At 36.9% G+C, this 72,089-nt stretch overlaps 3 protein-coding genes across 3 annotated transcripts; all 3 read right to left on the bottom strand.

The window, feature by feature from the left end:
- Window positions 1-17,382: 17,382 nt before the first annotated feature.
- On the bottom strand, window positions 17,383-18,310 carry LOC101833102 (olfactory receptor 4F21-like). The gene is given in 2 exon segments (XM_040744931.1): window positions 17,383-17,947; window positions 17,949-18,310. Coding segments are annotated over 2 exon segments (927 nt in total).
- A 20,290-nt stretch (window positions 18,311-38,600) lies between these two features.
- LOC101833807 (olfactory receptor 4K3-like) lies at window positions 38,601-39,518 on the bottom strand. The gene has a single exon (XM_005064798.2). It carries the CDS (start codon window positions 39,516-39,518, stop codon window positions 38,601-38,603), a length of 918 nt encoding a protein of 305 aa, XP_005064855.2.
- An 18,017-nt stretch (window positions 39,519-57,535) lies between these two features.
- Window positions 57,536-58,465, bottom strand: LOC101834063 (olfactory receptor 4K3-like). The gene has a single exon (XM_005064799.4). It carries the CDS (start codon window positions 58,451-58,453, stop codon window positions 57,536-57,538), a length of 918 nt encoding a protein of 305 aa, XP_005064856.2. The 5' UTR covers window positions 58,454-58,465.
- Between the last annotated feature and the right edge of the window lie 13,624 nt (window positions 58,466-72,089).

Here is a 72,089-nt window from a genome sequence, read left to right as displayed (position 1 = left end):
CTTGTGAAGCAACCTTGTTTCTAATTTAAATTTAAATTTAAAAATAAATAATAATAAAAAAAATAAATAAAATAAATAAATGCTAGATCAGTTAAAAAATGGGAAGGAAGACAAGCCTTAGATGGTCCAATATATTTTTAAAAGGAATTGGTGTTTTATTATCTGTCATTTCACAATTATATTATGGTTCATAAGAAAAATATTATATTAGATTCAAAACAAAAATTCTGTTATTGAAGCATTCATCATGCGGAATAAGAAGTAAAATGTATAAGGTAGCGAGCCTTCATTGGTGATTGTGTTCTACTCCTAAATGATTTGTGAAGCCTTACACTGATATGGCAACATTGCAGATGATAACAAGGGAACATTTTTTGTTGTTTATTTTTGGGATTGTAATTTAATTACAATATTTCTCCCTTTCTCTTCCTTTTTCCAAATCATTCTGCTCTCCCTCAAATTCATGGCCAAGTGTTTCATTGTATTCCTAAATATATTTATTGTTTTCCTAAATATATTCATACACATAAGTATTCTTAAATATATAAAAATATTCATACACATGGTATATTCCTAAGTATAGCCTATTAATGTAATATTACTTGTATGTATGTTCCAGGACTGATCATTTGGCACTAGACAACCAACCGTTGTGTTGTCCCAACTTTGCTTGGTTGCCTGTAGTTTTTAGTGTAGTTTTGAGGTCACATTTAAAAGCTACTTAGAACTTGATAATTTGGTTACTAATAAATAACACAGGGAGGAAGAAATTTGTTATTCCTAGATTTGGGAACAGAAAAATATTTATTTATAATAACATGGAATAAGAAAAGCAGGCTTGAGAAGGAAACTTCCCTTTTAATTTTAGACTTATGAAATAAGAAATCCCTATGAGAAAAGTCTATTATCTGTTATAAGTTTCCTATTTTTCTTCTTCCTGATACAGAGAAAGAGAATTCTGAAGTGCATTTTCCAACAGAGTATTTAATATTTGGACAACATGAAAGGTTGAAGACAAGCCCTATGATAATCAGATTTCATTGCTGTTTGTTTATCACATTTGAAATGAATTTAGGAGACACTTCCCAGCTAGAACATTAGCCCTTCCAAACGTTCAATCTGGGAGATTTTGAAAAGGTAACATAACATTTCTAGCTCACAGAATACAAAGTTAAATGTGGCTACCAGTGGTCCCTGCTAAACTATTAAAGTGAATACAGCTGTGATAAACATTGGATGTCAGTTAAATATAGACTCGGTACTAAACTAGGGAAAAAACAGAGGTCTACAAGTTCACTTGACTTCCTCACCGTAGCTATAACTGCCACTCTCTAAGTTTCTAAGAGCCAGAAAAAGAGCCAATTTTTTGACCAATTTTACATCTTTTCTTTCCTTTAAAACATAATATTGTCTCATTTTCTTCTATCTATTTTACTATTGTTTTTTCTTCATTTATTTTTTTCTAAATTAAATATGAGTACATAATGTCCTCTCTTCCCTATCCTCTCTCCAATTCCTCTAAGGTGCTCTGATTCCAGTGTTTTATTTTGTCATATTTTATAGTTGTTTATAATAATTTATTTTATATGTTTTAATTTGTATATTTTGAGTAATCTATTGTTCTCTAAAATGAAGCCTACTTGATTATGTTGGATGATAGTTTGAGTTCATTTCTCAAGTATCTTGTTGAGTAGTTTTGCATCTAAGTTCATAAGAGAAATTGGTCCTTAATTCTTTTTCTTTTTCCAGTCTTTATGTGCTTTGTGTATGATGGCAACTGTGACCAAATAAAAAATTTGGGCAATGTTCCTCATGTTTATATTTTGTTAAATAATTTGAATTGGGAATTATTGGGGTTAACTCTTCTCTGAAATTCTAGTAGTGTTTGTACTAAAACCATCTGGGCCTAGGATTATTTTGGTTGGAAGACTTAATTACTATTTCTATCAGACTAGGGGTTATAGATCTGTTTAAATGGAGTATCTGATCTTGATTTAACTTCATTCTCATTGAATACTAGGAAGTCTTTAATTTCTTTTTTAGTTATTCCTTGACCCAGAAATGGTACAATTGTGCCTGTACTCCACAAAATTAAAAATTGTAAAGGGAATGGACAATTTTTGGATAGATATCATGTACTAAATTAAATCAAGAACAGATAGGCCATTTAAATATACCTATATCCCCTAATGAATTAGAAGCAATAGTCCAAAGTCCCTCAATCAAAAATAAAAAATATAACAGCGACAGATGGCTTCAGTGCAGAATTCAACCAGAAAGTCAAAGAAGAGCTAATACCAATACTCTTCAAAGTGTTCCACACAATAGAATCATAAGGGTCATTGCCAAACTTTTTTTAATGAGGATGCAACAAATCACATGAAGACACAACTGAGAAGAAGAACTACAGACCTATCTCCCTCATAAACCACTGATGTGACCTAGTGAGAACCCAGGGAAAACAGTAGTAAAGCTGGGGAACCAGTATTGGACTGAAACAAGCCCTCTGAATGTGGGTGCCAGTTAGGACACCTCATCAGTCTATGGGACCTCCAACAGTGGAACCAGTATTTATCCTTAGTGCACAAATGGACTTTGAGTGCCTATTACCTATGGAGAGATACTACTTCAGCCCAGATACATGGATGAAGGCCTAGGCCCTCCTCCAATTTATGTGACAGACTTTGATGATTTCCCATGGAAGGCCTCACTGTCCTTGGGGAATGGGTGAGGTGTGGGTTGGGGAGGGTCAGTGGGATGCATGGATGTATGGGAGAGAGAGGAAATGGGGGATTGATATGTAAAATAATATTGTTTCTAAATAAAAAAATGTTTAAAAAAGAAATAAAGAAAGTAAATAAAAACTTCCTAGAATTTAATGAAACTGAAGGCACAACATAGCTAAACTTATGGGACACTTCAAAAGCAATGCTATGAGAAAAGTTCATAGCACTAAGTGACTACATAAAGAAACTGGTGAATAGTCACACTAGAGACTTAACAGCCTGCTTGAAAGCTCTAGAACAAAAGGAGGCAAACTCACCCAAGAGGAGTAGATGCCAGGAAATAATCAAATTGAGGACTGTATGGTTTGGTCTACCTCCAGGTCTCTCTGGGGATTCAGTGGTGGGTCCAGGAACATTTTTATAAATAATTTTTAAGTTAAAGTACTCATAAGAGGTATTATTTTTAAGGCTAAAAGCTAATTAATTAAAATAGAATAAAAATACTAAACTTGGGTAACAAAACCTGATACTCACCAAATTAGAAAAAAATTTAAAGAATTGGATCTAAAAGAAACTGATAATTTTTCTCAATACATATAACTATGAAGAAACTGGAAAATAGTCACACTAGTGAATTAACAGCACAACTGAAAGTTCTAGGACAAAAAGAAGCAAACTCACCCGGGAGGAATAGATGCCAGGAAATAATCAACTTGAGAGCTGAAATCAATAAAGTAGAAACAAAGAAAACAATATAAAGAATCAATGAAACAAAGAGTTTGTTCTTTGAGAAAATCAACAAGATAGACAAACCTTTATTCTAAGTAATCAAAAGACACACACAGAGAGAGAGAGCATGTAAATTAACAAAATCAGAAATGAAAAGGGGATATAACAACAGACACTCAGAAAATCCAGAGAAACATCAGGTCATACTTGGAAAATGTGTACTCTTTCTTTATTTCTTCCTTGACCCAGGAGTGATACAATTGAGCATTGCCCAATTTCCATGAATATGTAAGCTTCTGCAATTTGTGTTGTTGTATTGAATTCTAACTTTAAAGCATGGTGGTCTGATAAGATACAGGGGGTATTTCAATTTTTTTGTATCTGTTGAGGTTTGCTTTGTTGTCAAGTATGTGATTGATTTTAGAGAAAGTTCCATGTGGTGCTGAGAAGAAGGTATATTTTGTGTTTAGATGGAATGTTCTATAGATGTCTGTTAAACACAATTGGGTCATAACTTATGTTAGTTTCTTTGTTAAGTTTTTGTCTGGTATTCCTTTCCAATGGTTAGAGTGAGATGTTGAAGTCTCCCACTATTAAGTGTGTGGGGTTTTATATGTGATTTGAGTTTTAGCAATGTTTCTTTTATGAGTGTCGGTGCCTTTGTATTTCATGCATAGATGTTCAGAATTGAGATTTCACCTTAATGGATTTTTCCTGTGACAAATATGAAATGACTTTCTTCATTTCTTTTGATTAATTTTAGTTTGTAGTTTTATTTGTTAGATATTAGGATAGCTACACCAGCTTGTTTCTTATGTCTGCTTGACTGGAAAATCATATCAGAAATATTTACTCTGTGGTAGCATCTGTCTTTGAAATTGAGAGTTATTTCTTGTATGCAGCAGAAGGATGGATTTTGCCTTCATATCCATTCTGTTAGCCTGTGTCTTTTTTTGCTGGTGAGTTAAGACTATTGATATTGAAGGATATTAATGACCTTTGATTGTTCATTCTTGTTTGTTTTGAATTTGGTTTTGGTGGTAGAATAGTGTGATTTTCCTTTCTGAGGGGGGGTGGTTGGTTATATGGGACTATCTATTGCTTATGCTTGTGTGAGTAAAGTTAATTTCTTTGAATTCGAGCTTTCCTTCCAGTACTTTCTGTACTGGAATTTGTGTGTATGTATTTTTAAAATATGATTTTGTCATGGAATATCTTGTTTTCTCCATTGATAGTGACTTACAGCTTAGCTGGTAGAGTAGTCTCAGCTGGCATATGTGGTCTCTTAGTGTTTGTGGAACATCTATCCAGTCCCTTCTGACTTTCAGAGTTTCCATTGAGAAGTCAGGTAGAATTCTGATAGGTCTGACATTATTTTGGCTGTGAGCCTAGTCGTTAACAACTGAACCATCGTTCTAGTCCTAGGTCTACCTCTATATGTTACTTGGCTTTTTTCCTTTGCTGCTCTCAATATTTTTTCTTATTCTGTATATTTGGTGGGTTTTTTTGGGTGTTTTGATTGTTATGTTGCAAGGGGACTTTTTTGGTTCAGTCTATTTGGTGTTCTGTAAGTTTCTTGTATTTTCATAGGCATGTCCTTCATTAGGTTGGGAAGTCTTCTAGAGTTTTTTTAATATGTTTTCAGTGCCTTTGACCTTGGCTTCTTGCCTTCTTCTATGACTATGATTTTGATTATCCTTATGTTTGGTCTTTTCATGGTGTCCCATATTTCCTGGATATTTTGTGCTAATAATTTGTTGGACTTAACATTTTCTCTGGTTGATGAATCTATTTCCTCTAGTGTATCTTCAACAGTTGAGATTCTCTCTTCCATCTCTTGTATTCTGTTGGTTATATTTGCATCTGTAGTTCCTGATCATTTACCCAGATTTTCTATTTCCAGCATTCCTTCAGTTTGTGTTTTCTTTATTGTCTCTATTTCAGTTTCAGGTTTTGAACTGTTTGAATTGTTTCCTTCATCTGTTTGAGTGTTTTCCCCTTGGCTTTCCTTGCTTTCATTAAAAGATTTGTTGATTGCCTGCATATTTTGATTTATTTGTCTTTTCCTCCATTTCACTTTTTACTTATTTTTTCTTCCATTTCTTTAGGGGATATTCTCATTTCTTTGTTGAGGACCTCGGCCATCTCCATAAAGTTGTTTTTAAAGCGATTCTCTCCTGTTTTATCTGCATTGGGATGTTCAGGTCTTGCTGGTGTAGGGTCTCTAGAATCTGGTGGTGTCATATTATTCGTTCTATTGTTGAATTGGTTCTTATACTGTCATCTTCCCATCCCTTCTTCCAGTGGATACATGCATGGCCTCTCCTTTTCCTGGTGGGTATGGGTCAATTTACACAATGGAATACTCAGAAGACAAATGAACTAAACTAGGACACACAACCCTTATTGAGGAAACCCAGTTACAAAATGCAAACATGGTATGTACTCACTCATATGTGGATATTATACACAGAGAAAAGGATTAACAGCCTATAATTCAAACCTCCAGAGAAGCTAGGAAACAAGGACTTCAAGAGAGACGTTCATTGTCCCCTAGTGAAGGGGAAAGTGACAAGAGCCCCTGAACAAATTGGGGGCATGGGGGGTGAGTGGGGAGGGAGGGAGGAGAAAGAGGAGGGGAGAAGAAGAGGTAGGAGGAAAACATAAGGGTTCAGGAAGATTGAATGGGGAGAGGACTAGAGGAGAGAAAGAAAAAAGACATATCAATAGAGGGTGCCACTATAGGTTTAAAGAAAAATCTGGCACTAGGAAATTGTATAGGGATCCACAAGAATGACCCCGGTGAGGAATCTAAGCAATAGTGGAGAGACTACCATAAATGCTCTTCTCCTACAATGAAAATGATGACTACTTTAAATGCCATCCTAGAGCCTTCATCCAGCAACTGATGGAAGCAAAAGCAGAGATCCACGGTTAAGCACTGAACCAAACTCCTGGTACCCAGTTTCAGAGAGGGAGGAGTGGTGAACAAATGGGTCAAGACCATGCTGGGAAAACCCACAGAAATAGTTGACCTGAGCAAGTGGGAACTCATGGACCATAGTTTGCTAGCTGGGGGAAAAACATGACTAAAACATACCCCCTGAACATGGGTGTCAGCCTGTAGCATTGGGCAGTCTATGGGGCCTCTGGCAGTGGAACCAGAATGTATCCCTAGTGCAGGAATGGACTTCAGGAGTCCATTCCCCATGGAGGGATACTTTCTTAGCCTAGATACACAGAGGTGGGCCTAGGCTCTGCCCCAAATGACAGATTTTGATGATCCTTCATTGAAGGACTCACCCTCCCTGGGGAGTGGATGGGTTGAACATGGGAGGATGGGAGGGAAAGGGACCTGGGATTGATATGTAAAATAAGATTTTTGTTGTTTAAATAGTATATATACATACATACATGTATACATGCATACATACATACTACGTACCATACGTACATACATCACTTAAGATAGCTAAAACAATCCTGAACAATGAAAGAATTGCTGGAGGTCTCACTGATCTCAAGTTGTTCTACAAAACTATCTTACTCAAAACAGAATGGTATGGGTATAAAAACAGACGCTTGATCAATGCAATTGGATAGAAGATACATATATAAATCGATATACCTATTGATACATGGATTTTTATTTTAAAGCCAAAATTATGATCTTCAACAAATGGTGCTGGTCAAATTGGATGTCTGCATGTAGAAGAATGCAAACATATCACTGCCTATAAATGCAAAAAGTTTAACTCCAAATGGATCCACGATATCAACCTAAAACCAGGTTCACTGAATCTCACAGACTAGATAGTGGTAAATATACTTGAACTCATTGGCTCAGGAGAACTTTATAAACAAAACACTGATAGCACAGGTACTAATATCAACAATCAATAAATGGGATATCATAAAACATGGTGCCCCACATTGAAGGACATCTTTTGGGTCCAGTCAACTTGTCCAGTTCATAATTGAGAAGGGCAGTGTAGATTGAGGAAATAAATGAACAAAAGACAACAGGTAGAGTTGCGAGGGCATACAGTCAATACTGGGATTTAACTCAAGTTTATTACTCAAAATTTTTACTACCCCAACCAAAAGAGGGGGAAGGCAGAAGACTTCCTTACCAAGATACAAGGGACAACCAAGCATAATTACCTTTTCAATAGCCAAAACATAAAGTGACCATACCCTAAACCAAATATCCTGTTGTCAAGGTGAGACACACAATAGCCACACTGTATGCCAAACAAACTGTGAATTTAACCTTGAAGGAGCAATCTCTGACCTTAAGACAAGATGGAATAGAGTCACTCCTATGGGTCCATACAGAAACTGAAAAGCTTCTGTAATCCAAAGGATACCATTATTTGAAGAAAGCAGTAGCTTACAGAATATAAAAAAACTAATATCTAAAACATATTAAGAAATAAAACTAGATATCAAAATAAGCCAAATGATATGATTATAAATGGGACACAGATCTAAACAGAGAATCTAGATAGAAGACACTCAAATGGCTGAGAAACTCCTAAGGAAATGTTCAACATCCTTAGCTATTATGGAAATGCAAATCTACCTGAGATTCCATCTTATGCCTATCAGAATGGCTAAGATCAAAAACACAGTTTACAGCTCATTCTGGTTAGGATATTGACTAAGGGGCACAGTCCTTCTCCTTTATCTGAGTGTGCAAATTTGTACAACCACCATGGAAATCAGTGTGGCAATTGTTTAGAAAGATAGTAATTGAGCTATGTTAAGATCCAGCTATATAACTGTTGGGAATAAAGCACGTAGGGGACCTTGGTGCATTCCACGGTGGGTGAGAGACAAACATGTCAGGCAGACAGAGATTCAGTTAGAAGTCTTATTAGAAAGGGAAGGGAGTAGGAAGGGAAAGAAGAGAATGAAGGGGGACACAGAGAGAAAATGAAAGATGGATAGAAGAGTGAGGCAGAAAAAGTTCTGTCTGCCCCTTAAGAGGAACATCAGGAAAGAGCAGAAGTGGGCTGGGTTTTTCTTTTTAAAGGATCCTTTGCTCCTGAATGCAGATTACTTAGTGACTTAGCAGCCAGGGAACCCTGGTCTGATCAGGGTACTACCTGAGTGCATTCTGCCACGTGACAGGGGTCAGGTCAGCATAATTCCTGACCCTTTACAGTCGCTCTTGGGTATATACCCAAAGAATGCTTTATCCTACCATAATGACACTTGTGTAGCCATGTTTATTTGTGCTCTATTCATTAGAGCCAGAAACTAGAAACAACCTTTGTGACTCTCAATATAAGAATGGATTAAAAAATATGGAGCATTTATACATGTAAAATGACATTATGCAAATTGCAGGCAAATGCATATAAGTAGGAAAATGCATTGTTAGTGAAGCAGCCCAGACCCAGAAAGATAAATACAGAATATATTGCTTATAACCAAAGAAATGATAACCAAGATACATTCCATAGACTCAGAAAGGGAAGATAAAGAGGAAGGGACTAGGAGAACATAAAGATCTTGCTTGGAGGGGGAAATAGAATAGAACCTGAACTTCAGGAAGTGATAAGAATCGGAGATCAGGTAGGAAGGGTAGGTGAGTTGGGACTGAGGGAGGGAATGAGAGGAGAGACAAATAAAATTTGAAGGGCATTTGAGGGACAGTATGGAAACCTAGTTCTGTGGAAAGTAACAATAAAATGACTTCTATTGATGCTCTACTATTCTCATAGATTGTTGCCTTATTCAACCATCATCAGAGGTGCCTGCTCCTGTGCATACAGAAACAAGTACAAAGACAAATGCCAGATTTTATGCACTGGAATATACAGCTCTAACGGTGATATCTCTATCAAATACCCACTCCTCAATATTTCAGGAACCCAGTGAAAGAGGAGGCAGGAAAAGTGTATGCAAGACACAAGGAGAACAAGGCCTACTAAATCTACTGAGCAAAGCTCATAGGAACACACAGAGACTCAAGCAACAATCCTAGGCCTACACAGGCCTACACCACATCCTTTGCATATGCATGATAGCTTTCAGATTAGCACTTTTACAGGAGTCCTGAATGTGTGAATGAGGTAGTCTCTGACACTTGTGCCTGCTACTCAGGGTGTAAGGGGGGGTTGTCTTTTGTTTTTCTATTGACTTGTCTTGTTCAACATTGATATGATGGCTTTTGTTTTATCTTATCATTTATTTTGTAATGTTCCATTGTTATCTCTTAGAAGCTTGTTCTTTTCTAAGAAAGACCAATAGAGTGTGGATGTGTATGGGTGAACAAGTGGGGAAGAACTGGGAGTGGAAGGAGGGGAAATTGCATTCCTATATGAAAAAAGAATATATATTTAATAACAGGGAAAACAATAAAAAATAAAAATTCCAAAGGACTCTACAGTAGAATGCATTCTATATTTTCACACATAAATGGGAAAATTAGTACAGTGACATATTAAACTGTTTGAATGAGGTATGAACATGTAGAAGCCTTTTTGAATATTTATTATTACATATCTCCACTAAGATTTATATGTATATATTATATAAATATAATAAATAAAATAAATATATTTTTGAAATGGAAAGTACATACCCTTTTTGTGTAGTGTTCCAACGTAAAACAGCAAAGTGGAATATTATTATGTTCAAATATAACTTGCGGGGAGTCCAGGGAAGCAGCTGTTCCTCCGGCAGCATCAGGTAAACAGGCCGGCTTCCTGGCCTGTGTTCTAGTACCTGCAGATCGCCTGGGAACTGCACAGAGCTCCCAATCCCGGCGGGAGCCAAGCACTCCAGACTCCAGGTCTTCTCTCCCGCCAACGAGACCAGGAAACCAGAGGAGCCAGGGAGACCAGGGGAGTAGCTGTTCTGGATCAGGTACGACAGGACCCAGCATAGGGTCCAGGGGACCAGGTAGGAGGCTAAGGGCCCCAGATTCCTGTTCTTCTTCTCCACCCACGGGACCAGCATTGGGACAAGGAATAGAAGAACCACCAGATTATTGGACTTGCTAGCACCCACCAAAAGGGAACTCGGGTCCCCAGACCAGTAAGGGGCTCTTTCTGCACCCACTAGAAGAAGAGATGGGAAAGAGACAATACAAAAACACACTCAGTAACAGAAAAACAAATATGACACCGCCAGATTCTAGAGACTCCACACCAGCAAGACACCAATATACCAATGCGAACAAAGCAGAAGAGAAGGACCTTAAAAGCCCTTTCATGAAAGTGATAGAGGCCCTAGAAGAGGATATAGGAAAATCCCTCAAAGAAATGGAAGAAAAAACAAACCAAAAAATGCAAGAAATGGAAGAAAAAACAAAACATAAATGCAAGAATTGGAAGAAGAAACATACCAAAAAAGGCAGGAAAAGGAAGAAGAAACAAAGCAGAAAATGCAAGAAATGGTAAAAAAAAAAAAACAAAGCAAAATATGAAAAAAATGGAAGAAGAAGCAAACCAAAAAAGGCAGGAAATGGAAGACAGAACAAACCAAAAAATTCATAAAAGGCAACAAATGGATGAAAAGATAAACAGAAAATTGCAAGAAGCAATGCAAACACTGCAAGGGTTGAAAACTGAAATAGAGACATTAAAAAAAACACAATCTGAAGAAAGGCAGAAAATAGAAAAGCTGGACAAACATCAGGCACTACCGATACAAGAATTACCAACAGAATAGAAGAGATGGAAGAGATAATCTCAAGTGTTGAAGATACACTAGGAGAAATGGATTTATCAACCAAAGAAAACCTTAAATCCAACAAATCCTTAACACAAAACATCCAGGAAATATGGGACACCAGGAAAAGACCAAACCTAAGAATAATAGGTATAGAAGAAGGAGAAGAAATCCACCTCAAAGGGGCAAAAGGCATATTCAACAAAATCATAGAGGAAAACTTTCCCAACCTTAAGAAAGACATGCCAATGAAGGTACAAGAAGCCTACAGAACACCAAATAGAGTGGACCACAAAAAGAAATCCCCTCGCCACATAATAATCAAGACCCCAAACATACACAATAAAGAAAGAATATTAAGAGCAGCTAAGGAAAAAGGTCAAGTAACATACAAAGGCAGACCTATCAGAATTACACCTGATATCTCCATGGAAACTCTGAAAGCCAGAAGGTCCTGGATAGATATTCTACCTACACTAAGAGACCATGGATGCCAGCCCAGACTACTATACCCTGCAAAGCTCTCAATCACTATAGACGGAGAAAACAAGATATTCCATGACAAAACTAGATTCAAGCAATATGTGTCCACTAACCCAGCCCTACAGAAAATTTTGGAAGGAAAACTCCAACCCAAGGAAGATAACTACAACCAGAAAAACATAGGCATTAGTGAATCCCTCTCTACCAACAGCCAAAAGAACAAACGGGTGAAAATCCACACATAATTCCACCACCACCAACCATTGCAAATCGAAGAATGATGAGCAATCAATGGTCATTAATATCCCTCAATATTAATGGCCTTAACTCACCCATAAAAAGACACAGACTAGCAGAATGGATTCGAAGACAGAACCCTTCCTTCTGCTGCATACAAGAAACACACCTCACCCTCAAAGACAAACATTACATGAGAGTTAAAGGTTGGGAAAAATTTTTTCAATCAAATGGACCCCAGAAACAAGCAGGGGTAGCAATCCTAATATCTAACAAACTGGACTTTAAAATAAAATCAATCAAAAGAGATGAAGGAGGTCATTACATACTCATCACAGGTGAAACCCACCAAGATGAAGTGTCTATCCTGAACATCTATGCCCCAAATACAAAGGCATCCACATTCGTTAAAGAAACATTATTCGAACTTAAATCTCATCTAAAGCCCCACACAGTTATAGTGGGATATTTCAACACACCACTCTCACCACTAGACAGGAATACCAGACAAAAATTCAACAAAGAAGCAAAGGGTCTAATAGAAGTAATAACCCAACTGGGATTAACAGATATCTATAGAACATTTCATCCACATAAAAAAGAATATACCTTCTTCTCACCACCACATGGAACCTTCTCAAAAATCGACCACATACATGGCAACATATCCAACCTCAGCAGCTACAAAAAAATTAGATAACTCCATGCATCTTATCAGACCACCATGCTTTAAAATTAGAATTCAACAACAACACAAATTGCAGAAAACCTACAAACTCATGGAAATTGAATAATGCTCAACTGCACCATCCCTGGGTCAAAGAGGAAATATAAAAAGAAATTAAAGACTTCCTCGAATTCAATGAGAATGAAGACACAACATACCTAAACCTATGGGACACTTTGAAAGCAGTGCTACGGGGGAAGTTCATAGCACTAAGTGCTCACATGAAGAAACAGGAGAACAGTTATACCAGAGAATTAACATCACAGCTGAAAGCTCTAGAACACAAAGAAGCAAACTCCCCCAGGAGGAGTAGAAGCAAGGAAATAATCAAATTGAGGGCTGAAATCAATAAAGTAGAAACCAGGAAAACAATACAAAGAATCAATGCAACGAAGAGTTGGTTCTTTGAGAAAATCAACAAGATAGACAAACCTTTGTCCAAACTTTCCAAACAGCAGAGAGTGAACACGCAAATTAATAAAATCAGAAATGAAAAGGGGGACATAACAACAGACTCTGAGGAAATCCAGAGAATCACTAGGTCATACGTTGAAAACCTGTACTCCACAAAATTCGAAAATTTAAAGGAAATGGAGGACACCCTGGATAGCTATCACTTGCCAAAACTAAATCAAGAACAGATAAGCAATTTAAATAGACCTATAAACACTATGGAAATAGAAGCAGTCATCAAAAGTCTCCCAACCAAAAAAAAGTCCAGGTCCAGATGGCCTCAGTGCAGAATTCTACCAGAAATTCAAAGAACAGCTTATACCAATTCTTCTCAAAGTGTTCCACACAATAGAAGCAGAAGGGTCTTTGCCAAACTCTTTCTATGAGGCTTCAATAACCTTGATCGCCAAGCCACACAAAGATACAACTAAGAAAGAGAACTTCAGACCAATATCCCTCATGAATATTGATGCAAAAATACTCAATAAAATACTGGCAAATCGGATCCAAGAACACATGAAAACAATCATTCACCACGATCAAGTAGGTTTCATCCCAGGGATGCAGGGATGGTTCAACATATGAAAATCCATCAACGTAATCCACCATATAAACAAGCTGAAAAACAAAAATCACATGATCATCTCACTAGATGCTGAAAAAGCCTTTGACAAAATCCAACACCCCTTTATGATAAAGGTCTTGGAGAGATCTGGGATAACAGGGACATACTTAAACATAATAAAAGCTATATACAGTAAACCAACAGCCAACATCAAACTAAATGGACAGAAACTCAATGCAATTCCTCTAAAATCAGGAACAAAACAAGGCTGTCCACTCTCTCCATACCTTTTCAACATGGTACTTGCAGTTCTAGCTATTGCCATACGACAACAAAGGGGGATCAAGGGGATACAAATTGGGAAAGAAGAGGTCAAACTTTTACTGTTTGCAGACGATATGCTATTTTACATCAGTGACCCAAAGAACTCTACCAGGGAACTCTTACAACTGATTAACACCTTCAGCAAAGTGGCAGGCTACTAGATCAACTCAAGAAAATCAGTAGCCCTACTATATACACATGATAAAAGGGCCGAAAAAGAAATCAGAGAAACATCACCCTTTACAATTGCCACAAACAACATAAAGTACCTTGGGGTAACGCTAACCAAACAAGTAAAAGACCTGTATCGTAAGAACTTTGAATCTTTAAAGAAAGAAATTAAAGAAGCCCTCAGAAAATGGAAAGATCTCCGATGATCTTGGATAGGTAGGATCAATGTAGTAAAAATGGCAATCCTGCCAAAAGCAATCTACAGATTCAATGCTATCCCCATTAAAATCCCAGCACACTTCTTCACAGACCTTGAAAGAACAATAATCAATTTTGTATGGAAAAACAAAAGACCCAGGATAGCCAAAACAACCCTGTTCAACAAGGCAACATTCGGAGGCATCACCATCCCTGACCTCAAGCTCTATTATAGAGATATAGTCCTGAAAACAGCTTGGTATTGGCATAAAAATAGACAGGTAGACCAATGGAATCGAATTGAAAACCCGGGTATTAACCCACACACGTACGAACATCTGATCTTTGACAAACAAGCTAAAAATAAACAATGGAATAAAGAAAGCATCTTCAACAAATGGTGCTGGCATAACTGGAGACTGGCATGTAGAAGAATGCAGATCGATCCATGTTTATCGCCATGCACAAAACTTAAGTCCAAATGGATCAAAGACCTCAACATGAATCCAGCCACACTGAACCTCTTAGAAGAGAAAGTGGGTGGTCCCCTTGAATGAATTGGTACAAGAGAGAGCTTCCTGAACATAACAACAGTAGCACAGACAGTGAGATCAACAATTAATAAATGGGACCTACTGAAACTGAGAAGCTTCTGTAAGGCAAAGGACACAGTCAGCAAGACAAAAATGCAGCCCACAGAATGGGAAAAAATATTCACCAATCCCACATCTGACAGAGGGTTGATCTCCAAAATTTACAAAGAACTCAAGAAGCAAGTCTCCAAAACACCAAAGGACCCAATTAAAAAGTGGGCTGCAGAACTAAATAGAGAGTTTTCAATAGTGGCATCTAAAATGGCTGAGAGGCACTTGAGAAAGTGCTCAACATCCTTAGTCATCCGGAAAATGCAAATCAAAACAACTCTGAGATACCATCTCACTCCTGTCAGAATGGCTAAAATCAAAAACACCAATGACAATTTATGCTGGAGAGGATGTGGTGAAAGGGGGACACTCCTCCATTCCTGGTGGGAGTGCCAACTGGTTCCGCCACTTTGGAAATCAGTATGGATATTCCTCAGAAAAATGGGAGTAAACCTACCACAATACCCAGCAACTCCACTCTTATGCATATATCCAAAAGATGCCCATTCATACAACAAAGATGTCTGTTCCACTATGTTCATAGCAGCTTTATTTGTAATAGCCAGAACTTGGAAGCAACCTAGATGTCCCTCAACCGAAGAGTGGATAGAGAAAATGTGGTACATCTACACAATGGAGTACTATTCAGCAGAAAAAAATAATGGAATCATGAGATTCGCAGGCAAATGGATGACACTAGAAGAAACCATCCTGAGTGAGGTAACCCAGTCACAAAAAGAGAAACACGGCATGTACTCTCTCATATATGGATTTTAGACATAGACCTGGGGAGTGCCAGCCTACAATCCTATGGCCAGAGAGTCTGGGAAACAGAAACTTCATTTAGTGGCTGATCGAAGAAGAGGCAGACTCCCTCGGTTAAGTACTGAGCTGAACTCAAGAAAGCCAGTAACAGAAAGGGAGGACTAAAGACCAAAGCGATTAAGACTGGGCTGGTTTAACCCCCAGAAACAGCTGACCAGACAAAGGTTAACTCTTGAATCCCAGGCATCAGCCTGGGAATCCAGCATGGGACTGATCAAGACCCCCTGAATGTGGGTGTCAGTGAGGAGGCCTAGGTAATCTATTGAGCCTTGGGCAGCAGATCAGTACCCATCCCAAACATACACACGGACTTTGGACTCCCATAGAACAATGTGAGGTGCACTCCTTCCCTGAACTCTTGGGGAAGGGTCTAGGCCCTGCCCTATATGAAATGACAGACTATGGACACCCCCATGGATGGCCTCACCCTCCCTGGGGGAATGAGGGGATAACGGGGGTGGGGGCTTGGGGGGAGGGTACGGGAGGAGGGGAGGGAAGGGAGAGGGACCTGGAACTGACTTGTGAAGCAACCTTGTTTCTTACCTAAATTTAAACTGGAAAATAAAATAAAATAAGAAACAAATATAACTTGCTATCTCATCCTTCTACCGTTACTTACCTTAGCCTCTAGTAACCACCATTTTACCCTCAATTTCTTTGAGATCAACTTTAAAGTGTTTTACTTATGGGTATAATATTTTGAAAGCTATTTTCCCATGGCTTGTTTATTCTACACATGGTCTCATACTCATGGTCAAAGTTTAGATACTTTAACACACAGGAGAGGTTGTCATTACTTTTATGACTTATTTCATTTTGCATATGATCACTGATTACATTTTATATATCCATTCATTAATTGATGGTTATTTGGGTTATATCTGTTTCTTGGCTATTATGAACAGAAATTAAATAACATGTGTGTAGATGTCTATTTGAAAACTATTTAGATACCTATACCTATTTGATTACACACACACACACACACACACACACACACACACACACTCACATCAGATAATAGTGTTTCTGAATCATTTGGTCATCTTGTTTGAAAATCATTGGGCAATCTCCATGTTTTCCCATTAATAGTAAGTAGTAATATTCCATTTTCTTTACTTCTGTGTTCCTGAAACCAAATTATATATATTACTGCAATATTTTTCATTTCTTTATTTTCATCTACATTCTCTTATTGCTGCCTCTAAAATCAGGTTCCAAAAAAACCACGTATAATCAGATTGTTTCTTAAGGTTTCTTTGGAGGGGTTTGAGCTAAAAAATTAAATAGAGCTACTATTGCTTCTGTGTATCTATCTATTGGATGTGACATTTGTCAAATTAAATAGTTAATGTCATTATGTTATTTCTTAGGTCAAATTTACTATGATGTAGGGTATAAAGTATTATTCCTAAATAATGCCACTACATTTTATAATATCTTACATTGTGATAGTTTCCTGTCTCCCACAGTTGTAAAATCTGTTAGTAAGTCTTCAAAAGTAACGCATATTTGCTCAGTGAAGTAGATTTAGTGTTGAGTTTGCCCTGAATACATTGAAGATGTCCAATGAGTAGGAAAATACAGATTTCTGTATTCTAATGAGAGATCTGGTCAGAAAATTCTGATATAACATTTCTGCTTGCTCAGCTTTTTTATGGCTTTTTTCATATCTTTGTTTCTTAATGTATAGATGACAGGATTCAGGGCAGGAGTGATAGCAAAGTCAGCAATAAACAGGTATTTGTCAGTTGATGATGTGGGGAAAGGCCACACATAGAGAAACATGAATGGAGTAAAAAAGAGAACCACCACAGTGATGTGTGCTGAGAGAGTGACAAGTGCCTTCGATAAGTCCCCTGAAGACCTTTTCCACACTGTGAACAAAATGAAGACATAGGAGAGGAGAAGCAGGAAGAATGTCCCCATGCTCATGAAGCCACTGTTGGCAGCAACGACAAATTCAAACTTGTCTCTGTCAGTGCATGCTAGTTGTATGATCCGAGGGAAGTCACAGTAAAAGCTGTCTACTTTGTTAGGACCACAGAAAGGCAGGTTTATAACAAAAGAGAACTGGGACATGGCATGGATCACACCAGTGACCCAGCCAGCGATTACAAATGAAATGCATATTTTGGGACTCATGATGCTTAAGTAGTGAAGAGGCTTACAAATGGCTGTCAAATGCCATGGCTATGAGCAGCACCATCTCCACTCCTCCTATAACGTGGATGGAACACATCTGAGTCATGCAACTGTTGAAAGAAATTACTTTGTGTTTTTCCAGAATATCTGAGATCATCTTGGGAATGGTGGTAGAGGAAAGTCCAACATCAATAAGGGACAGGTTGGCCAGAAAAAAGTACATAGGGGACTGCAAATGGGAATCAGTAATTACCAAAAAGATAATGAAAATATTTCCCAAGATGATGCTTAAATAGAGCAAAGAAAAAATGGATATGAGAAAAATTGTAGTTTTCCAGGAACTGGAGAGTCCCAGCAACACAAACTCAAAAGCTACACTGTTGTTTATTTGATCCATTGACTGGAACAGAGGAGAGGATTTCAAGTCACCTGTTGATAGAAAATAAGTTATATTCAGTGGTAGTAATGTGTCTTCCCACTGATTATAATTCTTTGTTCTTTTGACTATATTTATTGGAAACAGATTAATAATATTCAGGGAGGAAAACAATGATCAGGAAGCCACACATAAAGAGATTGAAAGATCACAGACACACAAAGATGGAAACTAGCAATGTAGTGCAGTTTATTTCTTTAGTTACGGCGTGTATGATGCTAGAGTAGGAGAATCATAGGCCTCTTGAGTAAAACTTGGCCTCCCTTAATTATGGAAATTTATTAAATACAAGAAAGTTGTTAAAATATTAAATGCATGAAAACTGACTAATTTTTTCAGAAACTGGTATTTTTGTTTTGTTTTGCTTTGACTCTCAACATTATTTTTATGTTTCCCATGTCTCTTCTCCTGTGAGTCTTCCCACTCAGGTGACAATAGTTTTGTTATTTTCACATTAATATTTAGCAATAACATGTAAGTTATTCCTGGCTGGATTTCGTACTTTGTTGTGAACATAAATATTTTCCTTACTAACTGAGCATTTTACTTGTTGTACCTGTCATATGTTTTGGTTTGGCTTGCACAAGTTACTATGGAGGACAGATACACAGCTTCATGTCTTTCACAACATTTAAATAAATACTCAGAATAATATAGGCTTCAAGTGATTTATTCAAACATTATTTCCTACAGTAATGAAATGTGTACATGGAATTAAAATATGATAATGGTAATGTTTATACATAGGTTGTATTAAACAATGGTTCTGGAAAATGCTGTATGTTTAACACATTATCTCACTTAAACTTCACAAAATTCCAAATTCTATTTTCTTAGATTCATTTTATACACAGAGGCACTGACTTCAGTGAGGTGAAGTACCAGAGTTCACACTTGCATCCATAACTAAAGGATATGGTAAGCCATGCTCCCAAATATCACTCTGTGCTCTTCTAGGGCTGACCCTTTAATTATATTCTTCTTCTGGTATACAGCTAACTGAATAAAATTTTATTCAGTTTTTATTTTACTTAAGATAGTGACTTCTTTTTATATTATTACTTTTGCTGGGTTTGGCTTTTTGTTTTAAATCTAGATGATGGGTGTGATAATACTTGGTGGTAGGCAACAACAGAGGATCAAAAAATCAAAATCATTTAGAGATAGATAGTGAGTTGTAGGCCACCATGGATACAGAAAACCTTGTGTCAAAGTCCAAAGCAAGTAAACAAACAAAAAGTGAGACCCTGGAATTCTTTGCACTAACTTCTGTCTCTCAAATTTCTCCACTGTAAGGCCATCATCAAGTTTATTCATTCTGCTATGATACTTTCCTTCATAGTGTTTTAGAGAAAACAGCTATAACTCTGAATAACCTACATAATAATCACAATAATTATTGTTTCCTTGGCATTATTGCAGAATTTCATTCTCTTTATCATGATTGTTTTGCTTTACATTTCTACCATTGGTTTTCTGACGTCTATCAGTTATGTGCCTTCTCATTTGTCATTAACAGAAATTTTATTTCCTTAGACTATGACCAATGTGTCAGTTTTAAATGAAGAATCAGAACCAAAATTTTATTCTTAAGTAGTTGCTATTCCTTTCCTATACTTACTTCCAAATAATTTTTAAAGAAATTAATTCCTTGAGATTTCCTTTGTCAATTTCTGCTGCTACAACTCAAGTTTCTTTATCTTGACTGAAAGGAATGATACTGCTGTCTGCTTTCATCCTTGTGCTAAAGTCATTTTATGGGATGCTTGAAGAGCTGTCTATTTAAAAATCAAGCTTTCAATAGAATTTTACAACTTAATTATTGGGTATATATATTAAGAAACATTTTGAAGTTTTTTTCAGCATTTAAAACTTTGTAGAAAACTTAGGTCAAACTAAATAATATTTCAGAGGATTTTTCCACAATGATTATAAGAAATGAATATAATGCACGAGTTACTAATTTTTCAAACTGATTTATAGATTTATAATAACAATGAAAGGAAAGAATTAGAAATAATTTATTTAAAATTATTTCAATTTTCAACTTTTGTTACTAGTGAAATATTAAAATTAAAAAGTAAAGAAAGTGTGTTAGAGTTATAGATGAACAGTATGTTATAAAATAGACAAGAATTTAATTCAGAGAATGCTATTTCAAAGGCAAGATCAAAATTTCAGTATTCAATTGCCAAACCACAGAACTGCCTCAAAAATTATGATAAAGAATGAATATTATATGCAAGAGAATTCAAGCAAATATAAGAAGTCTGTAATATTTTCTTTATACAGAAAAAATGTCATAAAAAGCATAGTGCACACATTGCATTAAAATATCTTTCTTATATATTTGAAATTGTGGATAAAGTCAGACCTCAAGGTATAGTAATAATATAAAACAAGTTCAGACTTGTGAAACTATCATTTCCCAAAGCTCTAATTCATGGTTTAACTGCAAAATTCCTGAAAAGTAGTAGTGGGTATGTATGATGGACTAACACAACATGGATAGCATGAAATTTGCAGATATTAATAATTAGTGGTAGGACGGAAAAGAGAATACTATTATGCAATAGTTTAGAATGTGTCACAAACTTTAAGCAAGGATGATTTTATAAAAATATAAATAAATGAGCCAGGCAGTGGTGGTGCACGCCTTTAATCCCAGCACTCGGGAGGCAGCGGCATGCAGATCTGTGTGAGTTCGAGGCTGGACTGGACTGACAGCCTCGAAAACAATACAGAGAAACCCTGTCTCGTAAAAACCAAAAAAATGTAAATAAATGGCTGTAAATTAATTACTTTTCAACATACATTTCAACTCATATGCAAGTCCATAAAGATAATTTTTGAAAAGTATATTTGCTCACTAAGTTACCTTGATGCCTACTGTGACTGGAATTAAATAACTATGTCAGTTTACTCTTCCCTATATGAGTTGTTCTATCTTATAGCACCGTTTTTAAATAAAAAAACGTATCTAAGTTAATTAAGAGAAAAGAGCAATATATGTATACATATATATGAATTATCAATATCTGACAGTATAATATTACAGCATAAGTACTAAAAATTTTTATCCATCATAAAAGTTGGTAATATATAAAAATATATTCTATTGCTTCTTAGATTGGAAAGAATAATTGAATTGCTATGAGATACTCAAGTAAAGATATTGCTTTTTATTTTTATGAACTTATTCTTTAGAGACAAGAAAGAAGAATCAAAATACGACACATATTTCTTAAAAATATTACTGCTTTGAAGAATTCCTCTCAATTTCATTTCAACTGAAATTGAGAGAGGTGATGTAAGTTGAAACATAAAGACACAAAAAATAGATTATGATGAACACAAACATAGAACAAGTTAAGAATGGTACAACATGTTACTAGAAGATTAGAGAAAAGTGATCTACCTACCCAAAAAGGCACAGATTTTGCCCTCAGTATCTTCAAGGGATGAGAAACACAGGCAGAGTTACTCTTTTCTAATACACCACTCATTATTACAACTAAAGGCACACATGTACTTACCAACAGCAACACAACCAATTAATACAACTGGGAATAATGTTCAATATCTACATAATTACTAGTTTTCTATAGGAACTATGTCTTTTATAAATATTGTTTTCCCCAAGAGTCAGCTATTATCAAGCTGCAGAAGAAATTATTAGCAAATTGACTGCCCTATTTGATTAGGAGTCACAATGTGGCTATGATATTTTCTTTTTTATTTTAATTTTAAATTATAAACAAGGTTGTTTCACATGTCAATCCCAGGTCCCTCTACGTTTTCCTCCCCTCCTCCCACACCCTCCCCCAACCTCCCATACCCCCTCCTTTCCCAAAGGAGGGTGATTCCCTCCATGGGTGTGTCCATAGACTGCCATTTCATCCAGGGCAAGACCTAGACCCTGCCACAAGAGTCCAGGGTGAGAATAAAACTTTCATTGTGGGATGGGCACTCAAAGTCTATTTGTATGCCAGGGATACATACTGATTTACTACCCAAGGCCCCATAGATCGATTAAGCATCCTCACTGACACCCACATTCAGGGGGTCTTGATCAGTCCCATATGATGGATTCCCAGCCATCAGTATGGGATTCAAGAGCTACCCCTTGTTCAGGTCAGCTGTTTCTAGAGGTTAAACCAGCCCAGTCTTAACCCCTTTGCTCATCAGTCCTCCCTCTCTGTCACTGGGTTCCTTGAATTCAGCTCAGTGTTTAGCTGTGGGTGTCTGACTCTGCTTCAATCAGCCATTGGATGAAGGTTCTGTTTCCCAGACACTCTGGACATGGGATTCTAAGTGGGCACTCCCCAGATCTATGTCTAAAATCCATAGATGAGAGAGTACATACCATATCTGTCTTTTGGTGACTGGGTTACCTCACTCAAGATGGTTTCTTCTAGTGCCATCCACTTACCTGCAAATATCAAGATTCCATTGTTTTTCTTTTTCTGCTGAATGGTACTCCATTGTGTAAATGTACCACATATTCTCTATATACTCTTCAGTTGAAGGGTATCTAGGTTGCTTCCAAGTTCTGGCTATTACAAATAATGCTGCTATGAACACAGTGTAACAGATGTCCTTGTTGTATGAATGTGCATCTTTTGTGTGTATGCCTAAGAGTGGAATTGCTGGGTCTTTTGGTAAGCTGATTCCCATTTTCCTGAGGAATCTCCATACTCATTTCCATAGTGGCTGTATGAGTTGGCACTCCCACCAGGAGTGGAGGAGTGTTCCCCTTTCTCCACATCATCTCCAGCATAAACTGTCATTACTGTTTTTGATTTTAGCCATTCTGACAGGAGTAAGATGGTATCTCAGAGGTGTTTTGTTTTGCATTTCCCTGATTGCTAAGGATGTTGAGCACTTTCTCAAGTGCCTCTCAGACTTTTTAAACTCCTCTTTTGAGAATTATCTATGTAGTTCTGTAGCCCACTTTTTAATTGGATCCTTTTGTGTTTTGGAGACTTGCTTCTTGAATTCTTTGTAAATTTTGGAGATTAGCCCTCTGTCAGATGTGGGGTTACTGAATATCTTTTCCCATTTTGTGAGATGTCTTTTTGTTTAAATGACTTACAGAAACTTCTCAGTTTCAGGAGGTCAATGTCTATGCTACTGATGTTATGTTCTGGAAGCAGTCTCTTGTAACAATTCATTCAAAGGTACGTCCCACTTTTTCTTCTAAGAGATTCAGTTGGTTTGATTTATGTTGAGGTTTTCGATCCATTTGGACTTAAATTTTGTGCATGGAAATATATATATATATATATACATATATATGGGTCTATCTGCTATCTTCTTGATGTCAGCATCCAGTTATGCTGGCACCATTTTTTGAAGATGCTTTCTTTTTTCCATTATATATTTTTAGCTTCTTTGCTGAAGATCAGATGTTTATACATGTATTGGGGTAGTATCAGGGTGTTCATCTCGATTCCATTGGTCTACCTATCTATTTTTGTGACAATACCAAGCTGTTTTCAGGACTACAGCTCTATAATAGAACTTGAAGTCAGGGATGGTGATGCCTCCAGATGTTGTTGTGTTGAATAAGGTTGTTTTGACTTTCCTGGGTCTTTTGGTTTTCCATACATAATTGATTATTGTTCTTTCAAGTCTGTGAAGAATTGTGCTGGTATTTTAATGGGGATTGCACTGAATCTGTAGATTCCATTAGGCAGGATTGCCATTTTTACTACATTGAGCTTACCTATCCAAGTCCTAGGAGATCTATCCATTTTCTGATGTCTTTTTAAATTTCTTTCTTTAAAGACTCAAAGTTCTTGTGATACAGGTCTTTCACTTGTTTTCTTAGCATTACCTCAACGTATTTTATGTTGTTTGTGGCAATTGTAAAGGGAGATGTTTCTCTGATTTATTTCTCAGCCCTTTTATCATCTGTATATAGTAGGGCTACTGATTTTCTTGAGTTGATCTTGCAGCCTGACACATTGCTGAAAGTGTTTATCAGCTGTAGGAGTTCCCTGGTAGAGTTTATTCAATAACTTATGTAAAATATCATATCATCTGCAAATGGTGAACGTTTGACCTCTTCCTTTCCAATTTATATCCCCTTGATCTCCTTTTGTTGACTTATTGCTGTAGCTAGAATTTCGAGAATAATATTGAAGAGGTATGGGGAGAGAAGACAACCTTGTCTTGTTCCTGATTTTAGCAGAATTGTGTTGAGTTTCTGCCCATTTAGTTTGATGTTGGCTGTTAGTTTGCTGTATATAGCTTTCATTATGTTTAGGTATGTACCTGTTATCCCAGATCTCTTCAGCGCCTTTACATTGAAGGGGTGTTAGATTTTGTCAAAGGCTTTTTTTGTGTCTAGTGAGATGATAATGTGATTTTTTGTTTCTCAATTTGTTTATATGGTGGATTATATTGATGGATTCTTTTGTATATTGAAACATCCCTGCATCCCTGGGATGAAACATACTTGTTCATTGTGAATGATTGTTTTGATGTGTTCTTGGATCCGATTTGCCAGTATTTTATTGAGTATTTTTGCATCAATGATCATGAGGGAATTTGGTCTGAAGTTCTCTTTCTTAGTTGTGTCTTTGTGTGGCTTGCATATTAAAATTACTAAAGCCTAGTAGACAGAGTTTGGCAAAGATACTTCTGTAGGAAGAAAACAATGCCGCCATTAACCATGTGACTTACTAGAGGCACATACAGATGAGGTAATAAAAGAGCGGTTTTCCACACCATTAACCACACCCACTTTAGGCATGACTAAAGACATATACAGATGGACGTAAAGGCATATACGTACTTAGGTGGTGCACTACGTCACTAGCCAGGCCCACTTTTGGGCATGGCTAGGGGGTGTTACAGGGGAAGGTATAAAAGATTGAACAATGGAAGTCTTGGTTTCTTTTTCTGGCTGTCTGCTTCCAGTTTGGTGGCGGAAAACTACTCAGCTCATCTGGGTTACTTGTTTGGTATCTTGTGAGTAATTTCTACAATAAATACTTAGTTTTACTTTCAGTAAGTGTGCTGTTTATCGTTACAGCATCATTAGGTCTCAGCAGTTTCGGAATCTGGATACAGGTGCTCAGAAAAGCGGCTGTGCCTCGGCCCGACCAGGCACACATGGACTCTTCTTTTGCTAAATTCCCCACCACTTTGCCCAGCAAGGCACGATTCCTGCCGCCGGGAACCAGCACCTTCTACCTGCCAGTAAGGTTAGGTGGTATTCCGAGATTTCTCTCGCAGCCAAATGCTCTTTTACTGGCGGCCTGCTGACTTCTGCCACATGCTCTTCGGCTGGAAGCCTGCTGATTTCAGCCTGAATAAAACTCCACTGGTAACAAACTTAACTGCTTTATACAACGTCAAAAACTAACATTATAATGCAGGATGTTAAGAATTTTCTTGTTTTTTGTATGGATGGGATCTTAGAAAGGGTTGAGGACCTACCTGAAAGGTACTTCCTACCCATGATGGTGATTATTAGTTTCATAATCAATATAATTTTGCTAAAGAAATGGTTCAATAATAGGGTGAAACTTATACAGGTCATACGATCATTGCAGGATAGTTATGAAATCCTAGTACAAAGAATTCAGGAAATGCAAAATTCCTTGCAGGATAGTAAGGAAGGTTTGGTAGAAAATATTCAGGATATTAAAAATGATGATGTAGGTCTGACAAACAGGTTTAAAGAGACAGAACACAAAATTTTATTACTTTCAGGAAAAATGTGTTCAACAGATAGAATAGAAAAAGTGGAATATAATGTTGCAACATTTAGCCAACAAAACTGTTCCATGTTTGATGATTTCACTAGCAAACTACAAAAACTGGAACATAAGATTGAAATGCTAACAGAAAAGAATTGTTCCATGTCTGAGAGCAATGACAAACTAGCTGATAGAATGTCATTTCTGGAAGGTAGTTTACATGCCATTGAGATACTTTCTAAGGATGAGAATATTAAATATTTGGAATCACATGTAAATGATGAATGCAAAAAATGAAAGATTCCATGACGTCCTTAGAATATTATTTGTCCCAATAACTTCAAGAGCTCAGAGAAACAATGATGAATAGACTGCAGGTTTTAGAAGATGTTCAATCTGATACTTCAGAATCAGACATACAGGCAACAGGTCAGGACAGGAGTTTCCCAAGACCTCTCAAATGCTGGAAAGAATGCTATGCATTCACCTATGGTTTTCCCAGTGTCTGTAACAGAAAAACCAGCAATGACAAAACAATCAAATGGTTCCATTGCTTATCAATGGGAACCTATACAGATGAAGGACCTAAAGGAAATCAAGGAGGCCATTGTTTCATATGGTCTTCATTCTCCCTATGTCAGGGAGCTCCTAGCCTCATGGGTCACTGTAAATAAAGCAACCCTGAAAGACTGGGCCCAATTAGCCTCGGCAGTGCTCAAAAATTCTTGTCAAATTCAATGGAGAGCTTTATGGAGGCAAGAGGCAAAAGCCTTAGAGATTCAGGAATTAAAGAATGGTAATGAAGTACCCAAAGACAAGATTCTTGGGGAAGGTCCTTATGCTGACACCAAGGTTCAGTCTGCATATGATGAGCACATGTTGTCTTTATGCTGTACAGCTGCTTTAAATGCCTTGGATAAGGTTTGTGAAACAGGAGAGATAATGCAACCCTATACCAAGGTATTACAGGGCCCAAGGGAAAGGTTCACTGAATTTTTAGAGAGATTATCCAGAGCAATAGAAGTACAGGTAGCAAATCCAGAATCTAGGTGACTCCTTATAGAATTTTTGGCATATGAGAATGCAAATCCTCAATGTAGGCTGGTAATTTGGCCATTAAAAATAAGATCAGAGCCATTTGAGGAATGGGCCCTACATACAGCAAACCTGGATTGTAAAAGTCAGGATATGGGAGCTTGGATAGGTAAAGCTATTTATACAGGCTTGAGGAGACACCAAGATGCCAAATACCCTACCCATGATGATATAGAGGCCTGGGTAGGGAAGGCAATCTTCAAGAATTTTAACAGACATAAAGATGCCATGTGCTTTAACTGTGGTAAAATAGGACATCTGACTAGGAACTGTAGACAACGCATTCCTAGAAACAATGCTTTTACCAGGAATGCATCAAACAGAAGGCCTCAGCCTCCTGGTCTCTGCAGGAGGTGTGGAAAGGGCAAAAATTGGACCAACGAATGCTGATCCTCTACAGATAGACAAGGTAGATCTTTACAGCTGGGAAACAGGAATTGGGGCCTCAAGCAGGCCACAGAAAGAAAGATTATCCAGTCATTCCCAGTGACAGTGGAGGACAGCCTCTCCCAGGACAATTAGAAGATCCACTGCCCATTGTAAATAATACAGCACTGGATAATACATTAGCTCCAGAGGATGAATCAATTATATCAGGAGGAAATACAAAACATATATTTTGGCAAACTTCTATACAATATCATAAACCCAAGTTACCAGTTAAAGTAAATTATATGGTGATTAATGGCATTTTAGACACAGGAAGTGACGTCATCATCATTAATCAGAAGTCCTGGCCCCCAAATTGGGTTTAGAAGAGGTTAACATTCACTTCTTAGGGATTGGAACCCTATCTGAAGTTAAACAGAGCGTCAGATGTATTGACTTTATTGGGCCAGAAGGACAGAGAGGAAGGTTAAAGCCATATGTTGCAGATATTGCTATAAACCTCTGGGGTTGTGATCTATTACAGCAATGGAATACACAGATTAACATTCCTCCTGTATCAGCTAGGAATTATAGAAAATCTCTTAATGGTAGAAAGAATATAGTAAGGCAGTACAGAAAACAGATGCCAAATGTACAGGCTGTACAGAAGCTGGATGCTAGTGCCAAACCTACAGAGCCACCAAAAGCTCTACCCTTAAAATGGCTGACAGATGAACCCGTCTGGGTGGGTCAATGGCCTATGACATCTGAGAAGTTAGAGGCTTTGTAGAAGTTAATTCAGGAACAGCGAGATGCTGGACATATTGAAGAATCAACTAGTGCATGGAATTCACCTGTTTTTGTTGTTAAGAAGAAGTCTGGTAAGTGGAGAATGGTTATTGATCTTAGAGCCATCAACAAGGTAATTCAGCCTATGGGGTCTCTACAACCTGTATTGTTTTGGAGGCTGTCTGTCCAGCCTGACCTCGAACTCACAGAGATCCGCCTGCCTCTGCCTCCCGAGTGCTGGGATTAAAGGTGTGTGCCACTACTGCCCGGCTAAATAGGAGATTCTATAAACTATTTAGGTTATAAAATAGATGCTCAGAAAATTAGACCACAGAAAGTACAGATCAGACGAGATTGTTACCGCACTCATAATGATCTTCAAAACTATTAGGAGAAATCTCTCAATTACAGACAATTATCGGTGTAATAGGGCATGATTTAAAACACCTGAAAATAGCTTTAAAAGGAGATAAAGACCTAAACAGCCCACGAGTACTATCAGCTGAGGCTGAAAAAGAATTAGAATGGGTAGAAAAGAGAATATTAGAAGCACATGTGGACCATGTGGATCCAAAGCTGGACTGTATTCTGGTTATTTCACCATCTAGAGAATACTCAGGAATATTAATGCAGAGGGAAGACATCATACTAGAATGGGTATTTCTGCCACTTAAACAGAATAAAAATCGAAAACATATATAGAAAAGATCTCTGATTTGATATTAAAAGGGAAGTTAAGGCTTCGTCAACTGACTGGGAAAGACCCAGCTGAAATTATTGTACCTTTAACGAAGGAGGAAATTTCCTCCTTATGGAAGGATAATGAGTATTGGCAAATAGCTTGCGGTGACTTTTTGGAACTATTAGTAATAACTATCCCAAAACAGAGAGAATCAAATTCATAAAGAAAATAATTTGGATTCTTCCATGTATCGTGAGGCAAACACCTATTTATGGAATTCTTACCTTCTACACGGATGCAAACAAATTATGTAAGGCAGGGTATAAATCAGGAAATATAAGTAAAGTAGTTCAAAGCCCTTACAACTCCATACAAAAGGCAGAGTTATATGCCATTCTCATGGTACTTAAAGTCTTTACAGAGCCTGTCAATATAGTCATGGATTCTCAGTATGCAGAAAGAGTAGTCTTGCACATTGAGACTGCAGAATTTGTTCCTGATAGTACAGAATTAACCTCATTGTTTTTTTACAATTACAGGAAACCATCAGAAACAGGTCTCATCCTATATATATAACACACATCTGATCTGCCACGTCTGCCAGGTCCTCTGGCACAAGGCAATGATGAAATTGATTGCTTATTAGTAGGTAATGTGTTGGAAGTTTCAGAATTTCATAAGAAACACCATGTTAACAGCAAAGGTTTAAAGAAGGATTTTTCTATCACCTGGCAACAAGCCAAAGAAATAGTAAAAATTGCCCCAGTTGCTCATTCTACAATCAAACTCCATTGCCAGCAGGTTGTAATCCTAAAGGTATCCACAGAAATGAACTTTTGCAAATGGATGTGTTTCACTTCCCAGAATTTGGCAGTTTGAAATATGTACACCATACCATAGACACGTTCTCATGCTTCCAATGGGCTACTGCCCTCAGCTCTGAAAAAGCTGATTCTGTTATTACACACCTCTTAGAAGTGATGGCTGTTATGGGTATACCTAAAACAATAAAAACTGACAATGCTCCAGCATATGTCTCCAATAAATTGGAACAATTTTTCAAATATTATAAAACACGTAACTGGTATACCTTACAATTCCACAGGACAAGCAGTGCTTGAAAGATCTAACTGAACCTTAAAAGAAATGCTTCTTAAACAGCCAGGGAGAACAAAGACCCCTAAACACAGGTTACATAATGCTTTACTAATATTGAAGTTTCTTAATGCTTATTAAAAAGGAAAACTTCAGCAGAAAGACTCTGGACTACAGAGAAGACTTCTGAACTGAACCAACCCGTGTATTTTAAGGATGTTATGACCTTAGTCTGGAAACAAGGATATGTGTTATGTTGGGGAAGGGGTTATGCTTTTGTTTCCACAGGTGAAGAAATGCTTTGGGTTTCATCAAAATTAATTAAGATTCGATCAGAACAGAAGACATCTCAAGAGGAGGAAGATAACAGCTCATCTACAAATTCATATTCTACCATGGGTAAGTGACCTCCTAAAAGGAAAGAGAGTGTTTTGTTTTGATTATTTTTGTCTTCAAAGGCAAACTCAACAAAGAATACTGGACATATGGATTCTTGAAGAAGAATGAATAGCTACCCTGAGGACCATCAAACAAACAGTAACTCACTGTGTGGTATCAAAGTCTAAATACCTCTATTTTATTTTTCATAGTACCCTTTTGTCTTTATTTCTACACACACTTCGGTCCCCATTCATTTAACTGAAGCTGGCTTTCGAGTTGGATTGGCTCTCCTACTCTATATTCAAGCATATTATTCAAATAAAATTCAGAATTTCTCTATTATATCAAAGAGCCATTGATATAAGACAGAAGAAAATAAAATTAGGGACTGTTATCGGTGGATTTCTTTTTCTGAAAAGTCTAATTTCCTTCATGTTTACCATCTTCCCTATTGTCACTTCTTCCAGGATGCATACATATAAATGCTAAAATATTTCTTTGGTAACATTAATGTTTGAGTTTTCCAGAGAAGGGATTACATGACAGCAATCTTCAACTGCTTCAGAAAGAGAATGAGGATCTACTTTCTTGACTTCACCTGATTGGACTGGAGGCATCTGAACTGCCCCACATCATTGACTCCACCTGACAAGCACTATCCTGAAACTGGCTTGAAACTACATCACTCTACACAACTCCGGACCAAGAAACTGAAACAGCACATCTTCTACAATCTGGCCAGAGCTTCAGACGAGAGCTTCAATCAACACTAGAACCCTAGTCAGGAACTTCAATCAAGCATCTCCTGACATACAGAGACTGATCTACTGAAGATTTTGTTACACTAACATTTTTCTTCTCACAGATCCCCATGAGATTATCATCGTCCCATCTCAGCAGGAAGTAGTTTTGAGAATTCCACACCCCCTCTCCCTACTATTGATATTATAGGATAGTTTACACCTGTTAGTGTTAGTTTTCAATTATTTTAGAGTTGGGATTGGAAGGAGGTGTTCAGATTTAGGTGTTCCTTTTAGATAAGTTTAGGTTTAGATGGGATAGATGTTTGATACATTTTGTTCATTGACACAAGTTAGTTGTTTTAAGTTTAAATATACTTTTTAGACTAAAAGGGGAATTGTAGGAGGAAAACAATGCCGCCATTAACCATGTGACTTACTAGAGGCGCATACAGATGAGGTAATAAAAGAGCAGTTTATGACACCGCTAACCACACCCACTTTAGGCATGACTAAAGTCGTATACGGATGGACGTAAAAACGTATACGTACGTAGGTGGTGAACTACATCACTAGCCAGGCCCACTTTTGGGCATGGCTAGGGGGCGTTATGGGGGAAGGTATAAAAGATTGAACAATGGAAGTCTTGGTCTCTTTTTCTGGCTTTTGGCTTCCAGTTTGGCGGCAGAAAACTACTCGGCTCAACTGGGTTACTTGTTTGGTATCTTGTGAGTAATTTCTACAATAAATACTTAGTTTTACTTTCAGTAAGTGTGCTGTTTATCATTACACACTTCTGCTTCTGTTGTGTGGAATACTTTGACAAGAATTGGTATAAGTAGCTCTTTGAATTTCTGGTAGAATCCTGCACTGAGGCCTTCTGGACCTTTTTTTTCTGGTTGGGAGACTTATGAGGACTGCTTCTATTTCCATAGGTGTTATAGGTCTGTTTAAATTGCTTATCTGTTCTTGATTTAATTTTGGAAAGTGGTAGCTATCCAGAAAATTGTCCATTTCCTTTAAATTTTCAAATATTGTGGAGTACAAGTTTTCAAAGCATGACCTGATGATTTTCTAGATTTCCTCAGTATCCGTTTTTATTTCCCCTTTTCATTTCTGATTTTGTTAATTTGCATGTTCACACTCTGCTGTTTGGTAAGTTTGGATAAAGGCTTGTCTATCTTCTTTCTCAAAGAACTAACTCTTTGTTGCTTTGACTGTTTGTATTGTTTTCCTCGTTTCTACTTTATTGATTTCAGCCCTCGGTTTGATTATTTCCTGGCATCTACTCCTCCTGGGTTATTTTGCTTCTTTGCATTCTAGAGCTCTCAGCTGTGCTGTTAATTCTCTGGTGTAACTATTCTTCAGTTTCTTCGTGTGGGCACTTTTTGCTATGAACTTCCCTCGTAGCATGGCTTTCAAAGTGTCCCATAGGTTTGGGTATGTTTTGTTTTCATTCTCATTGAATTCTAGGATGTCTTTAATTTCTTTTTTTATTTCTAGTTTGACCCAGGAATTGTGCTATTGGGCATTATTCAATTTCCGTCAGGCTGTAGGTTTTCTGCAATTTGTGTTGTTAAAATCTAATTTTAACGCATGGTGGTATGATAAGATGCATGAAGTTATTCCAATTTTTTTTGTACCTGTTGAGATTTGATATGTTGCCAAGTGTGTGGTTGATTTTGAGAAGGTTCCATGTGGTGCTGAGAAGAAGGCATATTCTTTTTTATTTGGATGGAATGTTCTATAGATGTCTGTTAATCCCAATTGGGTGATAACTTCTATTAGTCCCTTTGCTTCTATGTTAAGTTTCTGTCTGTTATTCCTGTCTAGTGGTAAGAGTGGGGTGTTCAAGTCTCCCACTATAAGTGTGTGGGGCTTTATATGTTTTAGTAATGTTTCTTTTATGAATGTGGATGCCTTTATATTTGGGGCATAGATGTTCAGAAATGAAACTTCATCTTGGTGAATTTCTCCTGTGATGAGTATGTAATGACCTCCTTCATTTCTTTTGATTGTTTTTATTTTAAAGTCTAATTTGTTAGATATTAGGATTGCCACCCCTGCTTGATTTGTGGGTCCATCTGATTGAAAAATATTTTCCAAATGTTTAGCTCTGAGGTAATGTCTGTCTTTGAGGCTGAGGTGTGTTTCTTGTATGCAGCAGAATGATGGGTTCTGTCTTTGAATCCATTCTGTTAGCCTGTGTCTTTTTATGGTCGAGTTAAGACCATTAATATTGAAGGATATTAATGACCATTGATTGCTCATTCTTCTTTGATTTGGAATGGTTGTTGGTGGTGGAATTATGTGTGGAATTCCACCCCTTTGTTCTTTTGGCTGTTGGTAAGTTGGGATTATCTAATGCCTATGTTTTTCTGTTTGTAGTTAACTACCTTGGGTTGGAGTTTTCCTTCCAGAACTTTCTGTAGGGCTGGGCAAGTAGATATGTATTGTTTGAATGTAGCTTTGTCATGGAATATCTTGTTTTCTCCATCTATAGTGATTGAGTGCTTTGCTGGGTATAGTAGTGAGGGATGGCATCCATGGTCTGTTTGTGTTAGTAGAATATCTATCTAGGACCTTCTGGCTTTCAGAGTTTCCATGGAGAAGTCAGGTGTAATTCTGATAGATTTGCCTTTAAATGTTACTTGACCTTTTTCCTTTGCTGCTCTCAATATTCTTTTATTATTCTGTATATTTGGAGTCTTGATTATCATGTGGCGTGGGGACTTTTTTTGTAGTCCACTCTATTTGGTGTTCTGTAACCTTCTTGTACCTTCATTGGCATGTCTTTCTTTAAGTTCAAAGGTTTTCTTCTGTGATTTTGTTGAATGTATTTTCTGCCCCTTTGAGGTGATTTTCTTCACCTTCTTTTTTACCTATTATTATTAGCTTTCTTCTTTTCATGTTGTCCCACATTTCCTGGATATGTTGTGTTAGGGATTTCTTTGGTTGATGAATCAATTTCTCTTAGTGTATCTTTAACACCTGAGATTCTCTCTTCCATCTCTTGTATTCTGTTGGTTATGCTTGAGTCTGTAGTACCTGACCATTTGCCCAGCTTTTCTATTTCCAGCTTTCCTTCAGATTGTGTTTATTTTATTGTATCTGTTTCAGTTTTCAACCCTTGCACTGTTTGAATTGTTTCTTGCAATTTACTTTTTCTTTTCATCCATTTGTTGCATTTTTTGGATTTCTTGGTTTATTTTTTCTTTCATTTCTTGCATTTTTGGTTTGCATTTTCTTTCATTTCTTACACTTTTTTGGTTTGCTTTTTCTTCCATTTTTTTGAATTTTTTGGTTTGCTTTTTCTTTCTTTTCTTGCATTTTTGGTTTGCTTTTTCTTCCATTTGTTGCATTTTTTGGTTTTCTTTTTCTTCCATTTTTTGGTTTTCTTTTTCTTCCATTTCTTTTAGGGATTTTTCCATATCCTCTTTGAGGGCCTCTATCATTTTCATGCTCATTCTCTTCTGCTTCATTTACATTGGAATGTTGGAGTCTTACTGATGTGTAGTATCTAGAATCTGGTGGTGTCAAATTTATTTTTCTGTTGCTGAGTGTGTTTTTGTATTGTCCCCTTCCCATCCCTTCTTCTAGTGGGTGAAGAAAGAGCCTCTTACTGCCTGGTGGTTAGGGACCAGGGTTCCCTTTCAGTGGATGCAATTAAGTCCAATACTCTGGTTGTTCTCCTCTTTCTGTTCCTAGTCCTGGAGAAGAAGATTTGGCATCTTGTGCATAGGCTCCCACTGGGAGAGGAGACTCAATGGCAGTCTCCAGTCACTGGAGCACGGGCCCAGAAACAGACCCAAATTGCCTGATCCTATGGGTATATTTTCTTAACTTTGAGATCTGACATACAGTAAATTATTGAAATTGTTGGCCATACCAGTTTGATATCTATCAAAATATATTAACATCCATTTTTAAGAAATAAGTAGAAAAGTAATATAATGTACTCTTAATTATTTATCTAATTTTTATACATAAGTGAGGTTTACAGTCTTCCAAAACATTTTCTTGTCTTCTTTGACCATTTGTTTTGACTCCCATAGCAATACAAGTTATTGCTTGTGGTCCTTTTTTGAAAACATGATCCCTTTCAGTATGATGATAGAATACAAACTCTTTAAAATGAATCTGTTTTCTTAAATAGCATTGGTATTCAGTGCTTCAGATCCTTTTGGTTCAAAGTACGAAGTTTTTTCTGACAAATATATTGATCATCTCTCTTGGTGTAGGGTTCAAATCAGATTGCACAATGTAAGAAATATAAAGGAGTTGAATATAATATGCTGTTGCATATGCAATTGGCTTTCATAGAAAAGTAAAGTTCAAGACTAGGAAACTGCAGAAAATGTGAAATACAAATAGAATAATTTTGTTAGTTTGTGAAAATGTGTTCATAAATGTACTACTGAAGATAAAGTTAAACACATAATAGAAAAATAATCAAGGTATATATATTGAAGAACTACAGATACTTTGTTGATTTTTTAATCATTGTTTTTGATAGCAATACATGACACAAGAAAAGATGGGACTTCTGATATTATTCCAAGATAAATTGTCACAGAAAACTCCTTGATTCCATGGTACCCACAAAGTTTCACCAAAATGGTTGTCCAAAATGGGCTAAACAAGGATGATACCAATGAACATGTAAAAGGACAGGGAAAAGTTCATGAGTTCTCAAACCTACAAAAAGAACTATAGGCAAATAAGGAGTACTAAGGTTAGGAGAGGCATTCTTTTTCAGGGAAGAACAAATAGTTAGGCCTGAAAAGATACACTCAAATAGCATTGTATGGACTCAATAGCACATACATGTGCAACTATAATAAATGAAAAATTAGGCTGTGAATTTTAAGGAGAGTTTAGAGGAATATAGAAGGATTTAGAGGGAGGAGATAGAAGGAAGAATGGTGCAATTATATTATATCAAAAATTAGGAGTATTGAGCCAGGCGTTGGTGGTGCACGCCTTTAATCCCAGCACTCGGGAGGCAGAGGCAGGCGGATCTTTGTGAGTTTGAGACCAGCCTGGTCTACAAGATCTAGTTCCAGGAGAGCCTCAAAAACAATACAGAGAAACCCTGTCTCCAAAAACCAAAAAAAAAAAAAAAAAAAAAACAAAGGAGTATTGATGTTAGCTATTTGAAATTCTGGTAGAATTCTCTGCTGCAGCCATATGGTCCTAGGTATTTTTGTTTGTTTGTTTGTTTTGTTTTGTTTGTTTGTTTTTTTTTGGTTGGAAAACTTTTAATGACTGCTTTTATTTCCTTAGGATTTATAGATCTATTTAAATTGTTTATTTAATTTTGGTATGTGGTACCTATCTAGAAAATTGTCCATTGCCCATTCTTTTAATTTTTTCAATTTTGTTGGAAAAATTAAATTGTTTTACATATAACCTTATGGTTCTCTGGATTTGCTCAGTGTCTGTTGTTATGATTTTTTTCTTCTGATTTTTGTTAACTTGAATATTTTTTGACTGACTTTTGTTTAGTTTGAATAAGGGATTTTCTATCTTGTTGATTTTCTCAAAGAACCAACTCTTTGTTTCCTTGATCCTCTTTATTGTTCTCTTTGTTTCTATTTTGTTTTTTAATTCCTATCTTGAATTTGATTATTTCTTGGCAACTACTCCTTTTGGAGTAGTTTCCTTCTTTTTGTTCTAGAGCTTTCATGTGTTCTATTTAATTGGATAGTGTTAGAATTCTCCAACTACTTTACATAGGCATTTAGTGCTATGAACTTTCCTGTTGGTACTATTGTCATGGTTTCCCATGAGTTTGGTATGTTGTACATTCATTTTCATTGAATTATAGGAAGTTTCAATTTCTTTTGTTATTTTTTTCCTTGACTCAGGGGTAATTCAGTTGAGCATTATTCAGTTTCCATTAGTTTGCAGGCTTTCTGGAATTTGCATTGTTTTTGAATTCTAACTCTAAACCATGATGATCTGATAAGGAACAGGGGTTTATTCTGGGGCAGTGATGGGAATTTTCTTCAGTGGAGATCCACAGATGAGGTCATAGTTCTCCAGAGACAGTTGTAATTAATGGACACACCTATGGCTATGGGTCATTGCAATGGTTCACAAAGCAAAGCAAAAATACATAAATGTACACAGGTACTTTTGTGTGTTTTTGTGATTGGGAAAGGAGATAATAAGAGTGGGAGGGAAATGATATTTCAGGGACTGTATTAAACGTGATCAGCTTCTTGCATATATTGTCAAAGAACATATTTATTAAATAAATATGGAGACAAAATTGTTGATAGTTAACCCCATATACAACCTGGAGACAATTTCTTCAGAAAAAGACACCAGAACCTACACATTTTTACATATTAAAGTCGGTGGCCAGACATGAGCAATACTTGCCTATAGTCACGTGATTATGGGAATGCATGATGCATGTGCTTGCATGGTTTTGTTAGAAAATTTATGTTGTAACAACCTTTCTGACTTATTAGAATATATATACATATTATATATGAATATATATGTTCATATTAACCATTAGTTCATGAAATACTGGCATGAAATTCAAGAAGTTATTACTTTCATATCTGTTTAGAAAAGCACTAGACCTCAAGCTATTATAGACATGTACACACATAGTTTATCCAGGAAATGACCCACAATTTTTATATAATTTAAATTATTATAGATACCATACTATCAAGGGCATGTTTAGTTAAATGGCCTTGACAGGTATGTTATTTCATTATATAATATAAAATCATAATCATGCAAATAATTTGTGAACTGAGAAAAGTACATTCAAATATTATTAACAAATTATCCTTTTAGTTAAGGAAAATATACAGGAAAATCTTGAATTCATATGAAGAATTAAGGCTATAAAGCTGACAGAGATGATATCAATATGAGGCAACTAGCATTATGATTTGATTTGTTCAGCATTTTCATGTCTAAGTGGATGCAGTCTTCACAAATATCTTCAATATCTTCTATTACAAAGATAGAATTAAGGTGGGCATATAATGCCATACTTTTAAAGATGGAGAAATTGATAAAAAAAATCAAAGAGGATTTTGTTAATAACAATCTAAGTAAAGTGACATGTACAGTTTTAGAACACAGGTAATGTATAATAACATGATCATTTTTTGCAACATTATTATCATCTAATTTGCAATAAGCAAACATTTTATGCAGAGCTGCTACTCATTCTAAATGGTAAGACTATGAGTGTTACAATTTTGAATATGTTTTTCTAGTGGCTATTTTAATAACCATATATTAATTACCATTATAAATTCCTCAAACAAATTATACAATTCAGTTTCCATGTGGATAAAATGGTGTGTACACAATGAATTCACTAATAACATATCTAAAAATTATTTCAGAACTCACATATGATTTATCAGTTTCTTTATAGCATTCCTAATATCTTTATTTCTCAGTGTATAGATGGCTGGATTGAGGAGAGGTGTAATGACTGAATAAAATACAGCAAGAAACTTGTCCACCCAGGTGATGCTGACTGGCCATAGATAGATGAAAATGACAGGCCCAAAGAACAGCACAACCACTATGATATGGGATGTACAGGTAGAGAGTGCCTTTGATGAGCCATCTTTAGAGTGAAGCTGAACAGTTAATAGAATGTAAGTGTAAGATATCAGCAAGAGAATGAAGCAAGTTGTTGCTAAAACGCCACTGTCAGCATTTATCACGATTCCCAGAGTATCAGTATTCACGCAGGCCAATTTCATCACCAAAGGAATATCACAGAAAAAGCTGTCTATCACTCTAGGTCCACAGAAAGGTAGCTCCAAAATCAGGATCAGTTGACTCATGGCATGCACAAATCCAATGATCCATGATATGAAAATAAGCCAGATGCACTTCTGTGTGTCCATGATGCTGGTGTAGTGGAGTGGCCTGCAGATGGCCACATAGCGGTCATAGGCCATTGTTACAAGAAGTACCATCTCACCCCCTGCAAAGAGATGCACACAGAGGATTTGGCTCATGCAGCCCCCAAAGGAAATGGTTTTACTATATTTCAGGAGATCTATGATCAGTTTTGGGGTAGTAACTGATGAAAGGCAAAAGTCAATAAAGGACAGATTGGCTAACAGAAAGTACATGGGAGAATGGAGACGATGATCAGTGATGACTAATATCATGACAAACAGGTTTCCTACAGCAGTCATCAGGTAGAGGGTGGAAAATGGCAGCAGGAGGAAGATCTGTAGTTCCCTTGAGGTACAAAGTCCCTGAAAAATAAATTCAGATACCACAGACTGGTTTGCTTCTTCCATTTAGTACACTGTGCTCCAATGGGTTGAGAGAGACAGAGCCTAGGAATTCCTGAAATAGAAATAATATCTTAATGTTCTTAGTCAAGTATACAAATCATATCGTAGTATTGAATCCAGTCAAGTTTAAAATATCTTTGTGTGTGTGTGTGTGTGTGTGTGTGTGTGTGTATTTTCCATAATAGGGAATTTTTTCTAAATATAGGAAAATCTTTTCATGTCTTAAATATAATCTATGTATGTAAATAAGTTTATTGTTTACAAATATCAAATATTCCGTTTATATTTTTCAAGCCTTAAATCTGCCTTTTTTTATTCAAAGGTAATTTTCTTCAAGAAATATCTGTGATACTTTTACAGCCTCCATTTGACTGTTATTATACCAAAATGACAACCTGCTGACATATTTTAACCATAATCTTAAAATCTCCAGGCACAAATCTATTTTTGACTATTTCTGAACAGACAGAATTAGACACATTCTATTAAAATATGTGATAAAAATGGTTCATCTAATAAATTGAGAATCCATGAGCTAAAGTCATGTTTCTAGCATTATGTTTTTTCTTCAATATTGGACTAATCCATCAGAGTGTATCTCTGAACAATTATGTATCACTCAGCCTGTGGGATGTCACTTTTTGTCATATACTTACAGAATTTCAACTCTAAAGGGTGAGATTTCACTTTTTCATGAAAGATGATTTCTCTGCCTCTATTCCTTTCTGTTTCATTTCTTCTTTCTTCCTTGACTCTTTCCCCTTATTTCTCATGAGATTTCTGTCTCAGTCTTAACATCACTTCTTTTTCATACTATTTTTAGGTTTGAAATTGGAAGATTAAAATGTCAACAATTAGAGAATGTTTTGTGATTACTTTTTTAAGTACATGAAACATTATACATTAGTAACAATAATAATATCTATTGATTTCATATGTCAATCAGATCTACAAATTAATAAAAGTATGTGTAGTACAAAATGAGGTCTCTCTGATTCCAAATCCCAAATATCACTTCCAGATTATCAAATAAATGATAGGAATCTCAATTTTGACGAGTTGAAGAAAATTGATGACAGTAATACAAGGCAATTTGCTATTTAACTACAAATACAAATAAGTAAAAATGACAAATTTAAATAGTAAAAATGGTCAGGTTCACATAAAATTAATTTCTTTGTGTTCAAAATAGAGCATCCTTAGCCCTTTGGATATCAATGTCATTTTCATACCTTTTTTATATTGGTAAATTCTTAGTGAATCATGATTATTTTAATTTGTATCACTATCAACTGCCTCCAATTTCAAGAAACTTCTTACCTGATTTATTGTCTGCCTCTTAAAAATATAGTATCAGAAAATCAGGTAACAGAGTAAGCTTAGTAGCCTGTGAGTATGATCTGTCTGCAATGTTGAGAGACTTGAAATTTTTAATGTTTCCCTAAGAGATCATTAGATGGGAGCTTATAAAACTGCTTTATGTTTCCAATGTCTAAAGGATTAGTTAGAATGGAAAACAACAGTATTTTTATCAAGCACAGCAATAAAAAATGCAAATGCAAGACTCACTGTAAACTCACAAAGGATTTTTAAAAATATGTTACTAAAAGAACAACAACAACAAATAAACCTTAAGTGAGCAGCAGAGATGAAAAATGAAAGTACAACAAACAATCTGTCATGTACTCACAATACAAGAATCATCTTACACAATCTTGCCTTTCAGGTGATATTTCCTCTAATTTCCCTGGAATCTGAAAATCTTACATTGTTGTTTCTTCTATGAACAATGTTGTTGCGATGTTCCAACTCAGTGTGTCTTATATACACTGACAAAGGTCATGTCTCCGTTGGAAAGTTTCCCATTCTGCACATTAAATTGGTCCATGTAGTTGGAAAGTTTTTTACTTTCATACTCTTTGGGGATCCCTAGCCTTAAACTTCTCTTGAATTGAAATTAGAGCTCAATAATAAAGAAAAATTATTCCTTTAATTTTGTAAAGATTTTAGAATTATGAGTTAACATTTTGTATGTGTTATGACAACTTACAAGTTAAAAGTTGAATCACATGGGAATGTGAGATGCCAAAGCAGTTAAAGTCACTTGTTGCCAAGCCTGATGACATGAGTTAATATTTGGGATCTACAGGGCATGGGACACAATCCACTCACGAAGTTGTCTTCTGATCTATCTCCACCCGTGTGCTGTTTTATATGTGCAAGGACATTTATAGACATTCCTACATTCAAATTATTTGAAAATTAGAGAAAACTTGCCTGTAGTTGTTGTTTGTTTGTTTGTTTTTCGAGACAGGGTTTCTCTCTATTGTTTTGGAGGCACTCCTGGAACTCGCTCTGTAGACCAGGATGGCCTCAAACTCACAGAGATCCGCCTGCCTCTGCCTCCTGAATGCTGGGATTAAAGGCATGTGTCACCAAAGCCTGGCTTCTTGCCTGTAGTTTTAAAGCTCTTGTATCCATTTAGACAATTATCTCCACATCTGGAAATACCAGTGAAGACATTTTTTTCTTTCTTACTCTCTTGATGCTTTATGATCAACTCCTACTGAACCTATGAGTCATGCAAACAATCTTATTTTAGATTGTGCCATTTGTCTTTATTTTCAAATTAATTTCTTTATATATAAGTAGGATGAGCACCATTGTGGGTTGATAGACACACATATAGTAAAATTGCATATTAATACTTTATATATAGTAACTGTATGTGCTAAAATTGTTTAAAATTTACTTTCAACTTTTCATCACGTTATTCTTTTTTTGTTGTTGTTGGAGAATTTGTCCAACATTTAATGAAAGACAACTGACAAAACTTCTGAGGAGACACATCTTCCAACCCGCTCAGGGGCAGGCATTACTCATTTACCAAATCCAGACCATGATGTGTGAGCAGAGTAAAACCACAGACCAGACTTTCTCTTGAATACAGACACAAAATGAAGTTAAACTGTACATAATTGCATCATGGCTATGTAGAAGTAATCCCAGGAATGCCCATTTGGATTTTTGCATGGGAAAAAATGAATATAATGCACCATGTTACAACAAAGACAAATAACTGCCTATAATCATATTAACATATGAGAAAAAGTGACAAAAATCACATATTCAGACTTAACTAAAAATTCTCAGTACATTACTCCTAGATAGAAAGAATATCATTTGGATAAAATCAAGTTTTCCTCTTTGTTAACAACAATTAATCAGAAATTAAAAATGAAAAAATAGCATTTACAATAACATCATAAAGATTAAATGTGTGCAGATAAATCTTATATAGTGTAAGACTTGTGATATTTTTAAAAATTATTTATTTTTGAATTTAGATTTAAATTAGAAAAAAGGTTGCTTCACAAGTCAGTTCCAGGTCCCTCTCTGTTTATTTCTTCTCCTCCCTTGCCCTCCCCAAACCCCCCCAGTGTCCCCTCATTTCCCCAGGGAGGGTGAGGCCCTCCATGGGGGTGTCCATAATTTGTCATTTCATGCAGGGCAGAACCTAGATACTTCCCCAAGATTTCAGGGTGAGAGTGCATCTCACATTGTTGGATGGGAGTCCAAAGTCCGTGTGTATAATCAGGATGAGTACTAACCTACTGCCCAAGGCTCAATAAATTACCTAGGCCTCCTCACTGATACCCACATTCAGGGGGTCTTGATCAGTCCCATGCTGGATTCACAGGCTGATGCCTGGGATTCAAGAGCTAACATTTGTCAGGTCAGCTGTTTCTGGGGGTTAAACCAGCCCAGTCTTAATCCCTTTGGTCATCAGTCCTGCCTCTCTGTCACTGGATTTCTTGAGTTCAGCTCAGTGTTTAGATGTGGGAGTCTGTCACTTTTTCCATCAGCCACTGAATGAAGATTCTGTTTCTCAGACTCTCTGGCCATGGGAGTGTAGGCTGGCACTCCCAAGATCTATGTCTAAAATCCATATATGGGAGAGTACATGCCGTGTTTCTCTTTTTGTGACTGGGTTTTTTCTAATGCCATCCATTTGCCTGCAAATCTCAGGATTCCATTGATTTTTTTTTTCTGCTGAAAGTACTGCATTGTGTAAATGTACCACATTTTCTCTATCCACTCTTTGGTTGAGGGGCATCTAGGTTGCTTCCAAGTTCTGGCTATTACAAATAATGCTGCTGTGAGCATAGTGGAATGGACATCCTTGTTGTATGAGTGTGCATCTTTTGGATATATGCCTAAGCGTGGAGTTGCTGGGTCTTGTGGTAGGTTTATTCCCATTTTTCTGAGGAATCTCCATACTGATTTCCAAAGTCGCTGAACAAGTTGGCACTCCCACCAGCAATGGAGGAGTGTTCCCCTTTTACCACATCCTCTCCAGCATAAATTGTCACTGGTGTTTTTGATTTTAGCCATTCTGACAGGAGTGAGATGGTATCTCAGAGTTGTTTTGATTTGCATTTCCCAGATGGCTAAGGATGTTGAGCACTTTCTCAAGTGCCTGTCAGCTATTTTAGACTCCTCTATTGAAAATTCTCTATTTAGTTCTCCATCCCACTTTTTAATTGGATCCTTTGGTGTTTTGGAGACTTGCTTCTTGAGTTCTTTGCAAATTTTGGCGATCGGCCCTCTGTCAGATGTGGAATTAGTGAATATTTTTTCCCATTCTGTGGGCTGCATTTTTGTCTTGCTGACTGTGTCCTTTGCCTTACAGAAGCTTCTCAGTTTCAGGAGGTCCCATTTATTAATTGTTGACCTCCCTGTCTGTGCTAGTGGTGTTATGTTCAAGAAGCTGTCTCCTGTACCAATTCGTTCAAGGGTATCACCCACTTTCTCCTCTAAGAGGTTCAGTGTGGCTGGATTTATGTTGAGGCCTTTGATCCATTTGGATCGATCCTCATTCTTCTACATGCCAGCCTCCAGTTATCCAGCACCATTTGTTGAAGGTGCAGTTGTGCATTATTCAATTTCCATGAGTTTGTAGGTTTTCTGCAATTTGTGTTGTTGAATTCTAATTTTAACCCATGGTGGTCTGATAAGATGTGTGGAGTTATTCCAATTCTTTTTGTAGCTGCTGAGGTTTGATATGTTGCCAAGTATGTGGTTGATTTTTTAGAAGGTTCCATGTGAGAAGAAGGTATATTCTTTTTCATGTAAGAAGCTGATATATTCTTTTTTATGTGGATGAAATGTTCTATAGATGTCTGTTAATCCCAGTTGGGTCATTACTTCTATTAGACCCTTTGCTTCTTTGTCGTGTTTCAGTCTGGTATTCTTGTGTAGTGGTGAGAGTGGTGTGTTTAAGTCTCCCACTATAAGTGCGTGGGGCTTTATATGTTATTTAAGTTTTAGTAATATTTCCTTTACGAATATGGATGCCTTTGTATTTGGGACATAGATGTTCAGGATAGACACTTTATCTTGGTGAATTTCACCTGTGATGAGTATATAATGACCTACTTCATGTCTTTTGATTGATTTTATTTTAAAGTCTAATTTGTTAGATATTAGGATTGCTACCCCTGCTTGTTTCTTGGGTCCATTTGATTGGAAAATGTTTTCCCAACCTTTAATTCTCAGTTAATATCTGTCTTTGAGGGTGAGGTGTGTTTCTTGTATGCAGCAGAATGGATGGGTTCTGTCTTTGAATCCATTCTGCTAGCCTGTGTCTTTTTATGGGTGAGTTGAGGCCATTAATATTGAGAGATATTAATGACCATTGATTGCTCATTCTTCTTTATTTGGAATGGTTGTTGTTGTTGGAATTATGTGTGGAATTTCACCCCTTTGTTCTTTTGGCTGTTGGTAGAGTGGGATTCTCTAAGGAAGGCCTATGTTTTTCTGGTTGTAGTTAACTTCCTTGGGTTGGAGTTTACCTTCCAAAACTTTCTGTAGGGCTGGGTTAGTGGATACGTATTGCTTGAATCTAGTTTTGTCATGGAATATCTTGTTTTCTCCATCTATAGTGAATGAGATCTTTGCCATATATAGTAGTCTGGGCTGGCATTCATGGTCTCTTTGTGTTGGGAGAATATCTATCCAGGACCTTCTGTCTTTCAGAGTTACCATGGAGAAGTCAGGTTTAATTATGATAGGTTTGCCTATATATGTTACTTGACCTTTTTCCTTAGCTGTTCTTAATATTCTTTCTTTATTCTGTATATTTGGGGTCTTGATTATTATGTGGCATTATTATGTGGCGAGGGGACTTTTTTGTGATCCACTCTATTTGGTGTTCTGTAAGCTTCTTGTGCCTTCATTGGCATGTCTTTCATAAGGTTGGGAAAGTTTTCTTCTATGATTTTGTTGAATATGTTTTCTGCCTCTTTGAGGTGGTTTTCTTCACCTTCTTCTATACTTACTATTCTTAGGTTTGGTCTTTTCATGGTATCCCATATTTCCTGGATGTTTTGTGTTAAGGATTTGTTGGACTTAAGATTTTCTTTGGTTGATTAATTATGTATATACATATATAATTAATATATTTTCAACTCTTCATGTATTTTTCTAGTGAAACATTATATATGAAAAGTAGTTTTATAAAAAATGTAATTATAGACCCCAATTATCCACCTAATCTTTTGTACAATAAATGTTATTTTTCAAAGTATATTTACTACCTACACTCTATTACATTGTTCTTCTGCATAATGCTGCTTATATGTATGTTTTCCAGAGTTTTGGTCACTGGGAACCACTTGGAGTGCTCTACCTTGGGAGTGGGTTAGCTTTACTCAGTTGCCTTTTGTGTGTGTGTGTGTGTGTGTGTGTGTGTGTTTGTGTGTAGGGTTGAGGTCTCATAGGGTTTTCTCCATTCACTTTGGACTCTAATTGTAGTCTTTGTGTAGCTTATTTGTGGGCAATCATTGTGGAAATACTTTAAAGATATACCTTCTGATATTATTAGGAGACACACTCTCACACAAAAGTACCTGAACCTCTTGCTCTGACAATATTTCTAGACCCTATTTTGTAATCTTCCCAAGCCATAGTAGTGGGAGTGCTTTGATTAGGTATTCATTTGGACTGGGCTCTTGATTTTTATGTGAGTTGGTCGGCACTACCCATGTAATATGACTGATGAGGAACAGAAAGTGCCCCTACTCTATTTTACATAAGGAATGTGAAATTTGTGAGAGTCAAAGCAGGGATGCTTCTGCCAACCCTAACAACACAAAGGGAATGAACCAAGGAAATTTTGAAGGAATACTTGTTATACATGATTTACTAATAGAAATCAACAAGAGAGTTTCTATCAAGACCGTTACCCACAGAGAAGCCACCACAGCGTTTTATATAATGTACTTCTTTGGGGACACCTGCCAAGAAACTATTAAACCTCAGTCCGAGGTAATCCCTAAGTTAACTGCTTTGGTCAGAGTTATTATTTTCATAATAACTAATTAATCTTCTTTGGTCTTGTCTTCTAAAACTTTTCTTGATACTGTGAATACCTTGGTTTGTAGAGTGATTATCATAGCATGCATGAAGTCCTAAGTTTAATTACCAGCACTGAAGGAACTAGACTGGATGTGTAGATATGGCCAGTATCCTAGCTCTTGAGAAGTAGAGGCAGAAGGATAAGAATGTTATGCCTATCCTACTTGCTATGTTTGAGGCCATCATGGGCTACATAAATTCCTGAACAAAACAAAAGAAAACAACCATGAAACCACACCAAACCAAATCATAAAACAGCAACAGCAATTTATCCTGTCCTCAATTCATTGAATATGTCCACAGTTCCCTGTAAAACATGAATTCCCTTTACAGTGTCTTTTTATATAAATACTGCTGTTCTTTGTGAAATCCCTTTTTACTCACATTAATATATAATGTTACTTTATGGTAATGTAGCATTTAAAGAATAAACTCAACTAATAGGTGTTGTTTCCCATGATACCCTATGCTGAAGGGTTCATGCTAAAAACCAGAGAAACTTAGAGCACAACCCTATTCAGCTCAATTGACACAGACAGGCGGCACATGTTAGAAGGTATGCCCTGGACCTTTTTCTATCAAGACTGCTTTTCATTAATACATTAATTCTTTAGTATTATTGGCCACATTTCAACATGGTACTTGAAGTTCTAGCCGTTGCCATACAACAACAAAAAGGGATCAAGGGGATACAAATTGGGAAGGAAGAAGTCAAACTTTCACTGTTTGCTGATGATATGATAATTTACATCAATGACCCAAAGACCTCTACCAGAGAACTCCTCCAGCTGATTAACACCTTCAGCAAAGTGGCAGGCTACAAGATCAACTCAAGAAAATCAGTAGCCCTACTATATACAGATGATAAAAGAGCTGAGAAATAAATCAGAGAAATATCACCTTTTACAATTGCCACAAACAACATAAAATATCTTGGGGCAATGCTAACCAAACAAGTGAAAGACCTGTATCGCAAGAACTTTGAATCTTTAAAGAAAGAAATTAAAGAAGCCCTCAGAAAATGGAAAGATCTCCCATGCACTTGGATAGGAAGGATCAATGTAGAAAAAATGTCAATCCTGCCAAAAAGCAATCTACAGATTCAATGCAATCCCCATTAAAATCCCAGCACAATTCTTCACAGATCTTGAAAGAACAATAATCAATTTTGTATGGAAAAACAAAAGACCCAGGATAGCCAAAACAACCCTGTTCAACAAGGCAACGTCCAGAGGCATCAGCATCCCTGACCTTAAGCTCTATTATAGAGCTATAGTCCTGAAAAAAGCTTGGTATTGGCACAAAAATAGACAGGTAGACCAATGGAATCGAATTGAAAACCCTGATATTAACCCACACATCTATGAACATCTGATCTTTGACAAAGAAGCTAAAAATATACAATGGAATAAGGAAAGAATCTTCAACAAATGGTGGTGGCATAACTGGAGGCTGGCATGTAGAAGAATGCGGATCGATCCATGTTTATTGCCATGCACAAAACTTAAGTCCAAGTGTATCAAAGACCTCAACATAAATCCTGCCACACTGAACCTCTTAGAAGAGAAAGTGGGTGGTACCCTTGAACGAATTGGTACAGGACACAGCTTCCTGAACATAACACCACTAGCACAGACAGTGAGATCCACAATTAATAAATGGGACCTCCTGAAATTGAGAAGCTTCTGTAAGGCAAAGGACACAGTCAGCAAGACAAAAAGGCAGCCCACAGAATGGGAAAAATATTTACTAATCCCACATTTGACAGAGGGTTGATCTCCAAAATTTGTAAAGAACTCAAGAAGCAAGTCTCCAAGACACCAAAGAATCCAATTAAAAAGTGGAATACAGAAGGCATCTGGGCCTGGGCTTTTTTTGTTTGCGAGACTTTTGATGACTGCTTCTATTTCATTAGGGGTTATAGGTCTGTTTAGATTGTTTATCCGCTCTTGATTTAGTTTTGGCAAGTGATATCTATCCAGGAAATTGTACATTTCCTTTAAGAGGGATGCTCTCTCAGCCTGGACTCTTAGAGGAGTGCCTGGACCCTACCCTGAGTGAAATGACAGACTCTAGATATTCCCTATGTGGAAGGAATTGGCAATAGGGTGGGAGGCTTGGGGGGGGAAGGGGAGTGTGAGAGGAGGGGAGGGAGAGGAAACTGGGATTGACATGTAAAACAAGCTATTTCAAATTAAAATAAAAAATGATAAAATAAAAAAGTGGGCTACAGAACTAAATAGAGAATTCTCAATAGAGGAGCCTAAAATGGCTGAGAGACACTTAAGAAAGTGCTCAACATCCCTAGCCATCTGGGTAATGCAAAGCAAAACAACTCTGAGATACCATTTTACTGCTGTTAGAATGGCTAAAATCAAAAACACTAATGACAGTTTATGCTGGAGAGGATGAGCACTCCTCCACTGCTGGTGGGAGTGCCAACTCATACAATACTTTGGAAATCAGTATGGAGATTCCTTAGGAAAATGGGAATTAGTCTACCACAAGACCCAGCAATTCCATTCCTAGGCATGTAGTCAAAAGATGGACATTCATACAACAAGGATGTCTGTTCCACTATGTTCATAGCAGCATTATTTGTAATAGCCAGAACCTGGAAGCAACCTAGATATCCCTCATCTGAAGAGTGGATAGAGAAAATGTGGTACATTTTGGAGTACACAATGGAGTATTATTCAGCAGAAAATAAAACAATGGAATTTTGAAAATTGTAGGCAAATGGATGGCACTCGAAGAAACCTTCCTGAGTGAGGTAACCCAGTCACCAAAAGATAAACATGGTATGTACTCACTCATATATGGATTTTAGACATGAATCAGGGGAGTGCCATCCTGAAATCCCACTGACAGAGAGTCTGGGGAACAGAACCTTCATCCAGTGACTGATGGAAGCAGAGTCAGACACCCACAGCTAAATGCTGAGCTGAATTCAAGGAACTCAGTGACAGAGAGGTAGGACTGATGATCAAACAGTTCAAGACTGGGCTGGTTTAACCCACAGCAACAGCTGACCTGAAAAAAGGGAGCTCTTGGGACCCCAGATTGATGGCTGGGAGGCCAGCATGGGACTGCTCCAGACCCCCTGACTGTAGATGTCAGTGGGGAGGCCTAGGCAATCTTTCGGGGCCTTGGGTAGTAGATCAGTATTTACCCCTGGTATATAAATGGATTTTTGTTGCCTATCCCAAAATGAGGGATGCTCTCTCAGGCTGAACTCTTGGGGCAGGGCCTAGGCCCTGCCCTCAATGAAATAACAGACTCTGGATATCCCCCATGGAGGTCCTCACCCTCCCTAAGGACTGGAGTGGGGATTGGGTGGGAGGCTGGAGGGCTTGGTGTGGGGGCAGGGTTGGAGGGGAGTGAGAAGGAGCTGGGATTGACATGTGAAGCAAGCTTGTTTCTAATTTAATTTAAAAAAGGAATAAATTGTCAATGTAATTATGCCTAACAATATTGTGCTGTACTTGTAGAGCTTTGCCTAGCCCAATAGTCACCAGAGAGAATTCATGTAGCAGTTGGTGGAAACCAATACAGAGACCCACGCTAGAACATTGGGGTGAGTTTGGTAAATCCTGCTGAAGAGAGCTACACAGATTGTAGGAGCCTAAGGGGTCAAGGACATCACAGGAAAATCCACAGAAGCAATTAACCTGAAGTTACATGATCTCACATAGACTGAATTGATAATTAGGGAACCTGAATGGGACTGACCTAGGCCCTCTGCATACATGTGACAGTTGTCTATTTTGGTTTTCTTTTGAGACTCCAATCAGATGGAGAAGAGGCTGCTTCTTATTAAGAGAAGCTTTTTCTTTGCTAGCCGCTTTGATTTATCACCCGCCAGTTACCTGGGCTCTGCCGCATTGTAGTCCCCAAATAACACACAAGACGCTGTATTAATTATGAAGCTGTTGGCCTTGCTTGTTTCTTACTGGCTAGCTCTGCTTTAAGTAATTACCCCATAATTGTTAATCTAAGTATGTCTCTTACCGGAGAATAGTTCCAGGCTTCCTACCCCACGGCGGTTACATGTCGACACCTGTGTTTCTCCTTCCCAGAGTCCTCTTGGACTCCTAGTCACTCCTATCTAGATTCCTATTGGCTCAACAGTACTTTATTGACAAATAACAGGCAAATAACAGGACTTCCCCAACATCTCCTCTTTTCTGTTTAAACAAAAGAAGGGTCTTAACTTTAACATAGTCAAATTATATACAACAGAACAGCTATCATGTAAGAACACAGTTACAACATTTTGTCTATGAACATTTAACAAGATTTAAAGAAAATATCATCTATCTCATTCTTGTGAGTCCAAAGTCCTATATGTAGCTTATCTTTTATCATAACTAAGGAAAACTATAATTATAACTATCTGTCTTCAACTCCATCAAAGACCACAGAAGGATAATATACAATCACTAGGATTGACAGAGATATCTTACTGTCTGGACAGTCACCGAAGTTCCTCTGTAATGTTGGGGCATCCATCTTCAGCCATTAGGCCACAATGTGTCTGGAACACTTCTCAGCAAAGCAGGAAATTTTGAAATGTCCATCTGCATTGGCAGTCTGTCAGTAATTTTTCTGTGTCCTGCAGAAAGTCCCGTAGACTCTTCCATGAAGCAGGAACCCTATAAGACTGAGTTCAGCAGTCACTTTCCTGTGGGTCCTGCATGTCCAGATTATACAACAACAGTCAAGCAGTACAGGCAAGAACAGTTTCTTGTCAAATGGCTAATCTTGGCATGTTGAAAGCAAACTCCATAACAAGTCTCTTCGATGCCCATCTTCCTCTCAGATGTAATTGGTGCTGCCAGGAGCAGACATTTCTCATTGTCAATAAAAACCCTAAACCATTTTAAATGCCATTTTCTGAAAGTCTTTGAGAGATTTGAAGACTGTTCATCTATCTCAAATATATTTTTGTATATCTAGAAAATCTAACTTACCTAACTATAAATTCTCACTATTATAAGTAACTATCTATAATCTGTATTCAATTATGCATTACATTTTAAAAGATCAGTATAAGCACAATACTTAATCAAGAGGAGAAATATAAGCATCACAAAATTGACCTTGAATTTGTATCAATAAATGAAAAACAATACCCATACCATAATTCCCCTTTATACCATTAAAAGGAGATTGGTTGTGATCATTAACCAATTATAAACAATCCCATTTCAATGAAAACAAAGATTTATAAACAAGATGGGAATTGGGACGTCGCTCATTCCAAACTGCTTCCTGCTGGAAGGGGGCGCTCTTCATACCATGGGGATCATGACAAAACTCAGAAACCTGTATAAGTCCGTATTTTCGGGGTCTGTAAAGCTGCATCATCTTAGCTGTCTCAGTAGTTGGAACACCTGGTCCACTGCTTCTGGGGGTCTTGGTTCGTCAAACCACAGAAGCCTGGAAGGAATCCTCAGCTTTTCATTTTCTGTAGAAACATAAGCAAAATCTCCTTTTCCAAATAACATATCCTTATACTTAAATTTTGAAGTCAAGGCATTTTCAAAAGATAGAAGTTGAATTAATTCAGCAGCATTTATAATCAAGTGTACTTTAGCGTTTGTTCCTTCCTTAGCAATGAAAAAACTGGAAAACACAATAGCGTACAGTATCCAGACTCTCTGTGTATTTTCCATCTTTACGTGGCTTATTTATTTATCTATTATTACTTTATTTATTTTACTTTTATTTATTTTTCTCTGGGACAGGGTTTCTCTTTGGAAATCTGCCTGCCTCTGCCTCTGGAGTAAATCTTACCGGCATGCGCCACCACAACGCCGGCTTTTCTATTTATTTATCACTTTGCCGTTTCATTCTCTCTTAATCTCACGTATATTTTTAAACACACGGTAAACCTTTAGAGGCTTTCCTTTATCCATGTCTGACTTTACTGTAAATCTTTATGTTTTTCTGGCCACGTGTCTTATCAGTAAACCCGAGGGTGTTTTAAACTGCTGTTTCCAAGATGGCGGGCATAAGCGTGATTCCAGCTTACCGCCTCAGTCCATGCTGACATCCAGCAAATGCTGCCACTTCCAGCTGTACGTACACACCTTTCAATCATTTGCAGAGTCTCTTAAAACATCCTTGCTGTTTTTTTTTTTTTTTTTATGGCGAGTCAGGAAGACTCCGGTAAGCGAGTCTTCTGTTTCTAAAATTCCTTTAAAGCTTTTGTTATTTTGCGTGGAAATTCAATCCCACTCCTGACACCATTCTGTTAAGAGAAGCTTTTTCTTTGCTTGCCGCTTTGGTTTATCACCCGCCAGTCACCTGGGCTCTGCAGCAGTGTAGTCCCCAAATAACACACAAGATGCTGTATTAATTATGAAGCTGTTGCCTTGCTTGTCTCTTACTGGCTAGCTCTGCTTTAAGTAATTACCCCATAATTGTTAATCTAAGTATGTCTCTTACCGGAGAATAGTTCCGTGCTTCCTACCCCACCACGGTTATATGTCGACTCCTGTGTTTCTCCTTCCCAGAGTCCTCCTGGACTCCTAGTCCCTCCTATCTAGATTCCTATTGGCTCAACAGTACTTTATTGACAAATAACAGGCAAATAACAGGACTTCTGCAACAGCTTCTGACACTTTTGCTGGTTTTTTGGACAGTGTTCCTCATATTGGGTTGCCTAGCCCAGCCTTAATTGAAGGCAAGGTCCTAAGGCTATTTAGGTTGAAAACAATAATTTAATTGTAATGAGACAGCCGCAATACAGACATTGCTTTAAAAATTATAATCTTTATTTTTTGGGAAGAAATGACAATGAGCAAGAAGTACCAAAACTCTACACCTACTTTGAAATATTATTGCTTTGAAGACTCTTTGAATTCCTCTCAACTCAGTTCCTTTTCTTATGAAAGGTACCAAAGGCAACGATGAACTTAACTGAAAATAATTTATAAAGGTGAGCTGAGGTAGAAGCATAAAGACAAAAAGTAGATTATGAAGAACAAGAACACAGAACAAAGTGAGGGTAGTAAGACACAATGCTAGAACTCCAGAGAATGGTCCTCTTCCCAACTGGGCAGGCACAGATTCCACTCTCAGTGTCTTTGGGGAATGAAAGACACAGGGTGTTTAATTCCTTTTCCAGTTTCTCACTCAACATTATGGCTAAGGCAATGCAGGTTCAAATGGTTCTTACCATGTATGTGCAGGAATATAATTAATATGACTGGGAATAGCATTAAATATCTATTTAATTTTTAGACTTCTATAGAAACTAAAGTTTCCATGAGCATTGTTTTTGTCAAGAGCCAATGGTTAGCACATCCAAAGTAGAACAATTGGCAAATTGACTGTTCTATTTTATAAGCAGTAACTATGATAGTATTTTCTTAATTTTGAGATTTAATTTTCATTGAATTTTTGACTTATTGAAGTCATTGATAATACCTGATTGATATAAATAAAAACTTAATAAAGTAGAAGAAATGCTAATACATATTTAACTACAATTCAAAACATCTACTATGATGTACTCCTAAATATTCATTTATATTATGCAATTAAGTGGTTTTTCACAGTCTTCCAAAATAATTTATTAATCAGATAGATTCATTTTGGTTTTCTTTGATAGGTTGCTTTGACTTTTGCCTGCCTACCTTCTTGAATTTGGAAACAGGTATTTCATAACACAAGAAAAAATTTATGACCCATAAGAGGTCAATTTTATTTCCATCCAATATTTATCTAGCAGTTTTGGCTACCCAATATGGAACACTTAAAGTATGGCCATATTGGTGATATATAGTATGCTCAGATAAAATATAAGTCTGCCAATTCTACTATAATTTTCTTAGTTACTCTTCTATGGCCATGAAAAAACACCAATGATCAAGGCAAAGTATAAAACAAAGCAATTATTTTGGGGGCTTACACTTACAGGGGATGAGAGTCCATTGTTATTATGACAGGGAGCATGGCAGTAGATAGGCAGGAATGCACTGGAGCAGTACCTGAGAGCTCACATCTCCTCCATAAATATGAAACAGTGGCAGAAAGTGACAGGGGGAGAGCTAACTAGGAATGACATGGACTTTAGAATGCTCGAAACTTCCCTGTTGACACAGTTCCTCCAACTAGGCCACACCTCCCCATTTGGTTTTGAATAGTTCTACTAACTACTAAACAAACATTGAAATATTTGAGACTACTGCAGACATTTTCATTCAAACCACAATATTCCAATATCTTTTCCTAGGTGTGATAGGCTCTGACAATACGATAATGCAAGAAACTTAGTCCAGCTTTATTCCCCCACAGTCTTTCACAGTCTTAACAGATTTTAAAAGTCTGAAGTCTTCCCTAAAATCCCTCCCAAAACCTACTAATTTTAACCACCTACAAAATCAACTAATGGAAGTTGGTTTCTCCTTTTCCTGTGTGGGTTTTGGGGATTGAACTCATATCCTCTGTCTTGGCTTCAAGCTCCTTTACTTGAGGAAGAATAGCACAACCCCGCTTAGTGCTTCTTCTAGAAAAAAAGATGACTTAGAAAAAATTGCATTCAATTTCTAAAATTTAATTAAAAATTTTTATTAGAAATCACACAAAAAGTAAGTGCTTATTTTGCAATTTAACTATATAGTTTAGCAAGAAATCCTCTGGATGTTCTGTTGTTATGGTATGTCTGTGGGCAGGGGAGAACAAATGATGTATAGAATTAAAATTAATTATAAAATAATGGTGATTTGATCCATGCAAAGGGGGCAGACAGAATGTAAGAGTTCTGAAAAAGTGAGAAGAGCTATGAAATGTCATTTTGTTGTCATGACACCAATGCAGTCATGATTTCAAGGCTACATACTATGGGACCCATACAGATAAGTCAGTAGTCATTTGTAGTTCAAGGAGTAGGCTACATATTCCTAGACCTCCTTGCTGAACTGTGAGCTCCTGATGATCTTAGGGTAAGGCCAGACATTTTTTCTGGGTGTCACTCACTTATGAACTCACCATTCTCTAAGCATAGTTGCAAACCAACAAGCATGTAGATGAATGTAGTTAAACTCACTTGGTCAATAAATAAAACAAAATTACATAAATGTAAAGAGGGAATTCTGTGTGCAGGGGCGACAACATGAGTAGAAGGGAGCTAAGAGTTCAAGTACAGCAATCAGATGCCATCAGCTTTTGCAGATAGCTGTCGAAGAACATATTAACAAAAGAAATATGGTGACTTAAAATTGTTGAGAGTTACATCTACCTTAAGTCTATTGACACACTGGAGTAAAAATTTTCTGAATAAGATATCAAAACATCCACCATACGTATATCCAAAAACACACATGACCAGACACGAGCCATGATTACCTGTAATCATCTGATTTCTGGAAAACACAATGGAAGTATTCTCATATTTTGTTACATAATTTGTAACAGCTTATTTAATTTATTTGAATATGTGTATACATTGATTATAACCATTACTTTATAAATATTAGGATATGACATTAAAGAACTTATGACTTTTACATTTGACTATAAACTAGTTTCAAATATTATAAACATGTGTAGATATGGTTTGATACCATAAATGAAGTATATTATCAAATGATAGATAAAATGAATATATGTATGTATGTATACATATACATATTATTTTCAAGAGCATATATCTACCTAACTAGCCTTGGCAATTAATTTTTCATCATAAAAAAGTAAAATAATGACCATATTAATAAATTAATAGAAGTACATTCAAATGCTATAAACACTTCATTCTTTCAGTTGAGGAATAAAATAAAGGTACATTCTTAATTTATATGAATAGTTAAGACTTAACTGACAGAGATTATGTAAAGATGATGCAAATAACATTATGTAAATCGTTTTTATTATTGTTTATTATTATTATTTTAATTTTAAATAGCTTGCTTCACATATCATTCCCAGTTCCCTCTCCTTCCCCTCTTCCCGCACGCCCCCACCATCCCCCCTAGCCTCCCATTCTATTGCCACTTCCTTCCACATAGGGGCTATCTAGAGTCTGTCATTTCACCCACGGCAGGGTCCAGGCACTGCCCTAAGAGTCCAGGCTGAGAGAGCATCCCTCTTTGTGTTATGGACACACAAAGTCCATTTGTATGCTAGGGATAAACACGGATTGTTTTGATTTCTAGGAAGATGCAGATTTTGTGAGTTTCTTCAATATCTTCTGTAATTAAATTAGAAATGGAACTGGCTCATAATGCTACATGTCTTTCAAATTATAATATTTACTGTTCAAATAATTTACTGTTCATAATAATCTGATGATTAATAATATTCTAGTCCTTGCATAGTGTTGGGAACACTGGTAATATTCAGTAAGTTTTTGTGATTATCATGTAAGCATCATTTTTATTATCTACTAATCTTCAGACACAGAAAGGTTTATTATGCTGAAGTATTACTTTCTAAATGGTAAAACTATAAGTGTTAAACTTTTGAATGTATGTTCATAATAGTTAATTTCATGTCATATATTAATATTAACAATTAACTTGAACTGTGTCTAAATTTTTGTGTAATCTGTGATTTCATATTATATATGAACCATAAAATTATCCCTAATTTCACATGTGGTTTATCAGCTTATTTATGGCATTTTTAATATCTTTATTTCTCAGTGTATAGATGGCTGGATTGAGGAGAGGTGTGATGACTGTGTAAAACACAGCGAGAAACTTATCCACCCAAGTTATGTTTACTGGCCACAGATAGATAAAAATGATGGGTCCAAAGAACAGCACAACCACTATGATATGGGATGTACAGGTAGAGAGTGCCTTTGATGAGCCATCTTTAGAGTGAAGCTGAACAGTTAATAGAATGTAAGTGTAAGATATCAGCAAGAGAATGAAACAAGTTGTTGCTAAAACACCACTGTCAGCATTTATCATGATTCCCAGAGTATCAGTATTCACGCAGGCCAATTTCATTACCAAAGGAATATCACAGAAAAAGCTGTCTATCACTCTAGGTCCACAGAAAGGTAGCTCCAAAATCAGGATCAGTTGACTTATGGCATGCACAAATCCAATGATCCATGATATGAAAATAAGCCAGATGCACTTCTGTGTGTCCATGATGCTGGTGTAGTGGAGTGGCCTGCAGATGGCCACATAGCGGTCATAGGCCATTGTTACAAGAAGTACCATTTCACACCCTCCAAAGAAATGCACACAGAGGATCTGGCTCATGCAGCCCCCAAAGGAAATTGTTTTGTTACTTTTCAGGAGGTCTGTGGTCAGTTTGGGTGTATTTACTGAAGAAAGGCAGAAGTCAACAAATGAGAGATTAGCTAAAAGAAAATACATGGGAGAATGGAGATGATGATCAATGATGATTAATATCACAACAAAGAGGTTTCCTACCACAGTCATCAAGTAGAGGGTGGAAAATGGCAACAGGAGGAAGAGCTGCAGTTCCTTTGAGGTACAAAGTCCCTGAAAAATAAACTCAGACACCACAGTCTTGTTAACATCTTCCATTTAATAAACTTTACTAATGCCTTATACAAAAGGAACTGTACCAAGAACTCTTGGAATAGCAAAGACAGCTTTTTAAAAATGTCATGTAAGCAGATACATAACAAATTGAAATTTTGACTAACTCATCCAATCCAAATTTAAATATGTCTTTCATGTGCTTATATATTGTGTCTTAGCAGGGAAAGTTCCTTAATGTAGAATGATGGGTCTGCAGCAGTACACATCTGGAAGACAACATGTATAATATCAAAATGAGCATATTCTTTTAAAATATTAAATATTCTCCTGAAATTTTTAGGCCTTAAATCTACTTTTATAAATGGAATCAGAAGTAATTTTCTTTAATGAATATCTGAGACATAGAGTCTTTTTATTGGACCACCACAATTCTAGAATGAGAATCTATTGTCCTATCTCAAACATAAACAAAATTTCCAGATACAAATCTATTGTTGACTGTATGTGAGCATATAGAATTGAACCATGTCTACTACTAAGTTTGAGAAAATCTGTTCATTGAACACATTTAGAATCTAGTTGCTAAAGACACATTGTTACCATTATGTCTTTCCTTTAATTTTTTACTAATGCATTGAAGTTCTTCTCCTAACTTTCATATATTCCCAGGCCTGAACATATTACTTATTGTCATATATTTACTGGCTTTCTACTCTCAACAGTAAGATTTCATTCAATAGTTTGAAAAATTTAATCATGGAAACTTGTTTCCCTGTCTCTCAGTCTTTCTTTCCTTTCTTCCTTTATTTATTCCTCATCTTAATTTCTGTAGTTTATCATTATATTTTTATGTTTGAATTTAGGATATTAGAAAATCAAGTTATTGTTAGTATTGTGTAATTTCTATGGTAACTACTTTAAATACATTATGTTTTATTGAAAGTAATGCTTGTTAATTTTCCTGTGTTAATAGGTTCAATAAAGTAGCAAAACTGTAGTGCAAACATTTCTTTCTCTAAAGCCTCCAATATCAGTTACAATCTGGAAGGTAACTGATACAAAACTTGATTGTGAGTATTCTATGAAAAATAATGACAGTTGTAAAACAAGGCACTTTGTTCTTGATGATGGAATATAAATACAGTGTTTACATAAAACTAGTATAATTTCATTGTTTTCAAAATTCAGTGCACTTAGCATTGAATATCAGTAGCATTTTCACACACCTTTTATTGACTTTATGAATTATCAATGAACTCTAATTATTCTAAACCTACTTGCTCTCCTCTCACTCCAGTCTCTATCAACTACTATCTTAATGAATTGTATATTGCTTGAGAAAATGAAGCATCCAATAATATAAAGATAATATTAGAGTAAATATAAGGGTCTGTGAACATCATACTTCTCCAAGTTGAAAGATTTACAACTTTTAAGGTTGTAGTAAGAAACTATTAGAATGAGCATGTAAAACTGCTTTAAGAAGCCAGAAGTCCCCAAATTTGTTGGAAGGAAAATATTTTGTCAAGCACAATAATTACACATGCAAGACACCCTGTAAAATCATCAAAGAAGTGAAAGAAAACGTGTGCTACTAAAACCAACGAACCTTGAATGAGAAGTTGAAATGAAAAACGATGTAACAATCATTTTATGAAATACTCACTGTACAGGAATCATCTGATAAAACAGGTCCTCGCTTTTGGATGATGATTCCTCTAATTCTCTCTTAAATCTGAAACTATTACATTGTAGTTTTAGCTGTGACTAGTGTTGCTGAGAGTATTTCACCTCAGTGTTGTTTATATATACTGACAACAGTTGTGTCTGTCTTGGAAAGTTTCCCACAAACAGAACCAAGCAGTTGAAAGAGTTTTCCCTTCATATTCCTTGGGGATCCTTAGCCTACAACTGCTCTTGAAATGAATGTAAGATCTCAATAATAAAGAAAATCATTCCTTTTATCTTATAGGCATTTTGTAATTTTTACATTAGTATTTTGTAAGTGTTCTAATAACATACATGTTATAAAATGAATCACATGGGCAAGTGAGCAGCATAGCACGTAAGGTCACTTGTTGCCAGGCAGATGTTGAGAGTCAGTCTCTGTTGGTCTTTGTGTTGTGCTATGACCTCCATACATGCACTGTTTCACTAGTGAATGTACAATATAAATATGTCCACATACATGTGCACATGCACACACACACATGTAAATAAATGTAATATATCTTGTTTTTATTTTATTTGTTGTTCATTTTAAAAGCAAAGCAATCACACAGTAACATGATAACTTCAACTTGTTCACAAAGTGATTTTTGAGTTCTATCCTTCAACTCTTCTAAATATTTCCACTCATCATCTAATTAATGAGATCAAAAATGATTATTCACAAAGGCATGTATGTACCTTGACAGAACAAATACATTTAAGACTTTAGAAGTTCCAACACTGATGAAAGTGTACTCAAAATCAGAGCCATGTGTTGTCCTTTCCATACCTTTTATTTTAGGGATTTTTGCTGAATTTGTTTATCAAGAACAGCATCAAACTTGCTAGTAGTTATTGTGGTAATTACTTTTTAAAAACTAAGCAGAATACAAAACTCTAAAAACTTCCATTTGGTATTAATTTATGAAACCTACTCAATAAGTTCCACATTTCAAATTTATTTTAATGGTAGTGTACGAATTCTAGTTACTATTTATTCTATTTTCTGGGTAGAAGATAGCAAAATATACTTCCTCATTGTAAAGAGAAGCTTTTTCTTTTGAGGGCAGCCTTCCTGCCAGCCTGGTTCTAGAGCTGCATCAGTCCCAAATAAACACACAGGAGGCTATATTAATTATGAAGCTGTTGGCCTTTGCTTGTTTCTTACTGGCTAGCTCGGACTTAAGTAATTACCCCATAATTGTTAATCTAAGCATGTCTCTTACCGGAGAATAGTTCTGGGCTCCTACCCCATGGTGGTTACATGTCAAACTCTCTTGTGGTTCTCCTTCCCAGAATCCTCCTGGACTCCTAGTCCCACCTATCTAGATTCCTATTGGCCAGCAGTGCTTTATTAACAAATGTACAGGACTTCCCCCATCATCTCCTCTTTTCTGTTTAAACAAAAAGAAAGGTCTTAACTTTAACATAGTCAAATTATATATAACAGAACAGTTATCAAGTAAGAACATAGTTACAATATTTTGTTTACCAACATTTAGCAAGATTTAAAGAAAATATCATCTATCTCATTCTTGTGAGTCCAAAGTCCTATATGTAGCTTATCTTTTATCATAACTAAGGAAAACTATAATTATAACTATCTGTTTTCAACTCCATCAAAGACCACAGAAGGATAATATATAAACACTAGGATTGACAGAGATATCTTATTGCCTGGACAGTCACCTGAAGTTCCTCTGTAACGTTGGGACATCCATCTTCAGCCCATAGGCCACAATGTGTCTGGAACACTTCTCAGCAAAGCAGGAAATTTCAAAATGTCCATTTGCATTGGCAGTCTGTCAGTCATTTCTCTGTGTCCTGCAGAAAGTCTGGTAGACTCTTCCATGAAGCAGGAACCCTGTAAGACTGAGTTCAGCAGTCACTTTCCTGTGGGTCCTGCATGTCCAGTTTATACAACAACAGTCAAGCAGTACAGGCAAGAGCAATTTCTTGCCCAAATGGCTAATCTTGCCATGTTGAAAGCAAACTCCATAACAAGTTTCTTTGATGCCCATCTTCCTCTCAGATGTAATTGGTGCTGCCAAGAGCAGATATTTCTCATTGTCAAGAAAAACCCTAAACCATTTTAAATGCCATTTTCTGAAGGTCTTTGAGAGGTTTGAAGACTGTTTATCTATCTCAAATATATTTTTGTATATCTAGAAAATCTAACTTACCTAACTATAAATTCTATTATAAGTAACTCCCTATAGTCTGTATTCAATTATGCATTACGTTTTAAAAGATCAGTATAAGCACAATACTTAATCAAGAGAAATATACACATCACAAAATTGACCTTGAATTTGTATCAATAAATGAAAAAGAATACCTATACCATATTTCCCTTTTTTACCATTAAAAAAGATTGGCTGTGATCACTAGCCAATTATAAACAGTCCCATTTAAATGAAAACAAAGATTTATAAACAAGATGGGAATTGGGACGTCGCTCATTCCAAACTGCTTCCTGCTGGAAGAGGGCGCTGTTCATACCATGGGGATCATGACAAAACTCAGAAACCTGTATAAGTCCGTATTTTCGGGGTCTGTAAAGCTGCATCATCTTAGTTGTCTCAATTGTTGGAACACATGGTCCACTGTTTCTGGGGGTCTTGGTTCATCAAACCACAGAAGCCTGGAAGGAATCCTCAGCTTTTCATTTTCTGTGGAAACATAAACTAAAACTCCTTTTCCGAGTAACATATCCTTATACTTAAATTTTGAAATCAAGGTATTTTTAAAAGATAGAAGTTGAATTAATTCAGCAGCATTTATAATCAAGTGTACTTTAGTTGTTCCTTCCTTAGCAATGAAAAAACTGAAAAACATAATAGCATACAGTATCCAGACTCTCTGTGTATTTTCCATTTTACGTGGCTTATTTATTTAGCTATTATTACTGTATGTATTTTACTTTTATTTACTTTTTTCTGAGGCAAGGTTTCTCTTTGGAAATCTGCCTGTCTCTGCTTCTGAAGTAAATCCTACCGGCGTGCGCCACCACAACGCAGGCTTTTCTATTTACCACTTTGTCGTTTCATTTTCTCTCTCAATCTCATGTATATTTTTAAACACACTGTAAACCTTTAGAGGTTTTGTTCATCCAAGTCTGACTTTACTGTAAATCTTTACGTTTTTCTGGCAACGTGTCTTATCTGTAAAACCGAGGCTGTTTTAAACTGTCATTTCTAAGATGGCGGGCGTAAGCGTGATTCCAGCTTACCGCCTCAGTCCATGCTGACATCCAGCAAAAAGCTGCCACTTCCAGCTGTAGGTACACACCTTTTAATCATTAGCAGAGTCTCTTAAAACAACCTTGCTGGGTTTTTTTTTCTTTTTATGCCGAGTCAGGAATTCTCCATTAAGCGAGCCACGTGAATCTCGGCTTGTGGCTAGCAAAACAGAGCAAACCTGAGAAAAATGCTGCTACCAAAATCTGTGCTTCTCTCTGTTATTTGTTTCTAAAGTTCTTTTAAAGCTTTTGTTGTTTTGCTGGGAAATTTAATCCCACTCCTGACAACCATTCTGTAAAGAGAAGCTTTTTCTTTTGAGGGCAGCCTTCCCGCCAGCCTGGTTCTAGAGCCACACCTCATTTTGCTGTTCTGTGCTTTATAAATTTACACCCACTTTTGAATATACAACCTCATTCTTTCTTGGACTGTGTGAAGGCTGTGATTTTTTTTAAGTTAAATTTGAAGTTGCATATGTTTTTGGTGTTTCCTTATCCCTAAGATGTACCACGATTGCACTTGCAGAGGCCAGGACTAATCATTTTTAAAAAGAGAAAGAATCTTATAGTTTTAAAGTTAACATATACATTTAGACATCATCTGAACACCTGTAAATGGCAACATAACCATTGCTTCTTGCTGACTATCTTTTTATTATCACACACCTATAGTAAAGGGAAACAATCTTATTAAAACTTATACAATTTGTCTTGAGTCTTAAATCCATTTTATTGAGAATAATTATGGTGAACTCCATTACACACACACATAGTGAAAATGCATCTTAGTATTTCACATAGACACTATGTGTGCATTTAAAACATCTAAAATCCTGTTTCAACTTTTTATCATATAATACTTTATTAAGTATACTTTTCAATACATATAAAAAGTCCTTAGAATTATTAGCCATAAATAACTGAAAATTCATAAAATGTAATTTCCTCCTATTTCCTCACCCAGTCTTTTACTGATGGTCACAGTTCTACCCCTTAGTGTGTATCTAACTTTTTAAAAGTTTGCAGATAACTGAGAGCATATATCATTGTGTATATAGTGGAGCCATGTGGGTGTCTGGCTTTATTCATTTAGCTTAATGTACTCTACATCCAACATTTGTATTATAGTCTTCTTTCTAAAAAGGACAAGAAAAGATGGTCATGAGAAAAATTGTAATGACTGAGAACTATAGAGTACCAGCAACTCAATCTCAAAAAGCACAGAGTCATTTATTTGGTCCTTGACTTGAACAGAAGAATAGATTTCAAAGCACCTGTTGATAGAAAATGACAAATGATAGTGATGTGTATCCACATTGATCCTAACACTTTGTTCATGGCTGAAAACAGGAAAGTAGAGATACCTGCATTGAATAACAATAGGTGAATGAAATGTGGGAAACAGGAGATTATACAAGAAGAGATGGGAAATCGCAGGATGAAGAGGCTCATGTCCTCAGTCAGAGTGTGGCAGAAGACTCATAGGTGTAAAATCCTTCCTGGCTCAGTACCATGCTGGCCTCCCAGCTGTCGGTCTCCAAACCCTATGAGTGTGAGAGTCAGTGAGGAGGCCCGGGCAACCTATGGGGCCTTGGGCAGTAGATCAGTGTTTATCCCTGGCATACAAATGGATTTCATGTGTCCATAACACAAAGAGGGATGATCTCTCAGCCTAGACTCTTAGGGGAGGGCCTGGTCCCTGCTCTGAGTGAAATGATAGACTCTGAATATCCCCTATGTGGAAGGAAGTGGGGATAGGGTGGGAGGCTGGGGGGTGGGATGGTGGGGGGTGGGAGGAGAGGCAGAAGAACAAACTTGGATTGACATGTGAAGCTTTAAAATTAAAGTAATAAAGAAAGTTTTTAAAAAACCTTCCTGGCTTACAAAATGACCTTTTTATAGTAAATCGTTGAATCAGAAAAGAAAGAAAAGTTTGAATTGAATGAGTAGAATGGGCTAGTTTCATTGCTATTACAAAAGCAGATGTTTTGTGTGTTGTTTTGACGCTCAAAGATGCATTTATTTTTCCTGTGGCTTCTATCCTCTGACTTATACTGCTCAGGTTACAAGAACTTCTGTTACACTTGATATTAATGCTGTTCTTGACAAACTGAATATTTCTCCCAGCTTACCTATCTATGTTTTGATTTGATCACATTATTTACAAGTATCAGTAGCACATATTCTCTTTACATTTTCCAAGCTTTATTCTGCTGTTTATGAATGGAATAAGAAATAATTTTCTTCAATGCATATCAGAGACTAAGCTACAGTCCCTGTACATGGATACCGTAATTCCTAAATGATAATCTATTGACATATTTGAAGCATAAACACAAAATTCCCAAGTACAAATGTACTGTTGACTGTGTATGAAATTAAAGAATTAAACTAAGTTTAGTACATAATGTGATTAAAATGGTTCATCAAATAAATTGAGAATGCAGGTGCTAAAGACACATTGCTAACGTTATTACTTTCCTTTTTTTTACTTTTTGATTAGAGTATTTATGAACAAAGATATAGTTATAGGCTTGAGGGGTGGTACTTATTTTCCCATATTGAGTAACTTTCAATTCTGAATGGTGAGATTGTATATGCTATTCTGAATACTTTATAAATGAAAGCTAATTTCCATGCCTCTATTTTTGTCCCCTTCCTTCTTTCTTTCCTTGTATAAAATGGCATTTTCAGATAACTTATATTGCAGTGGTGAATGTGGACTGAACTATTATTATTCAAACCTGCAGCATTCTCATTTCCTTCCCACTTTTTACATGCTTCTCTACTGTTTTGCATGTAGAAATTATACATCAAAATATTCTAAGATAATATGATAACTTCGTAGTAAATTAAGCAGCCTGTCATCAGCATGCCTTTCCAGCAGAGGGTGTTGTAATTTGTCAAGTTACATAAAGAGTTTATATTGTGTGAACATGTACCCTTACTTAAAATTTCCAGAAGTTTCAAATGTTATTTGAAAAAGTAAACTTCATGTCAAGTTTTTGGAAAACAGAACAATTAAAGATGTAGATGCAGCATTCTCTGAAAATTACTAGTGATAAAAAATGTGCTGCTAATGCAGAAAATCCTTTTTAAATGAGTATTCCTGTTGGAAATGACAGTACAACAATCACTTTGGGAAGTAATTACACTTCAGGAATCATTTCATCATCTAGGTCCTCCCAAGTTGGCAATATTCTTTCTAAATGCTGCTTGAAGCTGCAACTGTGCCATGCTGTAAAATTGTGATTTTTTTCTGTGATAAATGCTGGCAAATATTTCACCTCTATGTGCCTTATATACACTGACAAAGTCATACTAGCATTGGAAACTTTTGTGCTCTGCACTTTAAATGGGTCCCAGTCCTTGGGAACAATTGGAGACATGCGCATTTTCAACACTAAGTTCATGTTAAAATTGTAAAATACAAAATAAAGTTTAAAAAATATGAAATATCATGGCTTAGGTTGGGGAAAACAGAACTGTTGTATATTGTTGTTGACACTATACAGTGGTAGAGTACATAAAATTATCTTGATTATATAAAAAATTAAAAATAAAACTAATCTAAGCACACTGCTCAATCATTTGAGATACATGTTAAATGAAATACATTTATCAAGGAATGTTGAATTCCCATGTTCTTTGTTGCATTATTTATAGGATACATTATCTACTGAAGACTCTGGGAACAGATGAACAAGTAGTGAAACATATATCTATATCATACATATATATAAGATATATGCATGCAAGCACATGAGTATGCATGTGTACATGTATACACACATACAAACTTATTATTTAATTATTATTGATATAGTGTTAATAAATTATACAGTGCTCTTATTTTTGGCAATGTGGATGAATCTTAAGGACATTCTGACATAAAGGAATAAATGTTGCATAATTTCTATGTAGATGAGTAATTTGAAACAATGAACATCAGAAGCAGAGAATACAATAGTGGTTTCTAGGGGCTACAGAAAGAAGAAAAGGAGGCATATAGTAAGCATGTCATTATTTTCCATGAATTAACTTCTAAATGTCTGTTTCACAAGATAGTGACAATGGCTTATGAAGACCTAAAGTAGATCTAGGTAGGTCTGGGTAGAGTGGTCAATAGTATTTCCCACTCAAACATGAGGGGATGAATTCACATCCCATAACATACATATATTGGATGATTTCTATGACAAAATGGGAGTTGGAAATAAGGGAACCTTGAGAAAAAATGGCCAGATGTACCGGGATACACAGTGGTGAAGAGCTAGAGACGCTGTCTCAAACAAGTTGGAAGGCAAGCACCGATACCCAGTATTGTCCTCTCTTTTCACACATGTAAATAATTAGCCATATAGTGCTCAACATCCTTAGCCATCAGGGAAATGCAAATCAAAACAACTCTGAGATACCATCTTACTCCTGTCAGAATGGCTAGAATCAAAAACACCGAAGACAATTTATGCTGGAGGGGATGTGGAGAGAGAGGAACACTCCTCCACTGCTGGTGGGAATGCCAACTCATACAGCCTCTTTGGAAATCAGTATGGAGATTCCTCAGGAAAATGGGAATTAATCTACCACTAGACCCAGCAATTCCACTCTTAGGCATTTATCCAAATGAGGCAGGTTCATACAACAAGGGCATCTGCTCCACTATGTTCATAGCAGCATTGTTTGTAATAGCCAGAACCTGGAAGCAACCTAGATGCCCCTCAACTGAAGAGTGGATAGAGAAAATGTGGTACATTTACACAATGGAGTATTACTCAGCAGAAAAAAACAATGGAATCTTGAAATTCGCAGGGAAATGGATAGCACTGGAAGAAACCATCCTGAGTGAGGTAACCCAGTCGCAAAAAGACAAACATGGTATGTACTCACTCATATATGGATTTTAGATATGGATCAGGATAGTGCCAGTCTGCACTTCCACAGATAGAGAGTCTGGGAAACAGGAAAGAACCTAAAAGATATGCATATATGCATAGTACCCAAGAGAAGAGGATGGAGACAAGATCCTCTGAATGGATGGGGAACAGGGCGAGGGGGTAGTGGGACCTGGGAAGAATAGAGGGGGTAAAGAGGAAGGGAGTTGGTCATGGGGGAACAGGAAGTTGAGGGGGCGGGGGTAGAATAGGGGGAAGAGGAAATCATAGGATCGAAGACAGATCAGGCACCAGAGTGACCTCGAGTGATCTAAAGGTATAACATCAATTGGCAAGCTAAGCAATAGTGGAAGGACCACCTCGAATGCCCATTCCTGATAATGAACTTGATGTCTATAACTATCCAGGAGCCTTCATCCTGGGACTGATGGAAGCAGAGGCAAACACACAACTAAGCACTGAACTGAACCCAAGGAACCCAGTGACAGAGAGAGAGGAATGATGAGCAAATTGGCAAAGAATGGGCTGGCAAAACCAGCAGAGACAGCTGATCTGAACAGGGGAGTGCGCTTGGACCCCAGACCGACAGTGGGGAGGCCAGCATGGGACTGATCTGGACCCCCCAAATGTGAGTGCCAGTGAGAAGGCCTGGACAACCTATGGGGCTCTGAGCTGTGGATCAGTGTCTATCCCTGGTATACAATCTGTCTTCATGTGCCTATAGCACAAAGAGAGATGCTCTCTCAGCCTGGACTCTTAGGGGAGTGCCTTGACCCTACCAAGAGTAAAATGATAGACTCTAGACATCCCCTATGTGGAAGGATTTGGCAATAGGGTGGGAGGGAGGGTGGAAGGGGAGTGCGGGAGGACGGGAGGGAGAGGGAACTGGGATTGACATGTAAAACAAGCTATTTAAAATTAAAATAAAAAAATAATTAGCCATATATACCTATGAATTTATACATCTTCCATTTACTCTCCGATCTGCTATTGATGGCCAAAGTTCTACTATTATCCTGTTTATTAAACTTATTAAATCTTTGCAGATAAGTGAGAACACACCTTACATTTTTTTCTTAGTGTCTTGCTTTTCATTTAGTATAATGTTCTCCACATTCACTAATGGCATTATATCCCACTTTTTAAAGCCTTAATAGCATGGCAAAGAACTTATTCCACATATACTATATGCTCCACATATTTTCTTTATATGTGATAGTTTGTATTTCATCCATCACATGTGTATCACATATATTGCATTTATCTAGCAATGATCCAAAAATATTTACACAGGAATTTGCTTTTAATGTCACACAAAGTTAAATTAAACTATCTGGCACAAGTATGCTTAAAACACATGATATTCAATTTCCAGAATGCTGGATTTACAAGTTCTTATTTGTATCAACAATTTAAGAATTCCTTTCTCCAAATTTTTACCACAAACTGGTATATAATTTTTGATACATATCTGAAAAGCTATAAGATATTATACCACCCTGGCTTTAGCTGCCACCAGGGCTATACTGATTTGGGTGGACTCAGCTGTCACTGGTAACATTTAGGCCTGAGCATCTGCCAACTGCCATGTCTAGGCCCATGGTCCTGCTGCATCTAGAGTCTGTGATGGTGTTCATGGCTTGTGTTATAACAGGGGGTCATAGGAACCATGCACATTGGAATCTGCAGGTGATGTTGGGCTGGTCCCACTCTTTACTGTCCTGGGATAGCTGGCCCTGCCACTTGCTGGTCACTGTAGCAGTAGATCTGACCCCATCCGATGGTAGACCTGGCCCTCACACTCAGGAAAGATACCCTTACCCCTCACTGTGTCATAGACGTAGGACAGCTGACTTTCCCACTTGCTTGAGGAGGTGGAGTTCAAGTGGTCCTGACTACCAAGTTATCTACACCTAGACCCACATCCTCGACCCTGAGTTGGCCCACCTAGCATCTACCCCATCTAGGGATGAAATCACAGGAGTCCCATGACTTAGGGCAACAGCTGAGTATCCTAGAAGAATTTGGATAAGAGTACAATTATGATGGTGTGCCAGAGACCTTGAACCAGACTGATAATTCATGGCCTTTTCATGGTGTCCCATGTTTCCTGGATATTGTGTTAGGGATTTGTTGGAATTGAGATTTTCTTTGGTCGATGACTATATTTCCTCTAGTGAGTCTTCAACTACTGAGTTTCTCTCTGCCATATCTTGTATTCTATTAGTTATACTTATGTTTGTAGTTCCTGATCATTTACACTGTTTTTCTATTTCCAGCATCCCTTCATTCTGTGTTTTCTTTATTGTTTCTATTTCAGCTTTCAAGCATTCAACTGTTTCCTTCACTTGTTTGGTTGGTTTTTCTTGGCTTCCTTTGCATTCTTTAAGGGATTTGCTTATTTTTAGTTTGTCTTTTCCTCCATTTCCTATATTTTTGTTTGGTTTTCTTTTTTTCTTTACAGGATTTTCTCATTTCCTTTTTAAGGGTGTCTAGCATCTTCATAAAGTTGTTTGTAAGGTCCTTCTCTTCTTCTTCATCTGCTTTGGGATGTTTGGGTCTTGTAGAAGCAGAAATTGACAATGGAAATCTTGAGGAATGAATTGATTAAAGAATTATTTGGGCCTACCTCTGCCCTCTGCCCTCTGTGTGAGGTAAGTATGGGTTCACCTAGATTCTGGTGGTGTCATATTGATCTTTCTGTTGTTGAGTGTGTTCTTACACTGTCTTCTTCTCATCCATTCTTCAAGTGGGTGCAGGTGGTGTTTCTCCCTCTCCTCTCCTCTCCTCTTCTCTCCTGTCCTGGTGGTGTAGGTGGGTTAAGACTTTAGTGTCTGCAACTCTGGATGGTCCCTCCTCTCCTAGTGTTCTCCTTACTTAAGTAGAGAGCATAGGGAGGCCAAGACTCAAGTGGAGGGTGGAGTGCAGAGAGCATAAGGGGGAGAAAGCATGAGGTGTGGCTAGACACCAGGTGGTCCATCCTTTGGATGCAGGTCTGCTACATGAGGAGCAGGCCCAGAAAGTTCGAAGGGGGAGGTGGGGGAGAACCCATGCTTACCTCACACAGAGGGCAGAGGGCAGAGGGCAGAGGGCAGAGGGCAGAGGACAGAGGACAGAGGACAGAGGACAGAGGACAGAGGGCAGAGATAGGCCCAAATAATTCTTTAATCAATTCATTACTCAAGATTTCCATTGTCAATTTCTGCTTCTACATCTCAACTTTCTTTATCTTGACTGAAAGGAATGATACTGCTATCTCCTTTCTTCCTGTGCTAAAGTCATTGTCTATCTAAAATTAAGCTGCCAATGGAATTTTCCAACTTAAATATTGGGTATATTTTAAAGATATTCAGCATATAAAACTTTGGCCAAACTTCATAATGTTTCAGAGGATTTTTCCACAATGATTACAAAAAAATGAATATAACATATGAGTTACCAATTTTCAAACTTATTTATAATAACAATGAAAGGAAACACTTAGAAACAATTTATTCAACATTATTTGAATGGATTTTTTCTTTCTCAATATATGTTTTTATTTAAATTAGAAACATGCCTGCTTCACATGTCAATCCCAGCTCCCTCTCCCACTCCTCCTCCCTTGGCCCTTCACCAAACGTCACCAGACACCCACCCAATCCCCACATTATTCCCCAGGGAGGGTGAGGCCCTCCTTGGGGGGATATCCAGAGTATGTTGTTTTATCCAGGGCAGGAACTAGGCCCTTCCCCATATGTCCAGGATGAGTGAGCATCCCTCCATGTGGAATGGGCTCCCAAAGTTCATTGAATGGAAGTTTTAAAATTTCAATTTTTGTTATTAGTGAAATATT

This window comes from Mesocricetus auratus, unplaced genomic scaffold (assembly GCF_017639785.1).
Source record: "Mesocricetus auratus isolate SY011 unplaced genomic scaffold, BCM_Maur_2.0 Super-Scaffold_100004, whole genome shotgun sequence".
In the NCBI taxonomy this organism is placed as follows: Eukaryota; Metazoa; Chordata; class Mammalia; order Rodentia; family Cricetidae; genus Mesocricetus; species Mesocricetus auratus.
Note: the sequence above shows the minus strand (reverse complement) of the source record. Positions and strands in the feature narration are given on the sequence as shown.

Coding starts and splice junctions, on each gene's coding strand:
- LOC101833807 (XM_005064798.2), bottom strand. CDS start 39,518: ATGGAAGAAGCAAACCAGTCTGTGGTATCTGAATTTATTTTTCAGGGA.
- LOC101834063 (XM_005064799.4), bottom strand. CDS start 58,453: ATGGAAGATGTTAACAAGACTGTGGTGTCTGAGTTTATTTTTCAGGGA.